Source organism: Vipera berus, assembly GCF_964194415.1.
Source record: "Vipera berus genome assembly, chromosome: 6".
NCBI classification, from domain to species: domain Eukaryota; kingdom Metazoa; phylum Chordata; class Lepidosauria; order Squamata; family Viperidae; genus Vipera; species Vipera berus.
In genome coordinates, this window is record NC_138208.1 from 45,185,001 (window position 1) to 45,257,089 (window position 72,089).

Genomic DNA, 72,089 nt, shown 5'->3' on the forward strand with positions numbered 1-72,089 from the left:
AATATTAATAATCTTTGAGATAGGCCATAGGCCCACAGATCCTGGTGGACCGCTGCAATGTTATTGGAGAGTCCTGTTCAAGTGGAGTATTATCCATCTTCAATTGAACTGAGTCACGATGGCCATTTAGATCGCCCATGAGTCACAGTGGCTCTATAGCCCTTCGTCCTTTCATTTCCCCAGAGGTGGCCACCAGGCAAACTTAGAGGAAAACAGTTCTCTTGTGTGTCTGATAAAACCTTGGGATCCTCACCTGAGACTGGCCCGGCCTGCCGACGCTGTAACTGATCAATGTGGTGTCTGACGATATGATCATTTTCCAGAATAACCTCATATGACAAAGATCCCATTATCTTAGTTACCCTAGCTGCCACCCCAGGTGCTCCACTTCCATAGTTCCTGGCCCAGACCAATTCACCCAGCTGTAAGTTCCTGGGGGGGGGGGGGTTGGTTGAGCCATCTCTGCTGCTATTCTGTCTGGGTGAAGTCAGTCGAGCTTCGTGGTGACCCAGTGGCCCCACTCTGCTCTGCTGGGCTGTGACCTGTTGCTGTACCGGGAGTTGTGTGTTGACACAGGAGGAAGTTTGCCATGTGGTGATTCCAGTCCCCAGTCATCATCCGCTTCATTTGGCCTGACCATTGGTCGCGGGATGAAATGGAGTGGATGCTACATGCCGAATCATGTTGGTGTTGAGGAAAGATTGAAACTCTCCTGCCGTGAATTGTGCCCCGTTGTCAGACAAAATTACATCTGACAGACCATGTGTGGAGAATAGCCAGCGCAACTCTTGGATGACCCTGGTTGTTGTCATCGATGAGACTGGTACCACTTCCAACCACTTAGAATAACTGTCTACTACAATTAGGAACACCTGCCTTTGGAAGGGGCCCACAAAGTCAATGTGCATGCGAGACCATGGGGCGTGTGTGGTCTCCCAGCGGTGCACTGGTGCTTGTGGCATCTCCGGTCAGGTTTCTTGGCAGGCCTGGCAACTCCTTACTTGATTCTCAATGTCCTTGTCCAGGCCTGGCCACCACAAGTAGCTCCTGGCTAGAGCCTTCATTCGAACAATTCCTGGGTGCCCCTCATGTAAGGAATCCATCAGCCTGCAGTGAATACTGGGTGGAATGATGACCCTGCTGCCCCACAGCACACATCCCTTGTGGGCTGACAGTTGATTTTTCCTAGAAGCGTAGTGATGGAGCTCAGGGCCTGGCCAGGTCTCTGGCCATGTCCTTAACACCCAGTTGAGAACGTGGCTAAGCGTTCTGTCTGTGGTGGTTTCAGTTGCAACATCCCCTGCATGTAGTGGTGCTTGAGGCAGGTCCTGGATTACCAGGATACAACAAACTGGGACTGGGTCCGTATCAGTCTGAGGTAGAGGTAGTCAGCTAAGAGCATCAGCATGGCCCATTTCCTTACCCGGCTTGTGGACTAGCCAGTATGAGTATGCAGCCATGAAAATGGACCATCGTAGCATTCGCAGTGACGGGATCTGCGCTGTCTGTTTGTCTGCTGTGAAGAGACTAAGCAGAGGTTTCTGATCTGTAAAGATGGTGAAGGTTTGTCCATATAAAAAGTCATGGAACTTCTTAATGCCAGCCACTATGGCGAGGGCTTCCTTGTCTATCTGAGCATAGTTTCTTTCAGCTGATGATAACGTTCTAGAATAGTATGCGATGAGGGCCTCTCTACCATCTGGCATCCTGTGGCTTAGTACTGTCCCAATGCCGTATGGTGAAGTGTCACAGGCTAGTGTTACTGGTAGGTTTTCATTGAAATGAGCTAGGATGGAGTCCACGACCAGACACAGGGTGTTTTTTTGTCCAGTAGGTGGTCTAGCGGTGTTGCTAGGGTAGCTTTATGTGGTAAGGAGGAGTGGTAAAAATTGAGCAAGCCCAGAAATGCTTGTAGCTCCCCCTTGGATTTTGGTGTGGGGGCTTGCTGAATTGCCTTTAGCTTTGCGACAGATGGGTGGATTCCGCAAGCATCGATGCAGAAACCCAGGAATTCTGTGGTCTCCATGCCAATCTGGCACTTTTCCTTCTTGACTTTTAGGCCTGCCTTGCGGAAATGTTGGAGTACTGCATGGAGACGTTCTGCCAGGACTGCCGCTGATTCCCCTGTGATCAGGACATCATCAAAATACAGGCAGACACCAGGAATGTTCTTCAGTGTGCATTCCATAATACTTTGGATCAATCCTGGTGCTATGCTTACCCCAAACTGCAAGCACGCACTTGGAATGCACCTCTTTGTGTGACAATTGTTTGTGCTTCTGTGGTAGCATCGTCTACCAGTAGCTGCTGGTAAGCCTGAGCAAGGTCTAAGTTAGTGAAGATTTGGCCTTCCTGGAGCAAAGCGAGGATGTGGCTCACTACTGGTACAGGGTAAGCAGGCTGCTGTATTGCCTTGTTTATGGTGCACTTGTAGTTTGCACAGATGCAGACGTCCCCTTTAGACTTAACTGAGGTCACTATTGGAGTCTCCAACTGGCTACAGTCCACCAGTTGGAGCATTCCCTGCTGTACCAGCTTGTCTAGTTCTGCATCAATTTTAGGCTTCAATGCAAAGGGAACCCTGCACAGTTTTAATCAGATTGGAGTTACTGCTGGATCGAGGTTGAGTGAAATGGGTGCCCCTTTGTATTGTCCCAACTCTGTGCTGAATATGTCAGCATATTGTTGGCATACTGCTGCTAGATCAGCTATTTGTGTTCGATGGATGCACGTCACCCTGATGCCTAGAGCCTTGAACCAGTCCAGTCCTATGGGGCTGGTGCACAATCCCCCTATGACCACTACACTGAGGGGACCCTTGAACTCTCTGAATTGTACTCTAATGGTAACTTTCCCCCTTACAGAAACACGGCAAGTCTGTTAGCACTAAGCTTGATGATTTGAGTGGGACCCGCCATCGGCTATGTTTGCAAATGTGGTCGAAAGTCCTGGAGGAGATAATGGACAGGACCGATCCAGTATCTAGCTCCATGGAGCATGGGACGCCTTGCAGTCTTAGTAGGAGTCTTATCTTTTCTTTGATGGAATGTTGGGCCCCTGTGCGTTGGATGCTATGCCTTCCAGAATAGTATTCAACTCTGTTCTGTCCTAGGGGCCATTTCCCCTTGTGCTGCTGTGTCACAGGTTTCGTTTCTCACTGATGACCTCTGCGAATTCTGGCAAGGTGCCCTTGCTTTCCACAGGCACAGCATACTATGTGTGGAATCTGCACTCTGCTCTTTCATGCTGTCCCCTGCAGTTTGCGCAGCTCTGTGCGGAAGGTGCTTGCTCTGTGGAGCGTGGCCATCTGGGTGGCTTTCTCTGCAAATGATCGATTTCTTCACTCTCACTGGCCTCCCCTGAGCCTTCTGTGGTCTCTGGGTGGATCGCTGTGGGGCTGGTGTGTGTTTTAGGTGGTTGGAGAGTCTTCATTGCCCCTCTGGCAGCCTCTTCTGCCATGACTTCCTTCAATGCATCTTGGAAAGTCAGTTTCTCCATGGCAAAGAGGCGCTGCTGTAATTCTCTGTTATGCAGGCTGCAAATGAGCCTGTCTCTGAGACGGTCTTCCAGGTCAGGGAACTTGCATTGGCGCAAAGTTTGGTGAAGGGCTGCCACAAACTCTGCTGCAGATTCCTTGGATCTCTGCTCATGTTGCTCGAATGCATGGCGCCAGGCAATTACTGAGAGTTTCGGCTCAAAATGTTCCCTTAATTTTTTCTTGAGGTCTGCATAGGCCACAGTCTCTATACTTGCCAGTGCTATCAGGTTTTCAGTGATATCAAACGTGGCTTGTCCGCAGACACATAGTAAGGTTGCTGCCTTCAGGCCATCGTCTGTGATCTGTTTAGCCTGGAGATAGTTGTCTACTCAGGAGACATATGAGTTCCACTGTTCCGGATGAGTAATATCAAACTCGTTGAGCCTTCCAATTTAGCCATTTGGGGGAGGCCCTTGTGGTGCTGGTTAATGCCTGTACTGCTGTGGTTGGAGCTGTGCTGCACTTTGGGATCCTGGGGACAGATCCCTCAGGTATCTCTGTGCCTCCAGTGTGTCTTACTGGCAGGCAGAACAGGGAGTGTGATCCTGCCAGGGATCTTTACCTGGTCTGATACCCAGTGATTTAGGTATGCCTCCAGTGTGGCTTACTGGTAGGCAGGGGTGAGAACTAAGCTTGCTGGGGCTCCTTACCCAGCCTATCACCCAGTGATTTCAGTCTCTTGGTTAGCAGCAGCTCTCTCCTCTACAGCATCCCATCCTCGTTGCTACTATTGAGTAGTGGGCTTCAGTAGCAAGGAGCAGATCAGCATAGTTACAACATTATTTATTGACTCAAACTAGAACTAGAGAACGGCAGGCGATTGTGTGTAATTTATACTCTGAACTAACCAATCACAATACTTGAAAAACCCGCCCAAATATGAATGTTCAAAGTTTCCCTCCAAACAGTTGGAGTTAACAGTCAGGGTCATCTAAAGGTTAGTTTCATTTTAGCTTCACAAGCAGTTGGAATTAAGTTAGTTTCACTTTAGCAGAGATTAACACAACTTTATATATATTCAATACATAACACTTCCTGCCTGCCTGCCTTCTTGCCTGCCTGCCTGCCAAGATGAAGAAGAAAGCAGCAACCTGCAAGTTAGGCCCAACTCTGAAATACTGAGCTATTGACCTATATGCCTATTTTCAACATTTCAATTCTATCAGCTAAGAAGTCAACTTCAAGCAAAGAAATTACTTTTGGTGTAAATCTAATTACAATTAGATTTGTGGCAAGAGAATAGGAAAAAAATGCAAATGGAAACTAATGAAAAGGTTTGTTTTTTAAAGGATAATAGAATAGAAATAAAATTTAAATAGAAAATCCAAACTGAGCAGGTAGGGTAAAAGCTGAAGGAGATGAACAAAACAAAGCAAACGTTTCTCAGATCATGTTTGGTCAGAAAGAAAAATGGGAGACATGGCACAGAAGAAGAGGAGAGAAAAAGAAAAGAAATTTAGATGAGAAAACAAACTAAAAGCAAAGAAGTTAGAAATAAGAAGAGAGCATGGGTCTCCTTTATCTATAGCAGCATTTTCCAACCTCAGCAATATTAAGATCATCTGGAGAACCATTTACAGCATTATTCTATATCTTCTTGATCCAAAAAGATAAAATAAACCTAAATAAACCTATTCTTATGCTATGCATTTAATAAGTGTGTGTGTGTGTGTGTGTGTCCTTGTTTTAAATGACGATATAATTAATAGTAGTGAATACCTGAAGCTCAGGTGTAGGATGAGGATGAAGTTTTGTTCTCTGAGCTTGTGGGTTGGTTTCCAAACTTTTCATTACCAGGCTAGGTAACATCTTCAGCAGAGTTTAGGGGGTGTCAGTGTCAAGTTTGGAGAATGAACAAGCTTGGAGAATGAACCTTCACCCTCAGTTTAATTAATTTCAGATTTGGAAGAGGGGCATCATAGGGAAGATATGAAGAGATCCTCAAATTCCAATTTTGAACTTTAAATTTTAATCTGATAGTGTCATTACATTGTAAGGAATCTTTCACAAAAGGTAATCAATTGCTATACCTGCAGCACCCATGTCATTTACGCCACAGTGGTTTGGCTCTGAGTAATAATTTCAAAACTATCTTTAATGTCAAATTCCTCTTTTCCCATTTGCCAACCATTGTGAGAAACAGATGGGTACCCCTAAAACCTTAAATTCCAAGACAGTAGCTGAATGTTAAGAGAAATGGTCTAATAGTACAGAGTATATTGAGAATGGAATCAATTGCTTGACTGGGGTGTGAAATATCTCTGAAGGTCTTCAAGCAGAAGCTACATGAGTTGGAAAATAATATAACTTTGGCATGATTTTTTCCCCCAGTCAGATTTATGCTATATTTTACTTTTGTAATATTTTTACCAATCCATCCAGATTAGAAATTGCCTTTAATGACCTTGATTCTCACCCTTTTATATAAGCCTTTACTTATTCTCTTAAAGTGATTTATTGACAGTTTCTAGCTGGAATTACATTTAGACTACATCCAAATGAAATCGAGTTCTTTGTGGTTCAGCCAGTTGCATTAATCTTTAGTAAAATAACTCTTATTATTTTAACATGTCATATGAAATCAGGTCATTAAACAAAACAAAACAAAGTTATGCAAACACAGATATACTATGTGAAATCATTGCCTGTCTTAAGACAATTTAATCAGATTCCTTTCTCATAAAATATATTCTTGGATTTCTTATTTGTCACCCGCCCTTTTCCATTTCTTCTTGTTTGCTTGCATTTCTTTTGTTCCCCCAATTTGATGTAGAAATGCAAATCCAAGCATATGAGTTGTAAAACTTTCTAGTCATGTCACAAATATTATACATAAATCTTATTCTTCCCACATTCACTTCCCTGAGTAGTTGGGAAATGAAATTTTAAACCAGCTCCTGCTTTGACCTTATGTTTTTCAGCTCTAACAGAGTTCTGTTTCCATGTGAGCTCTCCATGTCCTGGAGGGCCTCTTTCAGACATTTTAACTATGTGCTATGTCTATATGCTTGCAATTATATATACTGTATAACAGTGATGGCAAATCTTCTAGAGACCGAGTGCCCAAACCGCAACCCAAAACCCAGTTATGTATTGTTGGGTGGCGGGTGGGCATGGCCCGCTTGGTGGGCATGGCCAATTGGGTAGGCGTGGCTACAGTGGTAACGGCAGACTGGGTGGGACTAAAAAGTTCAATCAATCAATTTCAACTTTGCAAGATCTTTTTTCCCCCAATTGATTGATTGATTGAACCTTTTTTTTGCGCATGGCAGCAGAGGCCTAAAGTGAAAAGATTTTATAAAACCCAGCTGAAGGCCTGGACTGGGGCGATGGTGTGCATGCCCACAGAGAGGGCTCTATGTGCCACCTGTGCCACGCGTGCCATATGTTTGCCACCACGGCTGTATAATATATGAAGCCATTTCCTCTAAAATGTTTATAGGCGCAATTGCTGGTAGACACACTAATTAAAGAAAACTATGAAACATCTTAAAGTAGTATTTTATCTATTATTAGCTGCTTGTAGCTTATATATCTATTGATTTTTCTGTTCAATTACATTCTGTTCAATTACACAGAAGGATTTGTAACTATAGAAATGAATACCACCTTTGGATTGGAAACCACATGAATTTTGCCATATAACTAAAAACATGCCAACTCTCTCCTGGAAGATGTAAAATGCAGTCTTTCTGACCACCAAATTCTCTCTATCATTAAATCTTAGTTAATTGTATTTACCTACCATTTTGTAAGGAGATTTTATTAATTCCATTTTCCAGTAAGTTTCTGAGATGTTTGTCTGAATTATCCTTCCATAATTCTCAGATATGGATATAAAAGAAATCTGTTAGGGATTTATTTTATTTCAAAAAGTTGTTATCTGCCAAAACAAATTCCATTGCAGCATGGACAGCAGTAACAAATGCATAAGCTTATATTCATCATATGGAGCAAGGAAACTTCACTTAAGCTAAGATGTATTTGAGAAAGCTTTATTTAAAAATAGTGGAGAAAGTTGCACACTAAAAAGCACACCTATTAGAAAGTCTTATAAATTGCATAAAGTAAATATTGCAGAAAAATACATCCAAAATGAGCCCACAAATGTAGCAGCACCAGCTTCTGTGGTTAGTTCAAGATACTTTAAAAGCCCTAAAATAGGTTAACCATATAGGCATGTAGGAAAAATTGTTCCTCTTTTGAAAAAACATATCCTCCCTTATTACAAATATCCATATTTTTTTCTCCTGGACATCAGCTCCAATATTTAAGCAAATTTATCTATTTACTGGGAATTTATGCTTCAGGATTGCACCTGTAGTCCCTGAACAAATTAAATGTAATGTCTATAATACTCACAAAATCTCCTTTCACATGCTGACTTTTATATAACAGGTTAACTTTATTAAACATTGAGGGAGTGTTGTTACCAACAGTATTAAATCAGAATCTGAAATTCTGATTCTCTTCCAATACCTTTTAAAATGAGACTCCTAGCCAATCTGCTGATTCTGCTATAAATTACTGCCTTTTTGTATTCGTGACTTGGATTGATGGATCAAAACAATTTTTGGTTACTACCCAAGTAAGCAGAGTACAATTTCTTGGCATTTTAAAGATAGATTGTTAAGAAATTGAGTAAAACTGAATAATATATATTTCATAGCAATCAAAAAGATCAGATTTACAAATTTATATAAAACTGTGAAATTTGATGATGTGAAACCCTTAAATTATATTCCAGAAATGTTTACAGATCAGAAAACAGTCTCCTTTCAAGTGCTACTTTGAAGTTAGCACAATCAGCTTTTGGACAACTGTAACCATGTAAGGGTAGTGGGCGATAAATATTAATCCTCATAAATATTAATGAGAAGCACTTTGAATTTTGAAGAACTCATATTAGTGCACAAGATTATACATGTTTTAGCAGTTTTTTCTCAATGCTCAATTTACATCTGAAGACCTTGGACATATGTTTTCTAACTTATATCCATGCATTCAAAGAATGAAAGTGTAAATGGCAACAAAGCAAAGAAAAAAGAGTGAGTTTAGCATCCACAATGTAGGAATCCTCTTTACTGCCTGCCTAGTTATAGATATACATAGTATGTAAACATGGATATGTAAATGTTTCTATAATTGTACACATGCTTATGAGTGCCTCTTTTTTTCCTGGAAGCAACATGTTATATGTTCATTACTGAAAAGGCAGGTTATCCAAATTGCTGAACAATGGTAAAATTCTCTTTGTCTCTTAGCAGGAGATTAACCATTAGCTCAGCATAGCATAACATTTAATGTTTGGTTTTAACTTATTTATGTTTTTAGATAGATAGATAGATAGATAGATAGATAGATAGATAGATAGATAGATAGATAGATAGATAGACAGACAGACAGACAGACAGACAGACAGACAGACAGACAGACAGACAGACAGACAGACAGACAGACAGATTTTTATGATTTTAAGCCATCCAGAGTTAACCCTGTGGTAAGATGGGTGGCCAATAAATTTTATAAATAAATAGTAAATATACACTGTTCAGTAAGCTATGCTTCTTAAATGGCTAGGATAAACTAGGACAATTGGATTGATTGAACAGATTGATAGATCAATTTGTTCAAAGAGCAGGCAGGTTTCATTTCACAGCATTTCAGCAATGTTAAAGGGAACAATATTATACAAGTCTCTGCGTGCACAGTTGGGAAGTAAGAATTTTTTTGTGGAGATATGTTTATGTGTGGGTGTGGGCGTGCACATATATAAAGCAAATAACTTTGTTAGTGAAAATGAGTTAAGTACGTTTCAACTTTAATTCAGAAAACAAATGAGTAGAAAACAATATATTGGGTCAGCACAATGTAGAGCAAGTGCTTTTTTTCAATAGTCAAATAGGTTGCAAATTACCACCACCCCAAACTCAAATTGTATGTAGTGCTTTCTTAAAAAAAATTCAACTACAGATCTGATTCCTCAATCTACAAAGCTTTCTCATTTGGCTGATGATTTCCATGGTTTCATTTTTTCTGGATCTGGCAGTAAAGGCTCATTGAAAAAACCATGCCAACAATCTGAAAAGGAAGAAAGATGTTTAAGATGCATTGTTTGGCAACTTCAGTAACAGTTCAGTACACAGCAAGAACATTTTGTAAAATTCTTGGATTTTGCATGTACTAATGGATCTGCCACGTTAAAGATTGTTCCAACACCATTTAGAGATATGACTTTCAGAGTGGGATTTTAATGAAACCCATGTATATCGCAGCATAGGAAACTTCAACTTATTCTGAAAGATAGATTGTTTTAAAGGGCGAAGACAAGTGGTGAGATTCTTACTAGTGCTTTGTATTGCAACATTTGTGGGAAAGATATCAGATTTCCTGAGAGCTGAAAAGATTTTTCATACTGCTTCTTGTCAACATTAGGATTCTTAGAAACCTTACTCATGAAGATATGAGTTATTTGCACTTCTATAATAAATTACAGCAAAACAACAATCTTGCATAATTGAATAACTAATGTTTTCTTACATAAATTTTCATGGAATTATGTTCACTACATCAAAGCCATGGAATATATTCCCATGGAAGGAATATTATAGAAAGATTTTTTTAAAATGGTTTGTCTCAAAGGTATCACAATATCTGTAATTTGAATTCTTCTGCAACTGTTATAAATGTGGGGATTTGCTGTTCTAGATAAGTGGTCACTTCAGTTTAACAAAAATTAATAGCAAATTAAAGCAGATGTTGGAACACGTTCATATATGCACTGCTTCAACTAAATTTAAACTATCAAATGGACTTTTTCACTGGAGTTTAAAAATTGAATTATTTTTTTAGTTCTTCATGAACACTTGGTAGCTTTAAAACTGATTATTTTAAAGCTGCCACGTGTTTATGAAGAGCTAAAAAAATTCAGAACTTTGACTAGAGTTTTGTAATCAATAGTTGAAACAAACACTAAACAACAACACTACATAAAAAGAGGCAGTCATTAAGGCAAGTCTGCTTCACTGTTCCACAAATAAAGGGAATTGGAATTCACTCTAAAAGAACTAGTTATAAGACAGCATAGCTATTGTACATCAGCTGTAAGAGAAGTAAATAATCTGTGTTTTAGGACGACATACAGCTTCAAGCTTCTATTCTCCAGCCTTTGTGAAGCCTTCTCTCACTACTACACTTGACAACAATTTCTTATTATTTTGAGATAGAAAACATGAAATCTCTATCGAACGCCCTACACAGTAATAGCAGAAATTAAAACAAAAACACAAACCAAAGAGGAAAAGAAAAAGCATCCTCCCTCAATATAAATTCTTGCCTCACCCAATGAAGACTTTACCCTTACAAAAGAGTGTGCGATAGTAATAAGTTGCCAAACATTTACAGTGGGAAGCTCAGAAGTCCAAGCAACTGTTATCTGCAGAGCTAACTATTAACTGTTAAACCGTTAACAACGGAAGTGACTCCATTTATTCAGTGGGCTCAATCTTTTATGTTCTAATTTTGTGTTAACTCCATTCCCCCCCCCCACACACACACAAATTGACAGGACTTTTGAATCCAAAACATGGAAGGTGGCAGCCTAGCAGCAGCCCATTTCTGAACATGCAGAAATATTCTTCATCAAATCACTATCAATATTGTTGATATATGTTCATGCTTTAACAAGTGACTTGATCAGTGTACTACCAAAATTATAGCTTGCAATATGATAACAGGTTGAAATAAGATTTTATTAGTATACCTCAATAAATGCCAGTCCAAATGCTATCCCCATAACTATAACCATATTTTTCTTGAACATTTCCATGATTACAGCTGCACAAGTCTAAAATAAAGGCAAAGACAAATGACATAAGTCACACATGCATTAGCTATTTATAACTTAAAAGCCATGTTACAAATTTTGCTGGTGTCAAAAGGCAAAGGAGAAATGAATAATATATCTTCATTTTTGAAAAACTTTCAAGATCGGCTGTGAGATTTTTATATTTCTAATGAAAAAAGTGGATAATTGAATAAATAAATAAGATCTTACTTGTTTTTGATAAGTGTTACAATTGGAACATTTAAGAAACTGAACAGTTTTGATAATTGGTTTCATACAGGTTTAGAAAATCAATCAGATGAAACAACTCTTTTAAAATCTGAACACTAAGGTTAATGAATTACTGAGCCACACGTGAATTTTCAATGAATTCCATATTTTATGTGGATGAAATGTGCAAAATAATAAAAATAAGTTGGCCTATAAAATTTGATGAGAGCTGCCAATTGTGATAACTATTAAGTCATATGAATATTAGTCTAAGTTGTCTCTCGATTATTTTCAATGTGATCATTTTCACAATCCTTCATCAATCCATCATGCATTCTTTTACAAGCTTTATCAATGCATTGTTAGACAGAAGATTGTGTATCATTATATAAAGGAACACTTTGATGTATTTGTACTTATTGTGGAATATAAAAGAACAACATGCATGTCCAAAAATTTGATGTGTTCATTTGTTTATTTTATATGACTGCCTATCCATCAAGTGACTCTGATGTCTAACATTAGAAAGTATCAGCTGTTTAAAAAGCTACAAACATATATTATTTCTGGAATCAGTAACTCACATAACACATAACAAACTCTACAAATGATTTGCATATCTTGGCCCAGTGCTTAAAGGAAGGATCTTAAAAAACAACTACTGTACCCATTTTGGTATGATATAGCACTATTTAAAACTACTGAGCTAGAAACTAGGAAATCATGAATTCTAGTTCTGCCTAAGGGATGAAAACATCTAGATGACCTTAGGCCAATCACTTTCTCTCAGCCCAAGGAAGCAAGCGATAACAAAACACTTCTGAAGTCTTGCCAAGAGAACTGCAGGGACTTGTCCAGGTAGTTGATAGTAATTAAGACTGATTCGAAGGCATCAGAAACAATCAAAGAATAAGGTAATGGAAAGTAACGGAAATGCACGTTATAATACTCATGGTTTTCATTAGCTTTTCCCTAACCAGGATGCTTCCTCGATGAAGAATAGGGCAATAGTATAAACATCCAATCAATGCCTGATAACCAACCTGCATTATTGTTCCCTAGAATGATTCCATGATATATGAATTTGGAAGCCACAAATGGCCACTATACCTAATAGTCATTGATGTACTCATGCAATTTTTTTTCCTTACCTTTACATACGCTTTTCCAACACAATAATCTGTACCTATGTCTGTCTGTTCACATTCACATCCCTTGTAAGGATCAGCGTTTTTCCCCCAATCTGATTTTCCATTAAATTTGCCACAACATTTGTACTACAAGAAAAACAATAATGAAGAGTTTAGTGAAAATCAGTGACAAAAGATAGCTTAGCAAATAGTAAAAATATGTTTACCAACATTGTCAGTATGTAGATCATTTCAAAGCTTTCATTTAAAATAAAAGAATAAAATTGTGAAGAGAGCTACATAATTTTTTAAAAAGTACAGAAATTAGAAAAATCAGCAATACTGTAATGAAATCATCCAAGCTGAATTGTTCTTTGTGATGGTGTTACAATTAAACGATATTCAAAAAGCAAAAATCAGCATGAGGGGGAAAACTCTCCTGATGCTACATTTAGATAAAGAATAACAATTGTTCTGAAATAATGTCTATTTAAATATTGGTTTAATATACTATGTGTCACCAAGCCTAGGCAGATCTGTTGTTGATCCTGGAGCGGTTTTACCTAAAGAGCCGAAATTTGTGTGACTAAGAAAGATTTTTTAAAAAAGAATGTGTAACATTCTATTTCATACATTTCTGTTTCTCTTATCTTGTTTAACTTAAACATCAATAGTTACTGGAACCTTTATTATTTAATTCTTGGAGTGATACAATCAGCATCCTCTTTATATTTCTGAATGAGCACACTTTTACACACATAGCCCAAGTAAATTCTGATATTTTTTAAGGGTGTGTTAGTTTATCAAAGAAGCGTCTGTTTGTTTTCAACTGTTCTAAAAGGAGATTTCTCTTAATTACATATCACGATCTGTTTAAATTAACTGTGCTTTTTAAAAGCATTTTCTCTGTTGTTATGGTCATAAGGCTAAGGGCATCTTATCAGGGCTTTGTACCAGGTCAAATCAGTTGTTATTCCTATGATAGTCAATTTTGAGAGTTGAATTGTGTGTGCCTTTTGCACTGCTATGGGTCTGCAGGGGTTGCAGATAGCCTACTTTTCCACTGGCAGAAACTAGACCACTGCCAAGGTAATAAAGTCAGGCTTAGAGAAAATGTTCCTTCTATTCATATTACTAGGTTTTGTTCTGCTTCCCCCCCCCCAAGCCTAAGTGAAAAGAGGGGAGAAAAAACAACTTTACTGAAGTTTCACTCAGGAAATAAGCATCCTAACAAACATCTCAATTTAATTTCTAAAGACCTAAAGGGTTGCTGCTTGTTTCAAGGTCCACAGTTGGGCTATTTCTTTTGCTTAAAATCCTTTGTTTTCTTAGTTTATTGATATTCTTGTTTTCGTGGGTGGGGAGGAATAACCCGTTCTAGGTTATAATTGAAATCTTCCACATTTGGGGGGAGTGATCATGCAATATTGGAATTCAACATTATGCAAGCACAAGCAATAGAACACAGTCAAACTAGAGTCTTGGACTTTAAGAGAGCTAATTTCAATAAACATAAAGAGAGCTTGGGAAGGATTCCATGTATGAGAATCCTCAAGGGGAAAACAACTCAAGAAGCTTGGGAAATTTTGAAAAGTGAGATAATTGTTGGGGGCAATAAGCTGACTTTGTAATAATGCCGCTTGGGGCGGGGGGCAAAAGCCCCTAATAAGCAGGCATATACATAGAATGAAGGCTATTGCTAAGCACATTGATTTGTGCTTTAAATTGTAAGCCGCCCTGAGTCTTCGGAGAAGGGCGGGATATAAATGGGATTAAAATAAATAAATAAATAAATAATAAAAGCTCAGTCTAGCACAATACCAACAAAGAAGAAAAACAACAGCTCTCAAAAGAAACCAGCATTGCTGCATAAAGAACTCTCTGATAAATTGAAAGACAAAAAGGACAAGTATAAAAAGTGGAAAGAGGGTGTTATGTATTGGGCTCAATGGCAATACCACATGGGTTGCTGGAGCAGCTAACGGCTCTCCAGCAACCCAGACTACAAGTCTCCAGTGCTGCTATTGGCTGTCCCTAGGCGGCAATGGTTGCTTCAAACCTATTGGCTGCTGCCTAGGGGCTAGACTATATATTGGGGCTAGTTACAGCCCAATTCCCAGTTCAGATTCTGCAAGCAAATAAACATGAGTTTTCCTGAACTCACTTGCCTCTTGTTCATTCCTGCGCCAAAGAACCTGCTACAACAGAGGGGCACATAACTAAGGCAGAATATCAGCAAATAGCCTAAGCCTGCAAAGATAAAGTGAGGAAAGCTCAAAATGAACTAAGATTTGCAACAAAAGTAAAAAATAATAACAAAAAAAAAAGCTTCTTTCAACATGTAAAAAACAAGAAGAAAAGTTAAGGAAATGATTGGTCCATTAGTGGGAGAAAGTGGCAAGAAGGTGACAAACAACAGGGAGAAAGCAGAACTACTCAACTTGTTTTTTGCATCCGTATTTACACAAAGGGAAAAAACAGTGCAACCTAACAAAAACAGTACTGTAAAAAACAGATTAAAAACAGAAGTTAAGATAGGCAAGAAAATGGTAAGTGAGCACTTGTCCATCCTAGATGAGTTCAAATCACCAGAACCAGATGGATTACACCCCAAGGTTCTGAAGGAACTGGCAGATGTGATCTCAGAGGCACTGAACTATATTTTTCAAAGATCCTGGAGCACTGGGGAGCTACCAGAGGACTGGGAAAAAGCTGAAGTAGTTCCCATCTTCAAAAAAAAGGGGGGAAAATATCTAGGAGACTACAGACCTATCAGCATGACTTCAATACCTGGGAAGATCTTGGAAAAGTTAATCAAGCAACAAATCAGTGAACACCTAGAGGCAAACAAAGTCATTACCAAAAGCTAACATGGGTTTGTCAAAAACAGATCATGCCAGACAAATCTTATTGCATTCTATGACCAGATGACAAAATTAGTGGACCAGAGGAATGCTGTGGATATAATTTACTTGGACCTCAGTAAGGCATTTGATAAAGTAGACCACAACCTACTACTTGATAAGATAGAAAAATGTGGGTTAGCCAGCATCACCACCAGATGGATTCATAGCTGGCTGACTGGCTGTACTCAGCATCTGGTCCTCAATGGAACTGCATCTACATGGAGGGAAGTGTGTAGTGGGGTGCCCCAGGGCTCTGTTCTGGGCCCAGTGCTCTTCAACAACTTCATCAATGATTTGGATGAGGGGATAGATGGGGAACTCATCAAATTTACAGACAACACCAAGCTGGCAGGAATAGCCAACACTCCAGAAGATAGGCTTAAGATACAGAAGGATCTTGATTGGGCACTATCTAACAAAATGAAATTCAATGGTGAAAAAAAAATTAGGCAAGAAAAATCAAATGCACAGTATAGGTGGTACCTTGCTCAATAGTAAGAAGGATCTTGGAGTCCTAGTAATAATCACTTAAATATGTGCTGCAGTTATCAAAAAAGCCAACACAGTGCTAGGCTGCATTAACAGAGAGATCGAATCAAGATCAAGTGAAGTATTAATACCACTTTACAATGCCTTGGTAAGGCCACACTTGGAATACTGCATCCAGTTTTGGTCACCATGATGTAAAAAATATGTTGAGTGGGTTAGGATGCTGAGCTTGTCGATCAGAAGGTCGGCCGTTTCGCGGGTCGAATCCCGAGTGCCCCATAACAGAGTGAGCACCTGTTACTCATCCCAGCTTCTGCCAACCTAGCAGTTCGAAAGCACATAAAAATGCAAGTAGAAAAATAGGGACCACTACGGTGGGAAGGTAACAGTGTTCTGTGCCCCTTTGGCATCTAGTCATGCCGGCCACATGACCACGGAGACGTCCTCGGACAAGCACTGGCTCTTCGGCTTTGAAACAGAGATGAGCACTGACCCCTAGAGTTGGAAACGACTAGCACGCATGTGTGGGGGAACCTTTACCTTTACCTAGAAAGAGTACAGAGAAGAGCAACAAAGATAATCAAGGGACTGGAGGCTAAAACATATAAGGAACGGTTGCTGGAATTGGGTATGTCTAGTCTAATGAAGAGAAGGGCAAGGGTGATATGATAGCAGTGTTCCAATATCTCAGGGGCTGCCACAAAGAAGAGGGAGTCAAGCTATTCTCCAAAGCACCTGAAAGCAGGACAAGAAGCAACGGATGGAAACTAGTCAAGGAGAGAAGCAACCTAGAACTAAGGAGAAACTTCCTGACAGAACAATTAACCAGTGGAACAACCTGTCTCCAGAAGCTGTGAATGCTCCAACACTGGAAGTTTTAAAGGAGAGACTGGACAGCCATTTGTCTGAAATGTTAAGGGTTTCCTGCCTGAGTAGGGAATTGGACTAGATGACCGCCAAGGTCCCTTCCAACGTTGTTGTTGTTGTTGTTGCTGTTTGCATTGGATGAAACTCATTCAATGAGTTTCAGTCCTGTAGAAAGTAGGACTGAAATATTTCTAACTTCTAAATAAACAAAAAGCTAAACAGTTTTGCTAAGTATAAACTAGAGCAGGTACTTGACCGAAAGTTTGGCAGATATCCTTTTGCAGTGCATGTACCTGTATGAAAATCATACTTTGTGATTTCTATGTATGAATAGACATCCTTAAGCCAATTATTTAAAACAAACACTTTCCTAAATAGATACCATTTTCATGTCTTCTTGGGGCTCTAAATGAATGATTTTTGGAACTTTCTCATTTCTATCTTACCAGCATCAGTGTTTCCTGCTAGAACATTCTGCCTCCTCCATCCAGGTTATGCAGATTCAAAGTGTCTCATCATGTTTTCCAAAAGTCATATCAAGTTTTCTTTTATCATCATTCATGAAATGTAATTATCACCAACCTGTGGATCCTACTTTCATGCATCAATTCATAGCTTCTGGCACACATTTAGCTCTTTCATTGATAGCTAAGCCTACATTTTTACTTCCCTGTGTGGATCCATCAGTTCCACTCCACAAGCAATATCATATACCACAAGCATAATCAAAGCCCACTTTTACTCCAAGTAGGCTTACATATTGTACACTTGCTATAATCTCTAATATAAAGATCATATTGAAAACCAATATTCTACTGCCTACAACCTATCACCAAGTGAGAGTGTACAGATAGATACTTAAGAAATTGCATTGCATGTTGAACTTCTGGCAATGCTTTTTGCTCTAACAGATATAAAAAGCAAAGAGAAAAGATGTGTTCTAAGTAAGTCTGTTCAGCATCCTGTCATCCAACTAATTCTTCTGACACATAAGCAGCAAAGCTTATACTGCAGTTTTTTCAGTTCTCCACCACCTTTGCTGAATATTCTTCCCAGAAGGGCCATATAAGAGGTGTATACCATTCACTGACACAAAAATGGGAAAATTGATGAGTTTATAGCTGCTTCTGCAGAAAATTGAGATTACTTTGTTGTTTAGAAATGCAATGTTAGACAGACAGAAATATTACATTATATTTTACAACCTGTAAGATTAGAAAAAAACAGCTTGAGAATATGTGGGCAATATCTCTTTGGTCAGAAGACTGGAAAAAGAAAAGAGATTAAATATAAAAGCCTAACTCTATAGGATTGTTGGCATCCCTAGGCATATATGCACACCAGAGTCATGCTTCAAACCCTATTCTTCCATACTTGCATCCCAATGTAAGATACTAGCATGAAAAGTAATGAGTTTGTGATGTGATATCATGATGCATACATATTCACTTGCCCCATTTTCCCACATCCCTATGTCAATGCCTCCTTTAAACCAAATTAAAAAGGCTATTCTTTTTCCTGATAAGTAAAAATAAAACAGTCAGAAGTGTTCTACAATGATAGATACTGTATGTATCACTGCCTGCTAATCTCTGAACATCAAGTAATAATCTACAGCACTGTTACTAAACCTTGACAACTTTAAGACATGTGGACTTCAGCTCCAGGAATTATTCTGGAAGTACTGTGGAAAGTTGCCTTAAAGTTGCCAAGATTGAGAAACACTGATCTACAGCTTGAAAACAGAATTCTTGACAAGTCAGCAGTGTCATGAACAGGCTCTAGTAGATTACAGTTATCTAAAATTGCCTGGAATACCAGATACATGCATCATTTCCTCAGCTCATTAATGTTACTGGGATTCAGGCATTTTGGTACAGATTATTTGTATTCAATAAAGCTTGATCTTTTGCTATTGTGAAATTAAGGAATGGGAGATGGCAACATTTTTCAAATATAGTTTGATTTTAACATGTTGGAACAAGTGAAGTAGAAATAATAATAAATGTTAATAAAATTAATTTGCCTTTATCTCAAGTTTGTGGAAACCTTCCAGAGCATCCTTATCATTTGTTGAAGCAATTTGCAATACGCCAATTTCCTTCTGGAGAGTCTCGTTTACAACGCCTTCAATCTGCAAATGAATAGATGATACAATCAGCCTGTGTAATTTAATTACTACATAACTTAGTAAGATTGAAGAATGAAATACCTGAGACTTATATACTGCTCCCAAAATGCCTGCTACAATTTGAAGAAGCAGAATCATCAGTAGTCCAATGAAAAACTGATGGGAAAAAAATAAATAATAATCATCTCTGTTTCAGGAGGGTGTATTTACATATTGGTTCTTTTTGTAAATGTTCTAAAATGATTTGTAAGATGTTACAAAATGAAAAAACAATCTCTTGAAAAGGTACTTGTTAGGAAAGGCTGATAGATTTTGAGATCAGAATGTGAGTATAGGCAAAGCAACATAAGTTTTCCTCTTTAATGTTCAAAAGTTGTATATAAGAGATATTTTAAGAAAATACAACTTTTTATGTATTCAGGAAAACTAAAATTAACTTTCTGTACGTATGTACATAATTGTACATAATTCTGAAACAAAGCTGCATTTTCTCTAGACAATAATTTTTACAATACAGGGATGCCATATTGCTTTCCATCCATTAGACCGTGGGTGTCAAACTCGCGACATCACATGATGTGTCAAGATGTATTGTGACTTTTTTCCCATTGCCGGCAATGGGGTGGGCGCGGTTTTGGTGTGATGCATCCGGCCCACAGGCTGGCAGTTTGACATCCCTGCATTAGACTAAACAATTGTATCCTTTCAATGAAATGTCCTTGCCTATATGGTAATTATAGTGTTTCTGAATAATTAATGAAAGTAGACCATGTATATTTTAACACGTTACAACATTTAACCCTAACCCTAACCCTAACCTACAGTAAGTAAGTTCTGAAAAAATGAAGATCCATTGATTTCAACGGGTATAACCGAGGCAGTTTAAATGTCATTCATAATCCTGATTAGTCTAGGCATAAATATTTACAGATAGATCACTAGTCAACAAGAATGATGGACAATGTTGAATTAAAATAATGGAGCCTTATAAAAGTCAAATTTGTTTTTTACAAGATAGTATGAAAACGATTCATTAAAACCAATGTTTCAGTAGAAAGGAATATCAGAAGAGGAGAGGGGAAGAAAGGATCTTAATTTTACAGCTGACTAGCTACTTAAAACTGTTTAAAGAGTTTTGTGAAGGTCTTCTGTTTTGGTATCTACAAACCTGCCTTTATCACAATACACTCATCAAAATAAATATATCCATTGAGTCTGAACTTGCTTTCTAATACTGATTAGACCTATCCAGGTGATGAAATGTATGGAATCATGGAGGCAGGACAAGCTTCTGTCTGGTGCAAGGGTAAAACATCTAATTAACTTTGAGATAGTCTACAAATTGTCCAGTTACTTCAGAAGCTGCTCAAGACTGACTGGTGGGTTCTTGGGAAAAAGCCTCTTCTGTGGCTCCCAGATTGTGGGATGTTCTTCTACTAAGGTGTATTTATTTAGGAAAATGGTAAAGGCATATCTCCTTTGGCAGACTTCTACTTATTAAATATTTTAGTGATTGGAGAAAAGCAGTTATTTTCATTCTGAAATCTAGTTGGTTCAGGTTCCTTTCTTTCCTTCTTGAAAAATAGGCGTTCATAATATATGAAGTCTATGTAATCTGTAATCAAAGTTCACTTTAGCTTGTATTAGACTTTCTATCTAGTGTGCAGATACGTAACAATACAGGTAGTCTCGATTTACAACCAAAAATTGAGCCCAAAATTTATGTTGTTGAGTGAGATATTTGTTACGTTTTGCCCCATTTTACAACCTTTCTAGCCACAGTTGTTAAGTGAATCACTGCAGTTAGTTAAGTTAGTAACATGGTTGTTAAGTGAATCTGGCTTCCCCATTGACTTTGCTTGTTAGAAGGTTACAAAATCTGTTCAGGTGACCCCAGGATACTGCAACCATCATAAATATGAACCAATGGTCAAGCATCCAAATTTTGATCACATGACCATGGGGATGCTACAATGGTCGTAAGTGTGAAAAATGGTCATAAGTCATTTTTTCAGTGTCATTATAATTTTGAATGGTCACTAAACAAACTGTTGTAAGTCGAGGGCCACCTATATTTATGGACTTTGGCTTAGGAAGGAAACCAGGTATCATTTTTATCATTCATTTGTAATTCACATTTTCCCAAAATCTCCTTAAACTCGTATCTTTCCACACAGAATATGGTAATGAATTCATTACAGTGTCATTACACTCTTGTCATTGGCAGTGCAAGGCACACTCTAGTGCTTGAGAAATGTCCATAAATCCTACCTAAAACTTGCATTAAAGATCACTTATTGTCTGACAAGATAAATACATGCAGGGTCATTGCTCTGAAAATATTGGCAAAGAAAATGTCACAGAAATTGAAACTCTACCAGGAGGAGCATGCACTGGCTCTCCTTCATGGCACCACAGCAACCGAGAAACCCAAGCACCATAATTACTGAGCCCACAGCAATAAGGAGATTAACAGCATTAAGCATGCTTGAGTCTATTTTGAATTCCTGTAAAAAAAGAAATACGAGATTTCAGATACAATCAATGAAATAGTTAAAGAAGCTAAAAGTCATCTAAAAAGAAAACTAGGAGCAAATGAACAGCTCTCTATTATTCATAGACATAAGTCATATTATCAGCAAACTAAATTGCCCTAAGACAATAACCCACAGTCATGGCATTTCATTCTGACTGTTCAGCACCCAAGGATATTGCTCTAGTGCTGGAACTCCCGAGGAGGCAGTGGATTGGTTAAGTATGGGCGAGATGAAGTGGAACAGGTCAAGCAGAAGTGGGATTGCCTGGTTTTTAGACAATTCCTAGATTAGACCAGAATGATGAATATTTATGTATTACTCATATCCTGCATTTTCAGTGTCATTTTATTTCCTGGATGACAAATAAACTCATATATTATAATGAAAAGCTAGTAAAAATAAATCTATATATATACAAATAACTAAGGAAAATAAAATCAACAGTAAAAGTAAAAAAAAATAATCAAACCAGTAGCTGTTAACAGCTTGAGTGAACTATAACACATTTTGCTCTGTCAGATTAAAAGTGTACACAAGTATTCCTAGGATTGATTGATTGATTATGTGCCATTATGTATCATTTTTGACTCCTAATCATCTCAAAGAGCATTGGAAATACATCATGATGGAGAAAATCTACCTATGTGGGAAGGGCATTTTAATGTGAGGAACTCACATAAAAAAGTCATTTTTCCAGTTATCTCTAGTGGATAAGTCATTTGTTGGTCCAACACAGTCTTCTGGTTGCTATTGAATTATGTCACATGGCAAACACATAAACTCACCATATTAAGGGCAGCAGTCTAACAAGCTTTTGCTGATTAACGCCCTAATGCCCCAGGGCAAAAATAGGTGGCAGATTATTAATTTATTTGATCCTGAAAAACTTAAAACAGAGTCAGGCGTAGCAGTAATTGGCTGGTAAAACAAACCAGGAAATTCTATGCCAGTATATAGTTGGTATAGAGTTCAACAGCTGCCCATACCTTCATTGAATTTGGATTAAAATTAATTTGTATATAGTATGGTTAGGTGTGTGTCATGTATGTGTTCCACTTTGAGAGCAGGCAACTAAATTTCGTTTTTGATGTGTGCCATTGTGCACACAGTAAAAAAAATGACAATAAAGGTTATCTTATTTGTATCTTGTTCCTGATCACATGAATAAAATGTTTCAAAGACCCTTTTCATGCCTTCATTCAATAGAATGCAAGTCCCTATCTTTACATTTAAAACTTTAAACTGGCAACTTATATACTTTCTTAACTGGAAATAAAATCTAGGAGTAAACTGGGGGCAGGAGAGATAAGGCTCACACCATAAATGCTAGGAGAATTGTCGCTGTTTGGGATTGCTCAGGATAAAATTTTGCTAAATCTCAGCTTCTTTATTCTAAATGTAAAAAAGTTTACATAATGAAAATTAAAACAAGGAAATCTCTTTCATTTCTCAATGAAGTTATTGTGAGGCCAACCTGTTTTTACAGAATAGATACAAACAAAGGTATATCTAAGTTTCTAAGACGAGATTCTGTTTCTAAGGTAAAATCCTTACCTAAGCCTTTTTGTAGAGAAAAGGCTTTTGGCTTCTTAAAACCCCCTGCCACAAATCTGGGCATCAGGGAAACAAAAAGATCTAAATGGCACTTGGCCTTTGATTTAAGGCTGTAATAACAAGAATCCAGAAAAATCCAAGGTGGACAACCAGTAATCATTTGCTGAAATAATCCATTGTCCCCAAAACAGAGGTAAATATTTAGCCAGGAACAAGCAATTAGATGTTTGATTTACTTTTATGTGTGATATTGAAATCTTTATTGTTTCTGATATTTATTTTTCCCTCTGCAAACTTGTGGCCTATGTGACTTCAGTAAAAGGCTAGTTATATCTTTCACTCTGTTCGGAGAATTACATTTTTATATTTATTTTTTTTATAATTTTCCCTTTCAGTGTTTTTAAAATCACAAAAGCTACATTTTTCCCTCTTCACCATTGTATATTTTAAACATGGCTACTTAAAATAGGAAAAATAATTTTTACATTAAAGTTTCTTTTTTATAAAAAGTAATTATTTATCACCTGAAATTGATCTCAGCTTCCAAAGTGGATTAGGGGGTGACTGCTATAGAATTTATTTCATTTTTATCCACTTTATTTTACTGTGACTTGCCAGGAAGATGCAGCTGTAATATGTGTTCACACCTACAATTATTACTGATAAAAGCATATTTACCTCTTGAATATCTTTGCTGACACGCATCCATATGGAGACTCCCAGAATAATACATCCAATTATCTAATTAAAGGGGGGAAAATCAATAAATAATGAAGACACTACTTAATGCAGACGCCTGAAACATTTTTTCCCATTATTTAATTATTTAATCCCATCTTAATATACATTAACAGTCCCAAACACCATATACAAACTGATTCTATTAATAAAATAAATCTTATTTTCCAAGTACTGTCTTGGACAAAATGCCCATTTCTCCCTTAAAATATAATTTTGTTTTGAAAAAATTGCTATGACATGCGACACACATAAAAAGATAATGTTGCCATCTTGTTTAACACACCCTATGGAAAACCCTGTGAATTCTTTTTTTGCTTGCTTTTTTATCTCAATACTGTGTTTGATGTTGTTGGTTTTTTAAAAAAAATAGTATATTTTTAAATACCAGACAAAGGGCCACAGTTTCCCCCCATTCCCTCTGGTGATTGTAACAATGTCCAGCTCTAAGAAAACAAACAAGCAAACAAACAAAAGTAGCACAGTTCCTGGCTGCAAAACAGCCATCCCCAATATATACCTTATAATATGGTCTGGCAATCTTGCCCCCCAGCATATATGAGATTCAAGGTGCTGGTGATGACCTATAAAGCCCTAAATGGCATGGGTCCAGATTATCTTAGGGAGCACCTGCTGCCAGCATCAACTTCCCATCGTCCTGTGCGCTCCCACAGGGAGGGCCTCCTCAGGGTCCCGCCGGTCAGGGAGTGCCAGCGGGCGATCCCCAGGGGGAGAGCGTTCTTGGTGGGCGCGCCTGCCCTATGGAATCAACTGCCTGTGGAACTCCGGATCACCCCCGACCTCCACTCGTTTCGCTGGGACCTAAAAACCTGGCTATTTGAGTTAGCCGGCCTGGACTGAGGGGTTTTATGGTTTTAAATTTTAAATTTTAAATTCTTTTGGGGCTATTAATTTAATTTTATTTTAATTTGTACATTGCACTTTTTTAATTTGCCCTGTAAACCGCCCTGAGTCCCTCGGGAAAAGGGCGGTATATAAATCGAAACAAATAAATAATGTAAATAAATAAATATACCTGCTATACAAACTTATTTGTGTCAACCACTTGCTTCAGTTCCTCTTTCTGTTACCAAAATGGGCTAGCATTGCATTAAAAAAAATGGCCTATCTCTGCTCTAAAGCTCCATTAAATAAATGTATGCCCTTATATATTCCTACCAGTGAAGGCAGTCAGTTCCTTTTCCTTTGATATTTGAAAATGTCAAAAGACATTACAGGTAGTCCTTGACTTACAACAGTTCACTTTGTGACTGAAAAAAAGTGACATGATCATTTTTCACACTTACAACCCTTCTAGCATCACCATGGTCACATGATCAAAATGCTGACATTTTGGAATTGACTCACATTTATGACTGTTGCAGTGGCCCCGGGTCATGTGATCACTTTTTGCAACCTTCTGATAAGCAAAGTCAATGGGAAAACCAGATTCACTTAACAACTATGTTCCTGATTTAACAACTGCAGTGATTCACTTAACAACTGTGGCAAGAAAGGTTGAAAAATGGGGCTAAATTCACTTAACAAATGTTTCACTTAGCAACAAAATTTGGGGCTGAATTGTGGTTGTAAGTTGAGGACTACCTGTATTTTTTCATAGGATAGATTTCTATGAGTTGATTAGATTACTCAACATTCAGGTCAACCAGAAATCTTCATCAGTGTGATTAGTATTACTTGAATGATAAAGGTAAAGGTAAAGGTTCCCCCGCACATATGTGCTAGTCGTTTCCAACTCTAGGGGCTGGTGCTCATCTCTGTTTCAAAGCCAAAGAGCCAGCGCTTGTCCGAGAATGTCTCCGTGGTCATGTGGTCGGCATGACTAGACGCCAAAGGCGCACGGAACTCTGTTACCTTCCGACCGTAGTGGTCCCTATTTTTCTACTTGCATTTTTACATGCTTTTGAACTGCTAGGTTGGCAGAAGCTGGGACGAGTAACAGGCGCTCACTCTGTTACGCGGCACTCGGGATTTGACCTGCCAGACTGCCGACCATTTGATCGACAAGCTCAGCGTCCTAACCCACTGAACAATTAAGTATATTATGACTGGGGGGGTTGTTTCCTTATCCCATGGAAGGGAAGCAGGGACTTTCTTTATTTGAAATACTGGGAACCTGGCCAGCAACTGTACAGAATGGTAGTGTTTCTTTTTGTATGTAAGAGGTCACAAGAGATTAGGAGGGGAAGTTAAGAACTAATTTCTCTGATCATTAATGCTTCTGAATAAATCATAATGGGATTTCAGTTTTTCTTGGAACCTAATCAAGTAAATTTGGATGGATGACAATAAATTTTCCCATCCTCTCAAAGATGAATAGTTAGACATAGGCTTATATGTATAGATGTAATTTTACTAATAATCTATGAATGGAATATGATCTCTGAGTATCAGTAGGATATTTCAGATTTTGAGGAAGTGTCATTGTTGCCATACTGAGATAGCTAATCACAAAATGTTTGTAAAATGCAAGTGAACAATCCTAAAACATCAGTTTATCAAACCAACAATGTATCCAAGAAACTGAATGCAAGGTAAATATGAGACCTCATCTCTAAAAAACAAAACCATTCCTTTAAAATTATATTTTTTTCAGACTCACATCTCAAGGTCTCACTTTCTCTCCCCCACTGCCCACACATAACCATGTTGATAAACCACTCAAAATCTGCTAACCATCATCTCACTTTCTTCCTTCAAGTTACCAACAATTTTTTCATCCATTCTTTCTTTTACCTCATCTCACATCCTAAAATTGTCTTATAACATGGGAGGCAGGCCATAACCACAAGTCATTCCTAGCATTTAACTACCTTTAGGACCCTCAAAGTATTCTCAGACTTGGTAGGGCCTAATGTGTGTTTCTGTATGAAGGGGAGAAAATGAGAGAAACAAAAGAGAGAATTATGGGGTGATAAGCAGTGACATGTTTTAGGCCAAGACTGAAAGTAGTCATTTCACCTCCACCCAATCCCAGACATGTTATTTGACTTTGTCCCTTCAAGATACAGCATGATATCACTTGGCATGGTACTGGCTATTTAAAAAAATGGTTCACTCAAAAATCAATTTTTGACAGTAAGGGCCACTTTACTCCACAGATTTATCTGAAAATACGTGGCTGAAACAATAACATAGAAATAAAACCAAAATATGTTTGGAAAGTGATAAATCATGGAAGTACATCACCGAGCCAGACTGGACAGAGAACAGTGGCAAATTTATTCTGAAAAAAGGTTATTGCAGACAGGGGTTCCGGAACCGTACCTATCTTAAACACAATTTTTTTGCCAAGTGTTTGAACAGATTTAATTATTCATACCAAATTCTTTTTCATTAAAAAAATCTCCACTTTTTCCTCACCTTGTAATTCATTGTTTAAAGGCTACAAGGTGGGATGTCAGTCTGTTTTTGGAGTGGACACTGAGTAATAAATGACAGAAACAGGAATGGTTCAGAAAGAGTAGGAAAGTAAGCAATATGCAACTTTCCCAGTAATCTCTTGAAATTCAGTACATGATCACACACCCAATTTGAAAACAATCATGACTACATTAGGAAACAAAGCTTTAAAATTTGATAAATATGTTGGCAGATAATCTATATATTTGTATTTTGCTACAGAACAGTTATTTCAAAAAGTAGTCAACTTCCAACATTTACACACTTGTCCAGAAAAGTATTTATATTTAAGGCTTTTCTCCATTTGTCCCAGACAAGTTTGTTTTCAAACTTAAGTCTTACCACTTTTTGTCCAGTCCTACAAATAACGAAGGATTTATCTTCATCCTTGTCCAGTACTGCTATTGGAACAGGTGACTCCAACTCCTCATAAAATATCACATTTTAAGGCAACCAATATTTCATTAATCATTCTGGTATATATATATTTCAACTCAGACTTACCCAAAATAAAAAGTTGAAGACAAACATAGAGTATTTCATACATGAGCTCACACCTGCCATCTTTTCTTACTCCAGAAAGGATTCTCAAACGGAAGGAAAATTTCTCAGAAGTGATCCCCTTTAAATCGTTCTACTGCAGAATCAGGAAGAAGTTCTTAGCTGCTTTCTTTGAGCTGACAATAAAAAGGGAAGTTATGAAGGAACAATAAGTTTGTTATTCATATCTGGTAGGTAATTATTAACCAGGCCACTGAACAAAAGCCAACTGGTTTTATTTTAGCTTTTCCTTTTACACACCTGCAAATTTCAAAAATGTGAGCATTGGCCATACAATTACTTTTCATCACTGTTGTAACTGCGAATGGTCACTAAATAAGTAGTCACTGAACAAGGACTATCTGTAAAGAGGTCTAAATTCAGATACAAAAACTGGTGGGGATGAGACAGCAGATAGGGCGGAGGTACAAAAACTATCCATATGGTGTAGTAACAACAACTTGCACCTGAACATCGGCAAGATGAAAGAGATGGTGCTAGACTTCTGGAGAAAAAAAGGAGGAACCTGCCCCACTTTACATCGGGGAGGACTGTGTGGAGAGAGTTTCCTCCTTTAAATTTCTGGGAGTCTACCTCTGCGAAGATCTGACCTGGAAAGTTAATACAACCCAGGTGGCTAGAAAGGCCCAACAGAGGCTTCACTTTCTCAGGGTCTTGCGGAAGAACAGGGTAGAACAATGTCTAATGACCCTCTTTTACCGGTCTACTATAGAGAGGGTCCTCTCGTATGGTATTGTGGTTTGGTATGCTGGTCTGACAGCCGTGGATAGGAAAGTATTACAGAGGGTGGTAAGTACAGCACAGAACATTGTGGGTTGTCCCCTGACACCACTGGATGACATTGCCAGGGCTCGTTGCCTTGGAAGAGTGAGGAAAATTCTCAGGGTAGGAGATATAGGAGTATAGCCAGCCGCACCAACAGGCTGAAAAACAGCTTTTATCCGTGGGCTGTTAGGCTTTTGAACGGGAAATATTTTTTATAAACTTTATGCAGAATTGACTTGTGAGGCCAGTGTGTGGTGCAATTAGTTCACATGGTATAATAAGATGGAGGTTTGTTGTCACTGTGAGTTGGGGGGTGGGAGCATGAAGGGAGGCTCAGCTAATCTCAATCTATACATGGTTGTACTTTGACAATAAAGTTTCATTAATCATTAGTAGCAATGATTCATTCTGGAGGCACAGGAAACAATAAAAGTAAAAACAAAAAAATGAATAAAATTAATTAGGGTGTGGGACATGCTGGCACACAGGCAGTCTTGATCAAATCTTCCAGATTCTTGAGTGTCTGTCTGAGAGCTTTCTTGAGGCAATCTGTGCAAATTATATTATGGCCAATATGAAACACAACTCTATTATCCTCAACAGAAGATACTTTTTAACAATAATATGCTTGTTGGTGACAACTATACAACTTCATTTCTAGAATGGATATAATGGTTATAGTCTTCCTTACCTGCAACAGCTTTCAACATCTATTTCTTCAATGAGAAGCAAAACATTTTCAAGGAAAAAAAAACAAAGTAAGTCCAGTTGCCTTTTGAAAAGCACGTTTGGGCAAAAGGCTTACTGTTCAACATCAGAAAGATAAACATATGGCCCCAAGTATTCAGAGGTTTGCAGGATTGATTATAATAATATAGATCACAGGGATGACTGTAATAAACCATAATTGCAATATATCGATAAATTTCTTTTTATCTTTTTTTCTTCTTTTATATTCTTTTCCTGTCTTTGATTTTTGTATTTAGTTAATTTTTAAAAATATAAAAAAATTGCTGGAACTGGGCAAAAATCTTCTTGGTTACAGCCACCAGTTGCTTCTAAACCAGGAGCTGTGAGGCACAGAGACCCTAAATTGCAAACCAATTGTATCTTGATTAATGCTACTTCATTCTGAGTCAACCATGAAACCTCATTGGAATAGGTAGGCCTTTGAGCCCAAAATCACTCCATCTTGCTGGGATTGGGTCTCAACCTGTTCTTCCCATTCCAGAACCTGGCAGCCACCAGGTACCTGGCAGCACTTTGACACTGTGGGAAGTAAGCCCCCCCCTAGAGAAAGAAATATTTTTTGGAAATATTAAAAAGGCAGGATATTATATTTCCACAAAGGATTTTAAATGCAGAAACCAACACCCCTCCCCCCTAAGTCTTTATGCCCCAAACAGAAACCAGGTCTGCAGAAATGCAGATGCGATAATCTTGTCAGAAAGACTGGAGTCAGGAAACTGGGATTAGGAAGAAAGATCCCTAGAATCAACAATCCCTCACACCAAAAATCTAAGAGTCATCAGCCCCAGCCACAGGAAAGCAGAATATGACCTTTGGGACATAATAGGATTAACCCACCACCATCAGAATACCAGAAAGGCACACTCAGACTCAGGTCACAGTTCATGCCACAGGAACAACTCCAAACAAAAGGCTCAAGAAGGTGTAAAACCCCACCACTCCCTACTACATGTGCTTTTTCTCTTTTCTTCCAGAGCCATCTTCCTGTCTGGCTCTCCTCTTAAATAAACTGCAACCTTCTTTCTAAAGCAGTTCACCATGTTGTTTATTCCCAGCTTGGACTGAACCATGATGAAGACTTTTCCTTCAACAACACCATTACTTATTTGGCCATGTGTCAAGATGTAGAGTTATAAAAACCTTGTTATGACTCAGGGCCAGCCGGTGGGTCCGGCAGCCGGTTCAGATGTATCGGATGACTCAGATGAGGGGGAGGAGGAGGGTGTGGAAGACGAACCGGCTGATGATGGCTTGGAGGCTTCGCAGAGCCCTCAGCCGGGGCCCTCTTCTCAGCTGCGTGAGCCCGATAGTGCGGAGGATGATGACCCACAGCTGGCCCTGTTCAAGGACGCCCGACGCAGGAGGCAGTCGAGCAGGAACAAACAAAGAAAGGCTGTGGGACTCCTTGGGAGGAGGCACAGGGAGACCACGCCCTGAACTCTAAATAAAAGGAGTGTTTGGGGAGGGGCTGGTTGCTGAAAGCAACCCTTCCGCTTGAGGATTCAAGTTCCTGTGTTTCTTGTTCTGTTGTTTTGCTTGTGAATTAAACTTGGCAGACGCTTTGAAACCTCAGACGCTCTCCAGTCTCTACTGCTTGAACAGGGGTTTGCCTTATTACAAGGCCGGTAGTTGGCTGGTTCAGAACAAACCTAACCCCACATTGACAGATTATCCCACCCAGAGATTTCATGTGCATCTGAATAGGAGCGGAGAGAGTATCAAGTCTTGTGGCATTTCTTACTTGAAGGACTTAGAGCTCAATCTCTATTATAGAAAATTTCTCACAAAAATTCTTTAAATAACCTTCCTGCCCATCACTCCCCCAGAGTGTGTAGAGCCAAATAACAGATCTAGTGGGTAGCCTCTACAATGTGTCAAACTCCTGAACCACATCTGATTCCTTTCCCAGAGAACTCCTCAAATGTTGAAATCCTCAAAGACAAGTAGCCTCAAGAATTGTACCACCAACCTCCCAATGAGATTCAGCAGCACAAGAGGGGAAGCTGTTCTGTCACACAAAAGACAATACAAGAGCAGCATTCCAACCTTAGAGACCAACTTTACTAGTAAGGCCTTATACCCAGTTGTCTGTGGGACAGTGATCTTTAATCTCCCAAATGACAATGCCATTCCACCTTCCTTCCCCTTAGTTTGTGGCTATGAAAGACTTAATTGAGCATATCCCAAGAGGGGAAATGCCCCTGCTTCCAACCACATTTATATAGTGTAAGATGAGGCAACCTTTACTTTAGTCCAGACATGTCAAACTCGCGACGTCATGTGACATCGTGCAACGTATCGAAACTTTCCCCCTGTTGCTGGCAATGGGGTGGGCGCAGTTTCCTCATGATGCATCCAGCCCACAGGCCAGCAGTTTGACACCCCTGCTTTAGGCAGACTTGGCATTCAACAACAGCAGCTGGATACCAGGAGTTTCAAATTTCTTGTAAAGTACTCCTTGGGTAACCCATCCCATCACGTCTCCATCAATCTCTACACAACTTGAATCACCTCCTATAATGGAATGCATGTGAGACCTTGGGGAAAGAGGAGATGAAATACTGCTTAGAAAACAAGCAGAAAAGAGGGGCAGGAGCTTGCATTTTCCCAATGGTCAGAGAAAGAAACTAAGGAAGGACCCACCCTAATGGAACAAATTGTTAAAATGGAATCTCTATTGCAGGATTCATGTCATTCTTCCAGGATAAGTTACACAGGAAAGACAACTAGATAAGCTAAGGCTACATTAACTTGCAAGTAACTACATATAACTACCCTGCATATCTGTGGATGAATTAAGACACAAAGAGGGGAATGGCATAATTGCCATAAATATGTGAAAGGAATAAAATATTATTCAGAAATTTCTAATGAGTCTAAAGGACATTAGAAGAAGCCACCTGAAAATCCTAAGTAATAATGATTGTCTCTCTATCTCATCTAAAAGTTGACAAGTACAAATGTGACAAGCTGAAAACGCTAGCTTACCTAAACCGCAAGCAAAGGAAATACAGAAATAACTATAGGAACCGAGCAATGGTGATAGATAGAATGTGTACAAAGGGGCTTCCTGGAACATGGGAGGGACAGTGGTTTAAGGTGGTCCAGCTAGTTTATCAGATGATTAGGGAAGGGGCGCTGAGTGCAATAGGGGAGGGGGGAATCTGCATCGGGGATAGGATATAAAAATGTGTCAAACAGCTCTGTAAGGTGGGACTGAACTCCTGTGTGGGTTTCAGTTCACCAAGCCTTTGCAAATGCTTCTTTTTAAATAAAAACTTTGTTACTGGAATTCCAAGTGAGTTTGTTTGTTTTGGGATATTGAGCAACGTTCCTAACAACTTGGGGGCTCGTCCGGGATATCCAAACAGTCCCTGGATCACCAGGAGTGGCCACCCCTAAGGAGACAGGCGCCACGTCGATTTTGATGGTTTCCTGAAAGGTGACCACCCCGGCCCAGTACCCATGAAGAACCAGATGCTAAATAGTGGATTCCAGGAACAAAAGAAGTCAGGTCAATTTTTTTAATGCCCCGAGGGTCCTGGGAGACTGGCAAGACATACACGCCCAGCAAGGTGTGAATGTCCTGAGGGTCTGAAAGGAGTGGCAAGGCAAGGAGAAGGGTCAAGTACCAATTGCCGGGAAACTGTGCACAGACCCAGGTAAGAACATCAGGGCATTTTCATAGTTACCTGGGCAGCTGGGTGAGTAGGCTGGTGTGAATCTGAGACCTGTGAGAGGATGAATGAGATGGCAAGGCAGAGTGAGAGCAGACTCCTTTGACCGGAAAAGGAGGAAGCAGCTTGGTGAAGCGTAAAGGGGTCTCACAAGGTCGACAACAATAACAGAATCAGATGGTAACCACTGATGGGTAAGAGACCGTCCAAGAAGCCACAAAAGGATCAAAGAGGGGACTCCCAAGATCAGGGAAGATGAACTAAAGATGAGGGAAAGGGAGAGAATGTTTTCATCCCTCCTCACAGTCTCCTGGGAAAGATCCTGGCTGGATGGAATCATCCTCCTTATAGTAGAATGGTAAAAGATTTAGATAAAGACTTGATGATTCAATATTGTTATTTTATTTGGGGACAAAAACAAATAGATGAGGGAACTCAGTGGCCACAGTTAGGTAATTTTAATTACTTCATCTGAGGGTAAGGTTGGCATAATAAACTATATACTTGAGGTAAAAGTAAAAGTATTATGATAAAGTATTGCTGTTTTAAATGCTAGCAGGATGGGATGGATTCATCTGGAAAATACACCTGGGATAAGAGTAAAGGTAGCATGACTCAATATTGTTATTTTGAGTGGAGAAGAAATCCTATTAAAAGCATTAGTGCATTTTGCTCAAAATATGGAAGTTTTAAAAATTGGCTATGTCATGCACTAAACATATAGGTTAATAAAAGAAGTTTATATGCCTGTTGGATCCCAGGTAATATATAGTCCATTTTTGTTAGAGGAGTTTGGAGGTAGTGTATCTGTGTCTGTCTGTGTTGTGTCTAATAATAATAATTAATAAAAAGGCCTTACTTAAAAACAAAGAAAGAGATTTGTTGCTAAAAAAAGGAGCCCATTGGCTTTTGAACAGCTCCTTGAAATTATAATAATAGTTATTGGTTTGTCAGGAGAAAGGATGAAATGAAATATCTGTATGTGAAAGTGTTTATGCAAGCAGTTTGAATGGAAGTGAATGTGTGGATATGCTGATCCTGTTTCTGTGTGTGTGTGTGAGAGAGAGAGAGTGTGTGAGTTCTCTCCCCCCTGACTATGAAAGAAACAATAAACTGCAGATTTTTTGTTGTTTAAGCGTTTGCACGAGAAGAGTCTCATGGAGGATGTGTGAGAGAATTCATGGAAAATGCATGTGAAAAAGAGAAAACTATTTTGTTAGTGGTGAGATTTTCATGTAATTTCTTCTTCTTTTCCTGTCTCTACCCCGCCCGCCCCCCCCCCCCGCTGTGTTTCTCTGCTTAGAATTCTGGTTTGAAGAAGGTGGGGTGGATGTAAAATTTAATGTTTTAACCTACTTAACGGAAATTTGTTTCCATCTGAATGGAATCTGATTAAATTGAAATTTGACTAAATTTATATTAAAAGCAAAGAGTTGATACTAAATGACATGTTTATAAAGAATTAGATACTGGGGCTGTTTTCTGCTTTGTCTTTTCTCAGCAAGCAAGGATTGCTAGCCCAGACACCTCCATTGGAGTTTGCTGTCCACATGTTTCAGCCTGGTGATTGGGTCCTGATAAAAAGCTGGTGCGAAGAAAAACTTACTTCAGCCTGGGGTCCCTACCAAGTCCTCCTAACAACTGAAACAGCAGTTTAAAAGAAAGAAAAAGAGTGGAGCGAAAAGAGTGGAAAATAATTCCTGGAGAAGACCCTCTTGGAATAAAAATTTACAGAAACCTGATGTGGTCATTGTGGGGTGAAGAAATAATAGCCTGGGTTTGTTTGTGATTTTTCTCATTGCAGGAGTAGCAGCTTTCTGGCTTTTTCAATCTGAGTGGTGGCCTATGTTATTCCATCCAAGGACTCCAAAAGAAGCTGTGGACCTCCACATTCTACAAACTTCTACATAATGTGTTGGTTCTGTGATTGCAATGGTGTCACTGAATGTTGTTGTTCTTATCACTATTGTGATTGTGGACAGTCTGTCCCTGTGAAGAAACGTGTGACACAGTAATAGCGGAGGATTGGTTAAAAAGGTCTGACATCAACAGACTCTTTAGCCCACTTACCCAATTATAGGAGAAATTGAAATTTAGGCAGCAGAAACACAACCTGAGTTAAATTCAATTATATTGGGAGATAAGGTAAAGGTAAAGGTTCCCCCGCACATGGGTGCTAGTCGTTTCCGACTCTAGGGGCTGGTGCTCATCTCCGTTTCAAAGCCGAAGAGCCAGCGCTTGTCCGAGGACGTCTCCGTGGTCATGTGGCCGGCATGACTAGATGCCAAAGGCGCACGGAACGCTGTTACCTTCCCACCGGAGTGGTCCCTATTTTTCTACTTGCATTTTTACGTGCTTTCGAACTGCTAGGTTGGCAGAAGCTGGGACGAGTAACAGGCGCTCACTCTGCTACGCGGCACTCGGGATTCGACCCGCCAAACTGCCGACCTTCCAATCGACAAGCTCAGCGTCCTAACCCACTGAGCCACCGCGTCCCTTTCATATTGGGAGATAGTGATATTCAAATTCTATGGGATATAGAATGGATAGATTTAAGGTGTATACAGGCTAATCAAACATAAGAGGACTGGTACAGAGATTAAGAGAAAATGCCATTAATAAAATAATGTTTTTAGGAGAACCCCCACCATATAAAAATGAGAAAATGATGTGTCTGAGGGATAATGAGGAGGAAGGATAACAAGAAAGTGAGATACTGGAAAATCCCAGAGAGGTAGAACAAGAACTATCAGAATGGATGTGAACCCCTTTATAACTGGGATCACTATAACTTAGGCTTGCTTGCCGACATATAACTATAAAATGTAACACATATATGAAAAGTGTATTTTTGAATTATTTATAAATTTCTGAAAGGATAAAGAAAAGAAAGGGTGGATTGAAAGGAATAAAATATTATTCAGAAATTTCTAACGAGTCTAAAGGACTTTAGAAGAAGCCACCTGAAAATCCTAAGTAATAATGATTGTGTTAAGTCGTGGGCTCTTGGGAGCAGGAATGATGACACAAGGCTGAGTACAGGATAACTCATACTTCTATTTTTGTTGGAACTGTACTGGAACTTGGGCCGCAACCAGCCACAATATATAGTCTAGCCCAGACATGTCAAACGCGCGACGTCACGTGATGTTGCGCGACGTATCGGAACTTTTTCCCCATTGCCGGCAATTGGGGTAGGCGCGGTTTCTTCATGACGCATCCGGCCCATGGGCCAACAGTTTGACACTCCTGGTCTAGCCCCTAGGCGGCAGCCAATAGGTTTGAACCCACTTTTGCTGCCTGGGGCTAACCAATTGCAAGACCGGAGACGGCTTGTCTGGGTTGCTGGAGAGCTGTTAGCTGCTTCAGCAACGCATGTGGTGTAACACCACAAGCCCAATACATAACAGATTATCTCCCTTATCTCATCTAAAAGTTGACAAGTACAAATGTGACAAGCTGAAAATGCTAGCTAATCTAAACCGCAAGCAAAGGAAATACAGAAATAACTATAGGAACTGAGCTTTGTTAACAGAAAATTTGATGGTGATAGATAGAATGTGTACAAATGTGTCCCTTCCTGGAACATGGGAGGGACAGTGGTTTTAGGTGGTCCAAATAGTTTATTGGATGATTAGGGAAGGGGCATTGAGTGTGATAAGGGACGGGGGAATCTGTGTCGGGGATAGGATATAAAAATGTGTCAAACAGCTCTGTAAGCTGTGACTGAACTCCTGTGTGGGTTTCAGTTCACCAAGCCTTTGCAAATGCTTCTTTTTAAATAAAAACTTTGTTACTGGAATTCCAAGTGAGTTTGTTTGTTTTGGGATATTGAGCCATATTCCATACATATGGAATATTTTGACAATTGGGGTCCATTTACCACCTTCATTACAAAACTGTTCTTTGTTACTTTCTCATGAAAGACGCTATGATGTTGTGTTAAAAGCTGTTTTAATTTGCATTTACACTAGAAGTTTTCTTGAGAATATTTGTGTCATATGTAAACTTATGACATACACACATACATACATATATGTCTATAAAACCACCAATGTAAAACAGATTGGTATATATATCTTTAAAAGCTAAGACAGAGCCTTTGCTGACATTCCTTTTAAGTCTCTTTCTCTCACTCCACACAAACCAACCGAGGTGAAGAGATTGTTTTTGCCAGATGTGATTACTTCCAAAAACCTTCTGAAATGAGACAGAAGATGGCATAAAATTAGACTGAAGTTGAATGTGAACTATTTAATGGTTGGATAATGACCACTACCCTGCAGCACAGTTATTATTTTTGACTGACATTTCAGATATAAGACAATGTTATAGCACTATGGCATTTCTATGTGATAAGCAATGTTAAGTTGCAGTGTATGTTCTAGGACATCAAACCTTGCTTTAAGCATGTAGATATAATGATATGAATCCTCATATAAGTATCTTCATATAAAAATGTAAGACTGATTCTTTAAAATCAATTTCGGTCCAATTTAAATAAAACTAGACATGAAATATGATAGACCTGAATAGTCAATATGGGTTATGATAAACAAAGGCGTCATCTTGAATTGGAAGAAAATATATCTATTCAAAGGTAATCGGCATGTTCAAAGTCTATGAATAGCTTTTTGTTCTATGCTTTCCCATTCATGTGAATTATATTCCTTTATTGTAGCACCATCACTAAATAAACATGCATAACAGAGTGTATGAACCCAATAGAGATTTGCTGTTTTTTAAAAAATCTGACCTCTCCCAAAAGAGCATATTAATTTATATCTAGTTTGCCAGAAAGTGTTGTAGTAAAACTAAAACCAACAGATATTTCTATACAGATTTATATAAAGAATAATTCCTCTATTCCTGTTTTATCTGTTTTTATTTTTCTTACTTATTTTTATGTTTCATTTGTTGTGTTGTTACTTAAACTCTCTTCCTTGTTACAGATTCAGACTTCCAAAGTTAGGGCATGTAACTTTGCTGACTAATATTTAGCCTCAAAGACTAATGGACAGTTTTATCCTTGATGATGTAAGTTGATATTCCTGGAGAGTTTACTTACTGGGAAAGGGAGTCAAGAAATGTTTTAGATTATTTTCTTGTTTTATGTAATCTTAATGTGGTCAATTTCTTGGTAATCAATAATCATCTAAAGAGTGATGACCTATGGTACTTCTACTAAGATATTTGTATAGATATTCATCGCCAGAAGAATTTTTTTACCCTATGTCTTTGCTAATAATCAATTCATCAGTTTAGATGCTCCCCCTAAGATGCAAAAGCAGATAATTACCTTGTGTTAGATATGGCAGCTGGACTTCATTCTACCTATTCTGCAGAAAAAAGTTAATAACTTAAAGCGTCTACAAGACTGACACTGTTTGCTAAAGGCTTTTGAATGAAACAAACTGGCACGCAAATGAGGCTGTATAGATCAGTTATCCAGTTAGAAAAGGGAAGGGCCTTCTGGGCAAAGGTTCATGGTCTGAACCAGAATTAAATGTTTATTAAGTTTGCAGAAAATCATGAGCTACAGTAGGTCAAATTTCTAGTCCAACTGCTGTACATCTGTCTGGTTCATTCTTAAATATATTAAGCTGGAAAAAGCACAATCAGATTTCTTCAAGCTATGTTTCAGTAGTTTTAAGTGCCTAACTCAGCACTCTGACTTGAAGTGGGTCTGATCAAAGTTGGAACTTAAGCTTTATTCTTATTGATCAATTATTGACTTAAGCTAGAGACCTGGTGCCTTTTACCTTAGTATATGATTACATGTACAATAAGTTTCATGTCAATTTTCACCTAATACAGTATATCTACCTATAAAATTTTGAAAAGTTAAATAAAACATTGGACTTTTTTTTTTAACTGTGCCCACCAACCAGACTTGGATAAGCTAACAGTTAACATTTATCGTGGTGGATTTTTAGTCTTTTCCAACTGGATAGATGTTTATCTATTTAACCACTCTCAAGCAGCAAAAGGCATTTATGTTAGCTCCTTTTAATGTTTCTAAGCAGTCTTAGAAGGTAAATATTGTAATATTCATCTGGAGGCCTGTATTTTTACTAATAGATCAGATAAAGAGCTGTATTACATCTCATTTCTTTTGGCAGATATAGATTCAGGTGTATTTGTGGGCAACTTCTGTTCTATGCTTATATAGCAAACAAATGATCCTTTTGGATTTGGCTCATAATGAACTGCTAGGCCCAGAATTTTATTTGGCATAGCTCTTTTGCTATATTTTCATCTTGTAGTGCTTTCATTTTATGCTGCCCAAAGGCTGTATTTAAAAATACCACTCTTTTAAAAGTATTTCTCAAACATGATGCCATATAAATGAAATACATGCCTTCATACATTCAAACCCCACCTCTGTTCTCTTATGTTTCAGAGTAATCTTTCTGTACGAGAAACCATTCATACCCATATTGACATTAGAGCTCAGAATGTTTGAACTGTATGATATTGCCAGCAAACAAATGTCTCACTTCCTTTCAAGTGCCTTCCAGTTGGTCAAGGTCAACTGTCAAACATAAGGAAGTTTCTCCTAGTGGTTATGTCATACTTGATGGAATCAGATATTTCTGGGCCATAAGGACAAAGTAAGTAAAGAACAATTACACTTTCCTCTATTGAAATCCTTACTGAAAATGATTCTTAGCTATTTACTATTCTCCTGTAAAACTGCTGGTCAAAAAAATAAACCAAGTCCTGATATCAGAGAAGCTAATGTTAATACAAGGAAAGGATAATAATTATCAATCTTTTAATTAGGTCACATGCTAGGTTAATAAAATGAAAGAGTACATGGCTGGATGTTTGTATATTCCTTTTATTTATTTATTTATTGTATTGTATTGTATTTATATACCGCCCTTTCCCGAAGGACTCAGGGCGGTTTACAGGGTGATTAAAAACAAAAAATACAAAAGTTAAAAACCATTAAAAAATTATATCAATCCCTGACAAATAAAAACCCCAATTAAAAATCTTGGCAGGGTTGAGACGAAGCCTGTTTCTCCCCATCCAGACCTGGACTGCCTCCAGGCAACGGGACATCACGGCGAGGGCATCGCTGGGTTGGTTCGGGGTGGAAAGAAAAAGTTGGGTATCATCATGGTCGATGGTATCAAAAGCCGCTGAGAGATCTAATAGGACTAGGACAGAGGAGCAACCCCTGTCCCGAGCCCGCCAGAGATCATTCACCAGCGTGACCAATGCCATCTCCGTGCTGTGTCTGGGCCTGAAACCCGATTGGTATGGGTCCAGATAATCAGTTTCCTCCAGGAAGAGAGGAAGCTGATGCGCCACCACACTCTCAACAACCTTCGCCAAAAAGCGAAGGTTGGAGACTGGACGATAATTATTTAAAACAGCCGGGTCCAGGGAAGGCTTTTTGAGGAGGGGTCTCACCACCGCCTCCTTCAAGGCGGCAGGGAAGACACCCTCCTTCAAAGAAGCAGTTATTACTGCCTGGAACCAGCCTCGTGTTTACTCCCGGGCTGCATAAATCAGCCAGGAGGGGCACGGATCCAACAAACAGGTGGTGGTGTTCAGCCTCCCCATGATCCTGTCCACATCATCAGGGGAAACAGGATCGAACTCAGTCCAGATAACATGCTCAAGACCGTCCGATTCCTCCATGTCAGACTCTGCCCAGTCAGTGTCCAGACCGGCCCGGATCTGAGCAATTTTGTCCGCCAGATGATGACTAAACTCCTCGGCTCGTCCCTGCAAGGGATCCTCCCTCACTCCTGGTTAAGGAGGGAGCGAGTCACTCTAAACAGGGCGGCCGGGCAATTATCTGCGGACGCGATGAGGGCAGCGAAGTAATTAGACCTCGCTGTCCTCATCGCCGCAAGATAAGACCTTATATAGGTTCTTAACTGCAATCGGTCAGATTCGGATTGGCTGGACCTCCAACTGCTCTCTAGACCCCGTCTCCGACGCTTCATCTCCCGGAGCTCCGCAGAGAACCATGGAGCCCAACGGGATCTGCGCTGGGTCAGAGGTCGCAAGGGTACGACAAGTGTCCCGGCGGCCGCCCTTTCCCAGGCATCCACCAAGGCATCGACTGGGCTGTGGGTGAGGGCGATGGGTATAGACCCAGGCGCCATCTGGAACCGTTCCGGGTCCATTAGGCGCCTGGGGCGGAACCACCTGGTCGGTTCCGCCGCCCAGCGGTGGGGGTGGTGTAACAGAAGACCAGCCGCAGGAGATGATGATCTGACCATGACAGGGGAACAATGGTTGGAGAACCCCCTCCCAGATCATCCCACCACTGTCCAGACAGGAACACCAGGTCGAGAGTGTGACCCCCCCACATGAGTTGGGCCCTGAATTACTTGGGTCAGGCCCATGGCCGTCATAGAAGCCATGAACTCCCGAGCTAACTCAGACGACCCTCCCAGTGAAGGCAGGTTGAAGTCACCCAGAACTATAAGCCTGGAGAACTCCACCGCCAACCCTGAGAGGGTATCGAGCAGCTCGGGCAGGGCTGTTGCCACACAGCTGGGTGCCAGGTATGTGAGCAACAGGCCCAACTGAGCCCGAGGGCCAGATCTCAGGAGGAGGGACTCACTCCCAGCCATCTGGACAATGGTGGTCTCCCGTGGGCATAAAGTCTCCCGGACAACCACCGCCACCCCACCACCCCTTCCCTGAGCCCCGCGGCTGGTGTAGCACATGGAAACCTGGAGGGCATAACTCGGTCAGAGGAACCCCTCCCTCCGAGCCCAACCAAGTCTCCGTGATGCACGCCAGATCCGCACATTCCTCCTCGATCAAGTCCTGGATGAGGGGAGCCTTGTTAATGACGGATCTGCCGTTAAAATAAACATAAAATAAAATAAAATAAATCCTGAAACTTTAAGCTTGCAGGGATTTTGTAAAATTTCATTTGGCTTGTATGATTTCAGACATTGCTTTCATTAAACATTCAGTTAATTTTAAATGCAATCTAACCATACAAAAAACTTGATCGTTGATTAATTAAACAAAATGTTTGCTATTTGCAAGTATATCCAAAAATATTATTGATTTTTGGATAATTGTGTTAAGACCAAAAAGCATTCTTAAATATGTCAATAATAAAAGCAGATTTTTATTTCAGTTGAATTTAACTTTGAGCAAGTAGGAACTGTAAACACTCTGAGAAGCAATTTAATACTGGGTGAAATATAGTTTTATGTAATTTTATATATGTATATGTAACAATATCTTGAGTTTTATTCAAAAAGAAGCCAAAATAAGGAGAATATTAAAATGAGAATCACAGCACACTGGGCAGTTAAATTCTTTATAATGTAATTGTGACAAAAAATATTTTGTCTTCTGATTTGTTATTTACTATCAGTAACTGTAAAGCCTTGTTTTACCCCTAGTCTGTCCACATTCAAAGATTTGAACTGTGGAGCATAAACTCCCATATACATGTACATATACATATACATATACATATACATATACATATACATATACATATACATATACATATACATATACATATACATATACATATACATGGAAATACAAGAGAGAAAGGGTAAGTTGTTGTAACTGTTTCTCAATATTAGCAACTTTAAGATGTGACAACTTCAACTCCCAGAATGCATGTTGGATGCAGAATTCTGGGAGTTGAAGTCCACACATCTTAACATTGTTAAAGCTTAAAAATACTATAATAGAGTGTCAGAAAAAAAATAATATTTTCTCTTGTGTAGTATTCTAATTGGAATTTCCTTAAGTGCAATGATATCTGTATCATCAGTCCTCAATCTAGCATTAAAGTGCTGGAGCAAAACTTGATCTCTAGTCTTTTTTCCTGACATGGAAACATTTCTTATTTTTGCAAATTATGTATCAATCCTATAAACTCTATAAATCTCTGCCTAATGTTATCTTCATTCCAATCCCAAATATTAGACAGGGACTTAATCTTTCCCCATGTCTTCTGGAAATGCTCCAAATCTTTAGATGGAATTATATTGAAAGGGGTGATTTTTAATTTTAAACAGCAGAGATTCAGATTAGAATTGTGCGTATATGTGCCGAGAGGAAAAATGGAAGTCATTTCTTTCCTCTCCCCCCACCCCCATGTTTTCTGACATTTGATATTCTTTATTTTTTCTATCTCTTTTTTTCTTTTTTCTCTTTTATATTTACTATATTGTTTTATTTGAATCTAACCATTTTAAAAAGCACTACAATGGAAGGAATATCTATATAAATATTCAGCATCTTTGCATATGTGCAACTAAGACCCAGAATTATAACCTCAGATAGCTTTCCCTCCCTGTTAATGGTAAAGGTTCCCCTGTTCAGTCATATCTGAATCTAGGGCAGGGTGTTCATCTCTGTTTCTTAGCCGAGGCAGCCAGCGTTGTCTGAAGACAATTTCCATGGTCATGTGGCCAACATTGCTATATGCCAAAGGTGCATGGAATGCTGTTACCTTCCCACAGAAATGTTACCTTTTAATCTACTCGCATTTGCATGCTTTCGAGCTGCTAGCTGGGCAGGAGCTGGGGCAAACAACAGGAACTCACCCCATTGCACAGCACTCAGATCTCAAATCCAGGCTGTCAGCTCTCCAGCTGACAAGTAAGCATCTTTAACTGCTGAGCCATCATGCCCTTATCCCATTCTGTTGCCAAAGGCTTTATTTTTACAGCCCACTGCTACTCTCACCCAGCTATTTTCAGAAGCATGAAACAAAGTGGATGTTCTACATAAGTTAAGAGAGTAAGGCTAGCAGGACTCTCCTTATGAAAGGAAGTGGATGCAGTTTATATAACTGCCATTTTTCTTTTGTTCTGTCCATAGGCAACTTCTAGTAGATTCCATAAGAGTCACATGCGGTGTTCAACACCAAAAGATTGGGCACACAATTTGCAATTCCCTTAAGCCCTTTCAAACGTTTTTGTAAATTCTAAACTCCAAAGTGTTTGAAATGAAAGCTTACTCAGTACATGGGGAAGAAGCATAATTAAAGTTTACTTAAGAAAATTATTTTAAATTGCATTTAAACTTTTGTCCTGAGCCTCACCATGTTATACAACTGTGGTCCATGGAATATTACATTCAGTTCTTGATCTGAAAAGGTTGGAACGTTCTGCTTAAATGAGTATCTCTGCCAGCCAGTTATGATCCTGTGGAATTTTATTTTCATCACAGACTACGGTAGTATTGCTGCTCAGATACATGTTCCATATAAGAACAATCTAAGCACTGGCCAGATCCTCTTGCTTTATTGCATGGAAAACCATGTCAATGGAAAAAATAGAAAGCATTTGATGTGTTTATTTTTTTTAATGTATCCCCTGTCTTTCTGCTTAATTAAGCACTCAAAACAACTTTCAATTAAAATTTACAAAAAACATCTACAAATACACAATCTGCATGTATGTTCATGATTGAAATAACAGTTGGATGTAGGATTGTACATTTCTGTGTCTCAACAAATCATCTAGCAGTAAACAAAGCTTGACTTTGCATATAGGGCATCCTATTTCATAAATGATTGAACTGACCACCCATCAGGCATGGCTTAGCAAAATTATTCTAGTCTAATTCACTGCTAAACTAGAGTCTTTTCAACATGTGAACAAATTAAGCACCTAAACCTGTGCCCAAAGATTGCATGCCCAACACAAAAATCAATAAACAATTCATAACAAGCATGCACAAAATATTCAAGTAATGGGAGAAATAATTGCCACTGAAAATAAACTTATGTTCAGTGACATTCTCTCTTCACATACTTTGTTTAGTGAGTTTCTGATTGTTTAGATTGTATGGTCTCCATATTTATGACAAGCCACATTTTGCCAAATAAAACTGTTGATTAGGTACAAGCTACAACAAATAAAAATAAATCTGAGTCAGCTGGAAAAAATGTGTGTTTTCCATTTAACTAAACTATTGCGGTAAATGTAGAAAGTTGAAGCATTAATGGAAAACTTGTAGCACTATAACAAATCTTTCATAGTGACACTACTCTTTCTATAAGAGTACATTTTCTTGTATATTCATTTTCAAAGCTTTAAAAAGAAATCCAAACCAAATCAAAATGCTGATCAAGGGCAGAAAAAAAAATTGCTTACCAGTGCAGAGTATGTTGATTTCTTACATTAAACCTCCCATTCTAAAAAACCAGTCACCTCAGAGTGCAAGAAAAAAGCATAAAGAGAAAATACTATGCAGGAAATCAGTTCAACAACAAGAAATTAGTACAACGAATACTGACCACAACTTCCTGTGATTGTGAACACTCTTTCTCGTTATTGTGGGCTTACCAGCAATAGCTTCTAATTGCTGCCCTAGAGCTTTTAGTGTAATAATTAAGTACCCTCTAAGCCATGGGTGTCAAACTCGCCACATCACGTGATGTGTCACGACGTATCACAACTTTTTTTGCATTGCCGGAGCTGGGGTGGGCGTGGCCTCTGCATGATGCAACCGGCCCGCAGGCTGGCAGTTTGATACCCCTGCTCTAAGCTTTGGGGGAAATTGAAAATAGCAGCAAGCTTTCCAAGCTCAGTCATTCTACAGATAGAGACCAGAAGGGATGGTGTGGTTCTGTCATGGCAGCTGGAGTCCCTAGTGCTGAATCCTAATGGCCCACCAAGTCCAAAATGCTACTCTATATCCAATGGGCAATCAGATGGATTTAGGAAATTGCACAATCATGGCTAATAGCCTTCTCATGCTTCCAAACAACTGGCATTTAAGTGTATTTAAGTATTAAATATGCTGCCTGAGATTTTGGAGATAGTCAACTGACACCAACATTAGCAGCCATTGATAATTTGAAGTCTTCATATCCAGTCCCTTTACTGAACCAACTAAACCAGTGCTTTTCAACCCATGGTACATGTACCACTGGTGGTACTTCGGCACCTGTCAGGTGGTACGCATAAGATGGGTTGAAAAGCATTGTAAAAAAAGTGTTAAAAAAGTGTAAAAGTGTAGTGGGGGGGATGAGCTAAAGTGGCGGCAGCGCTGCACAGGCCTGTGGGAGAGTCAACTAGAGCTGCAGTGTTGCCAGGGCTCTGCTGAGCACCCAGGATTGGCGTGGGGCTCCAGCTGTTGGCGCGGGGCTCTAGCTGATTGGTGCTTCCAGGAGCAAAGCACAATCTTGGGAAGGAGGAGTCAGCTGGAGTTGCACCAAAGGGAAAAGGAGGAGGGGGAGAGAGGAGAGGATATAAAAGCAGGAGGTTTTGGCAGAAGAGGGAGAGAGAAAAAAGATGACAGGGAAAGAGAAGGGGATGGAGAAAGAGAGACAGAGAAGAGGAGAGACTTCTTTGAGACAAGTAGAGGGAGAGAAGGGGATAGAACAGTGCAAAGATTAATGTCAGAGAAACAGGCACAAGTTTCCCATTAAAAGTGTGGTAAGTGGGTGTACAGAGAATCCTCAATCTATGACCACAATTGAGCCCAAAATTTATGTTGCTAAATGAGAAATTTGTTAAATGAGTTTTGTCCCATTTTACAACTTGCCACATTTGTTAAGTGAATCACTGCAGTTGTTAAATTAGTAACATGGTTAAGTGAATCTGGTTTCCCCATTGACTTTGCTTGTCAGAAGGTTGCAAAAGGGAATCACATGACCCTGAAACACTGCAACCATCATAAATACGAATCAGTTGCTAAGCATCCACATATAAAACACATTACTCTGGGGATGCTGCAACGGTCTTAAGTGTGAAAAATGATCATAAGTCATTTTTTCAGTGCCATTGTAACAGTCACTAAGCGAACTGTTGCAAGTCAAGGACTATCTGTAATTTATCATTTTTTTCCCTTTTTTTGGTCATCAAGCTTTTGACACCTTGCTAGGCAGCTGGTGGTACTCGAATACTGCCATATCCTAAAAGTGGTAAAATCTGGAAATGTTGAAAGCACTGATCTAAACCATCTGAATTGAAGGTTATCTCTACAACTGGGGCCAGTGCATTTTATAGTCTAACTAAGCATTAGGTAAAAGCAAACAACAAAAAAAATACCCTTGTTAATCCAGAATCATCTTGTATTTATTTTCGTTGGAGCATCCAGAGTTTTGTCATTATGAGAGGGGAAAAAATATTCTCTATTCATATTATATGTGCTATACAAAACTTTGAAGGGGCACATCAATTCAGCAAAGTTATCTATCAATAAAAAATGATGAATCAGAGACTCAGTGCAACAAATCAAATAAAATGGCAACAAAGTGCTCCAGGCCATGCACACAAATAACCGATTTGTTTTGTTTTTCTGTTTGTTCTGGCTGCTTCAGGCTTTATTACAGACACTCTACAATATTGTAACTTCATTTTTACATATGGAAAACTCCAGGTAATGGGTTGAATATCAAAGGACTCTGACACTATGAGTGATTGAGCAATGGATTTTTCACTTAATTAAAGTCTCTTCCTATCATAGTTTTACTTTAAGCTTCCTTCACTTTCTAAGCTTAACTCTCAGCGGTATGATGTGGACTCAGGATAATCAAGGGCTTGCTTTAAGATCAAACCTTACCTTTACATTCTGCATAGCTGAGGCATTAAAGGCCCTCATTAATGCAAAGACATTAGGCTAACACAACAACTGCTGGACCAAGTGTTAATTGTTTTCAAGGGGTGATGCGGCTACAAATGTCATCTTGTTTGTGCCAGACTTTCTCTGTAACCTGCTTATCTCACTATCCCACATTTGCTGATGCCTATGCTAAGTGAAGCACATAGAACATTGTCAGCCAGAGACAGCCTGGATAAAACTGAGCCTTGCCCATGAGAGGTCAAGCTTTATCAATTTACCAAGTCCAGGGTAGTATCTCACTGAAACTAATGATTGGAGGGGGGCTTTCCATGAAGGATCAAGCTTTCCTTTCAGCTGTCCTTCCCCTTCCCCACCCCCACCCCCAAGTTATTTTTTGTACAAGAACAAATCAATGATCCCTTTTCATGTACTCTCTTTTTATCCCTATTGCTCTTTAAAAGAGGTACCATAAATATAAACACTGGCAGGGTTAATGTCTGGTAATGGATGTACAATCCTATTTTTGTCTGGGTCTGCCCAAGATGAAGCTACTGCAAAATTTGAATGTTTCCATATGGGTTTTTTTTATGTAACCTCATCAATGCAGTCCACAACGAATCCATATGTCTTTGAATCTGAAATCACAAATCTATGGTGTCCTTGGTACTCTCTGAGCTTGGTTTTTTTCTTGCAGACTTTTAATTACCCAACTAGATAATATCAGTGCTATCATGCAGGAAATCACAAATCTAAATGAAATCATACTGTTTTCATATCTTAAATCTCCAAGTCATCAGAGTTAGCTTGCACAAGTCTATTATGATAGCAATTTTGTCTGCTTTGTAAAACTTAGATTTAAAACTAAACTCCTATACAAGTCATGATTTTATGATGTGCAGTTCCAGTCCATGATCTACCGAAGATGAAACTGGTATCCCTGAAGCCCACTGACCTTTCAGAAGCACCCACTCACATTTTGGAAAAATAATATATCTGAACCTGAAACAGCAGACAGGAGAAAATAAGGTAGCATGTAGTAGAAATTACTAGTCTAGTGTTATTGTAAGAAAAATATTCATTTCCACCCTGGAAAACAAGCTAATGCTAGATCTTACTACTAGAGCATGGGTGTCAAACTATTGATGTCATGTGACATCTAGTGACTTTTTTCCCATTGCTGGCAATGGAGTGGGCGCAGTTTTGGTGTGACACATCCGGCCCACAGGACAGCAGTTTAACACTCCTGTACTACAGGATTCTTTACTAAATGCATTAAACAAGAGAATTGCTTCTCTCTCTCTCTCTCTCTCTCTCTCTCTCTCTCTCTCTCTCTCTCTCTCTCTCTCTCTCTCTCACTCACTCACTCACTCTCACACACACCTATGCTCAAATTCCTATGAGCTAAAATGACAAATAGGTGCATTAATGTTCATTGGCTAAAATCAGTTTTCTCTGTGATATATTGGAGCTTTCCTTTACCATTTCTATTGGCAGAAGGTAGCCAAAAGCATAAAAAGTTCTACTGTGTAGGAACCTTTGGGCTGCCACCTATGGATAGCAAATTGATTTGCAGTTACGCGATATAGCAGAATGTAATATGTCGTGAGTCATCTTATCTGAATTAATTGTAAGTAAGTTTTTATCTCATTGGTACATGACAAGAAATGAAGAGTTTTGTATGTAAGGATACTAGCCAATTGTGTTTAAACATTGTTTATCCATAGCTCAGGTGTGTTCATGAGGTGTGAGGCAGATTTGCATTTGGTTATATAGCTTGGGTTCTTGGGCATGACTTGACCTTGACCACAAACTATGTGTTTGTGGGTGTTTCCCCACCAGGACTCTGACATCTTCATGTCCTGTAAACACTATATAGTTTACTTATTATTCAAATGCAGACGAACGCAGCAGCTCCGTGTTTCTTTCAAACGTGGATGAACGCAGCAGCTCTCCAAATGGGGAGGCAGAGGTTTGGAGAGCTGCCAACCCATGGTCTAAGTCTCCGCCGAGAGAATTGGGCTGTGGAGGCTTGCTGCGCATTCTCTCGGCAGAGACTTCTTTCAGGGGATCCAGCCTCTCTGCCGAGAGAATCGGGCTGTGAAGCGCTCTGCTGAGAGAATCGGCAGTGGAGGCTTCTTTCCTGCGGCCCGGCTTTCTCTTGCAGAAAGCAAGCTGAAACGGAGCGAGGGAGATTGCCAGGAACGCGAATCAGTGCATGCTGAGAAACGCTGATCTCTCTTATCTGCCCCTGCATTGAGGTAGCATTACCAACAGCTAATTTCACTGGCCTTACAAATAGAGCCAGCTCTACCATTTAGTAGAATGTGGTCTCAAACAGCAGTTCTGAGGTAGCAGCATGTTTTTTTCAGGAGGTTAGTTTGCTTAACTTTTTTTTCTTGGCATTGTACTGTATTGCTGGAGTCAGAGAACTGTACTCGTCATATTTTCTGTCCCATGTGCCAAAATAATTTGGCTAGTTTGAAGAGTTATGCACTTTGAGTAAATGAGGGGGAGGAATTCATTTGTTGCTCCGTCTTGAACAGCAAAGTACCTTCAGGTAATTGATGCCTTGAACCCTGTTCAATTCCATTTTGGGGTGTATTGACATTTTAGGTTTTATTATGTTTTTGCTTATCCTACTTATGGCAACTAGTCTGAAATTGACTGGGTTCATATTCTCATTAAGGTTAAAAATATTGATGTATTAGACTTGTTTGCCACCCATCTTGCCTAGAACATTTGCAAAGCACAAGGCTAGGCTCATACCATGCAAAGTCAAAAGAAGACAACACTAAGCCAGTGATGGCTTAGTGTCCTAGGAAGGACCACCCATCTGCTTGTAAAGAAAAACAACAACATGGAATTGGTTTGGACATTAGTTGTGCCAAACACATTAGTTGTTGCCTTTAAAATTTTCAGGAGATGAGGAAATGTTTTTAATATCTCTCTCTGGTCCAGTAAGACTTACCAATAATGTTAATTCATTGTTTCTGACATTTATTATAGTATCTAAATAAGCCCTGTTTTAATTACAACTCAGAAAGTTCAAAAAGAACTTTTACAGTTACTGGCTAGATTTGTGAAAGGTACCAGAGGTACATATTCCAGGCAGGTCACATGTGTCTCCCACTTCTACCATTTTGTACTTTGTGAAGAGCTTGTTAACTTTTTACAGAGAAAAATCCTTACCAAGTTCATCCTGACCTTCTCAAACTGGACAGCCCTCTCTTTCATTCCCATACTGAGTTTTCACCCCCATGGCCAATATGAAAAAGAGATTCCTCCTCCCTCTCTGAACTTAGCACAGCATATAAATGTTATGGTAATCTTTGCTTTGAATGCTTTACCCCACTGAAGTTCACAGTTCTCATTGCCCAACTCAGCTTCAGGATATGCTGAAGTTACAGTCAGAATTATTTTCCCATCTTCGTCTTGAGTTTCAAAATTTAATTCCGATCAGTAAAGCTTCAGCAATACAGGACAAATGAAAGAGATCAGTTTCACTTGGCCAAACAAAAAGAGGATTTTGTTCTATCACTTTACTAATACTTTCACAAGTTAGAAGATCTGTGGTTCAATGTCTTAATATCTTTTTTCTTCTTAAGAAAGCAAATATTGGGCACGGTGGGGGCTGGGGAGATGTTTTGGATCAGAAATACAGTAACAGAAGATAAGATCTAACCAAGGAATACCGTAATTAATCTAACTGGACGGACCCTCTGTTGACAGAATGTAGTGGATGCATAAAATGGCTGGATAGGAGGTACCAATTAGCAAAATGGTTGCCTCTCCCAGGCTATCATAAAGAGCCATAAAACATAAACCAGCCATTTATCATAATGAAAAAACAGTCTCAGCATGTCCTTTATCATCCAATAGAGGTTTTTTTGTATCCCAGTATATTTTTGCAAATAAATATAAAGGATGGTGTTTTGAGTTGTATAGTATGCCAGTTTACGCACTATTTTTTTGACAGATATTTTAAAACAATCCTTTTAATTTTTTAAAAAAGTAGGTGAATACTTCCTTTTTGTGGACCACTGTACTAGCACAAAAATCTAATCCTACAACTGCTAGAAAACTATTACATAAGCACATCACAAGTAATCATCAAAACTTACTTTTTCCATCAGGCTGACCTGGATTGATGATGGGTTTTTAAATATGTTTTAATTTTTAACTGTGTAGTTAATTTATTTTGGGGCTGTTATTTAATTCTTTTTTAATTTTTGTATTGTTGTTTTTTATTGTTGTTAGCCACCCTGAGTCCTTCGGGAGATAGGGCGGCATATAAGTCCCAAAAATAAATAAAATAAATAAATAAATCATAGGTTTTATGCTTTGCAGCTAAAAGCAGCATGGAGGGTTTGCACAATTTACACAAAGTGTAAATTGGTTGTGTTGATTTGCAATGGGAAGAAAAACATTATTAGTCCCTTCCGAAGACTGGTTATTCTGATTCATACACTATACTAAATTAGGCCTAGTTTTGTTTATGATTTGTTAAATACATTAGTTATTCAATAGTTTTATACATATTACCCTAAGGCCCCCCCAAATAATTTTCAACCATAATGGCTACATAGCAAGTTAATCATATCCAAGGACATCACTTTATGGCTTGGTGGGTTATACAGAAGCAGTTACTCTACTTCCCCTTTATGTGCCTGCATGCAGTAGTATATAAGTATGAAAAACACATAAGCTTATAATTCTTGAAGTGGCTTGCAATATTTTTCTTAAATATGTAATACCTTTACTAACAGTCTTCTTCAAATGCATTATTTCTTCATAATAGTACAATGCAGTTTCTCAAGGATATGGAACAGAATACCTAGCATTCTGGTGAAGTATACTTCTCGGTGACTATATATATATAAAGATCTGATTGTGTGTGTGTGTGTGTGTGTGCACGCGCACGCGTGCATGTATATTAGACACATATATATGTGAATAATAATAATAATAATAATAATAATAATAATAATAATAATAATAATAATAATAAACTGCTTCCATCCTGCGATGATATCTATAATACCAACTGTTTTGTATCAGCCTGCTACCGGCCCTGCAGCAAAAGCAGGGACAACCCCTTTACAAACAGCAAGAGGCTGGAATAAAGCCTGCCAAATTTATTCACATAAAACAGAGCAAGACAAGACACCAACCATGAAACAGGAGCTATGAAACAGGAACTATCCAAGCGGTTGCCTTCAGCAAACCAGCCCTCCCACACATTCCCCTTAAATACAGTTCAGGGTGTGGCCTCTCTCTGCCTCCTTCCGAGGTGCCCCATTGCCTTCCTCTGTTTACTCCTGATTGACTGCCTCCTGCGTCGGGCGTCCTTGAACAGGGCCAGCTGTGGGTCATCTTCATCCACGCTGTCAGGCTCACACAGCTGGGTCTCCGTCGTGACCAGGTGGGAGGGGCCTGGCTGAGGGCTCTGCGGAGCCTCAAAGCCATCATCAGCAAGCTCTTCAACACCCCCCTCCTCCTCCTCTGAGTCGTCCGACCCAACTGCCGAACCCACAGGCTGACCCTGAATCACAACACCATCAAACATCCACATCTGCCTATCCCAGGTCCTTGGTAAGGACTCGATAGGTAGACAAAAATGCCAAATCCAGTCTGAACATCTGGCTGACTGTGCAATGATTAATGATGATTATGATGATGATGATGATGATGATGATGATGATGATGATGATGATGATGGAAGGGACCTTATAGGTAATTTAATCAGGCAGGAAACCCTATACCATTTCAGACAAATGGCTGTCCAGTCTCTTCTTAAAAACTTCCAGTGTTGGAGCATTCTCCTTCTCCTTGATCTTGTTCTGTTCATACCTAAGCTCCCCCCCCTTTTGGGGGGAGGGTCATTTTAGGATTTCAAACTTGTCTTGATGACACCCTCCCTTAAGTCAGTGGTTGCCCTTCAGAACACTCTGTTACTTCTTCAGTCCATGAACTTCAGTTGGAAGTACAGATAAAAACCTCACTATTGCCTCAAACTCTTTTGACTTATAATAATAATAATAAACCTTTATTGTCAAAGTACAACATGTGTACATTGAGATTAGGTGAGCCTCCCCCCGTGCTCTCTCCGCTCAACACACAGTGACAACAAACCCTCCATCCCACCACACCATGTGAACCAACTACACCACACACCGGCCTCCCAAGTCAATTCTGCATAAGATTATGTCCCATTTAAAAGCCTAACAGCCCACGGATAAAAGCTATTTTTCAGCCTGTTGATACGGCTGGCTATATTCCTATATCTCCTACCGGATGGTAGGAGAGTAAAGAGATACCATCCAGGGTGTGAGTCATCCCTGAGAATCTTCCTCACTCTTCCAAGGCAACGAGCCCTGGCGATGTCATCCAGTGGTGTCAGGGAACAGCCCACTTCTGCCTAGATCTTCAAAATCTTTTTCTATTCTTTCCAGACCTGTTCTGGTGGTGTCATTTATTCCAATTTGAAACAGAAGAAAGTGATAGTGATCAGTTGGTTTGATTAGTAAAATCAGTTTTTATGTCATATCCTGAATTTTCACAGCAGGAAGACAACACACTTCCCTTGATCTCACATCTGGTCTGCAGATGGTTGATTCCATTCCTCTTAGCAGCCAATCACTGGATGAGTGAACAAGTAATTCTATTGTAAGTTTCTTTACTTACTTCCAAATACTTTACTTAGTCTTCCAAATACTTTGCTTACTATTTGAAATACTTTACAATTCTATTGAAAGTTTCTTTGCTTATTTACAAATACTTACTTTGCTTACTTATCTACTGACACTTTCTTACAAAACTTGCCTACCAACCTTTGTAGAAAAGATATGCCCATTGTACCACCTTGTATATGAAATTATTTCTGTCCACTATGGTACACTACTATGCATATTCATGTTACTGCTAAATATCTGCTTTTTCAATTGAAAATTATAAACCTGTATCCGTATCTTTAGAGATAAAGAGCAAAGTGGCCTAAAATGTTAACAGAACAGCATATAGCATAATTGCTTACTTAAGATCTTATAAGCTGCTTAGTTTGAGAGATAATTTCAATAATACATTTAATAGGCCACTAATATATACTATTGGTCATGTGTTTTAATGTATTTTTTTTACATAGTATCTCTTTTTATTTTCAATGTGTAGATTATTGGCATTTTAAAATTTAAAATTCAGATTAGAAAAAGCATTCTATGTTGATTTGGACCATTGCAGGTTAACATCTGCTCTTTTTTTCCTTACACATTCCTTTTTTTCTTCCTTACACGTAAGTACAAAAGATCATTTGAAAAGTACTTTCCACTTAAGAGTTTAAGAGAAAATCTGCATTGCATCTGGATGAATCACAAGTCATGTATTCAGTTTCAAAGGACTTTTTTTTCTTTTTTCCAGGAGCAGCATCCATATATCACATTTTTACTCGTAATAAGCTTTAGAGAAGCCCTGTTGTCATAAGAGTTGAGCATAAAACCCTTCAGAACAATTTGTAACTTTCCTGCTTCTTATTGCAACATGATATTAATTGAAATTTTGAATGCATTGTTTTCAAACAGTTATTTTCTACACAAGAAAATTACCACTCATATCTAGATGGAATGCATTACAAATATATATTAAATTGTAAATCAATTATATTTTATATCTCCAAATATTTCTTACTTAGTAGGCTTTGGAGATAGCACTAAATTCTTATCAAACAGATCACATTCATATGTTATAAAACCAATGTTAACGTTTGATATCATATCTAAAAAAATATTGGCGTTACAGTGAGATCAGGATCAAATCATTCACATACAGTATAATATTCTGAAATATCACTGGACGTGATGATGCTGAATATGAAATAAAAGTGTAAAACATAATATGCTATTTCTTTACTTTGAAGGGTTTTAAAAAATAATGCTTGGATAATTTCTAAGTATTAGATGAGATTACTAGATTAATCCAAGTCTTATGTTTATTAAAAAGTTAATATACCCAAAGCTAGCTTTCTGGAGAACCTTCTAATTCTCGGAAAAATGGAAAGAAAGCGAAAAAATATGTGAATGGATTTAGTGGTGATGGATGCACCATTAGTTGAAGGACCAGGTTAGGAAAACAACATTCTATGTGTCAATACAATATTGCTTATTGAAAAACAATTATGCAAAGAAAGTTTCTTTGCCATCACAATTGTGAAAATGAATTCCCCCAAATTCATTTTGAGCCTTGGTGGAGCAGTGGGCTAATGCCTCCTTAAGTAACACCAGCTGCCTGCAATTAGTGCAGGTTCGCATCCCACCAGGCTCAAGGTTGACTCAGCCTTCCATCCTTCCGAGGTAGGTAAAATGAGGACCCAGATTGTTGGGGGCAATAAGCTGACTTTGTAATAATGCCGCTTAATAAGCAGGTATATACATAGAATGAAGGCTATTGCTAAGCACATTGTGCTTTAGCTTGTAAGCCGCCCTGAGTCTTCGGAGAAGGGCGGGATATAAATGGGATTTTTTTAAAAATCAATGTGCTTCTATTCCACTTCTAAAACTTCTGCTTTCTAAATGTCTGCTGTTTTGTTGCAAATTCCACTGAGATCATCCCATATCAATATTCAAGCCAATAGCAATAGGGATATGGTTGTCGTCTTCTGCTGCTTTGTCTCCAATGTGAGAATAAAAAGAAAACTCTTCAACTCCAAAAGCAAGACAATATTTAGTTGCAGGAACTAAAACAAAATATCTGATTTCCAGATTATGTCCAGAATAAAACACCACAGTATGTGTTTTGTTTCACACTGAGACTATCTGAAAGTAAATGTTCTTTGCATGAAATAGTTCATAACAGAATATTTTGCACATCCCTAATGCATAGCTATGTAACTGTCACACTAATTATAACTACAGCTCTCTGAATATCTTTTTTTCCTGCAATCTACAAAAATAAGCATTAATTTGTTTACAAAGTCATGTTGTTTTTACATTTGTGAGTGCAGGACTGAAAACTATGTTATACCTCAGTTAATTTGCCTGCTAACCCATGTGTAAAAATATCAATGTTTCTTATTTTTTGTAATATATTCAGACACAAAACAACCCCTCACACTCATAAGGGATCCCCGGCAGCCGTTGACAGCCGTCAAAAGGCTGCCGCGGCATTCCCCCCACACACACACACACGGCGAGCGGCCGATTCTGACAGCTGTCAAACTGCCGCACATGCGCAGTACACTGACAGCTGTCAAACCGGCCGGCTCTGACAGCTGTCAAACTGCCGCGCATGCGCAGTGCACTGACAGCTGTCAAACGCCGGAGAGCCGTGCATGCGCAGCTCGGCCGGAGCTGTCAAAAGCTTCCAGCTGGCCCCGGCAACAGCCGTTCTGCCGCGCCTACCTTTTGCCGGTCTCCTTCTTATTGGGCGTCCTAGTCTGGCGGGAGATTCTTGCTTGTTTATTGGTTCTTGGTTGTTATTGTTGTTGTCCTTGTTGACTATAAATACGAGAGATTCCTGGCATTGTCTCACCCGGGACCTCTGCCCAAATAAACGCTGTTTGTTTGAACCTGCCTGCTGTCTCGCTGTCGTCCCTCAAGACTTAACATTTTTCACTTAATATGTGGGTATTCAAGACCTTCCTAATATTATGTAGTATATTCTGCCCATGGGGCAGAAAAATAATAATATAAATTGCTCCACTGGATTGGATTATAATTCTGTGTTTCCCAATGAGCATGGTCCTATCTGGGAATCATGGAAAAATCCTTGTCCAGCACACCTTTAGGGGTGTAGGGTGGAGAAATCCATTTTTAGGGCAAGTAGATTGCTCCATAATGTGCTGATACAATAGACATATGCATCTCTGTATTCTTTTTTAACTAATGTTTTATTAGGTATCCAAATCTATCTTTTTGATTCTTCAAATATCTGTAAAACTTGCAAAATGGAATCCTCTCTTTAAAAAGTCCCTCTTTGTTTCAGAGAGGCCAATAAAAATATCGCAAAACTTTCTATTCTGCTTTCTTCTCCTTATTGAAAATTGAAAAGGGAAAATGAAATAAAACTTCACTCAGGGAGGAAGAGGTTTTTATGTTACAGATGTTTAATTTTTTTAAAAAAATTCTCATATTAACATGTTACATTTTAATAATTCCATATTTGATTAAGACTGTTATAACTGCACATAGAATTTCCATTAATTTCAAATACCAGGCTGATCCATATCAAAATCTTTTACAATAGTTTTAACTGAGGAAGGAATAAATAATTTTATGTAGGTCTTCTTAATAGAAGGGAATATAATATGACATGATTAACATCTAGTAAATGTATTTTAAATACAAAAATATGCAAAGTACATATTTTTATTGGTCTGGAGATATGAGAAAATTAGACATGTAGGGGGAAATGCAGATGATTCTATTTCACAGGCCAAGATGGGAACTGTACTATCTATATATACAGTATACTAGATGTAAATTGCTTCAGGTTATTTTCTTAATGGCACCAACTGTCAGGCTTAAGTCCAAACACAACTCAGTGAATCCAATTGAGTTCAGTTGTTTATTTGCCTACATCTAACAGACATAATCTTGCCAGGCTAAAGGAATAACCTTCTAATCGAATAGATACATACTGGGAGATCCCAGGTGTGGCAACCCAGGCCCTTTTCCTCCCTTCCCCATTCAGTTCAGAACTGGACAATCTCCTATTTTGTGATGCCTCTCTGCTGGAAAGCGAAGATCCTCCCAAACCTCTTCTCCAGATGCACATTCCATCACATCTACTCCCACTTGGCTGATCTTGAAAAAGTTATGTAGACTTGAACCTAGTTGGAAACCACCAGAAAAACCCCAGAGCTTTGGTCCAAACTAGAAAGAAAGAAAAAATCCTGGAAGAAGTCAATGGCATATCACTTCCATATAGCAATAGCATGTAGATTTATATACTGCTTCATAGGGTTTTACAGCACTCTCTAAGCAGTTTACACAACATATTTCCCCCAACAATCTGGTTCCTCATTTTATTGACCTCAGAAGGAAGGAAAGCTAAGTCAACCTTGAGCCAGTTAGGATCGAAGTCTTGGCAGTGGGCAGAGTCAGCTTGCAATACTGCATTCTAACCACTGCTCCACCATGGCTCATAAAATCCAATAAAATCAGGTGGTATATCCTTACAGTCTCCAGCTGTGAAGCTGAACTCAAAGAAGACTTTAATTTTTTAACTTACTCCAGGGCTGCATTGCAGCTACCCATGCTTATTTAGAATAATATAAATTCAGTGAGACATATTACTAAATAGACATATATAGGAACAGAGATGTTTGGGTAAGAATAAAGGAGAATAAACACTCACAGAATACCAGACTCCACATAAATGGAGGGTTCATATAACCATAGACACATTTGTTTAAACTTTTGTTTACATGTTGTAAAGATTGGGTTAAGACATGGATATTCAAAAATTAACATTATACAATATTTTGGAAAATTTGTTATTCTCTCTTTAATTTGCATCACATTTTTATTTATTGAAATAAAAATGTTGTAATCAGATAATCAACTTTACATATTCAGTGTTGATGTGGGCATTTTTCCTAACCAGCACATTATTTACAGAACATTAGATTTGCAATACGGAATGTATAATCCTAATTTAAAGAAAATGTTGCTCAGAGGCTAAAGGACGAATACTGTCATAATGCAAAGTATGTCAATCTAAAGTCTAGCAATTTGTACCTCTGGGCCTTATTTTTAGAGGTTGTCACCACTTGAAAAAAATTAGCCTCTGATTACTGTCATGACTATTTCTTCAGAATATGTGATGTATCTATCGTAAGGATGTATTACAGGCTTTTTGAAAGCCAGTCCAGCATTCTTTTAACCTCTGTCAAAAGGATCTTTGACATACCTCTTGCAGAACAGGATTGTTGAAATTGCATTATTGGCAGTGAATGTTTTGGAAGAAATCCTGAGTTGCTTTCTAATGGTTTCAAAGAATCATGAGTTCATTAACTATGTTTTTGCTTCTCTCTGAAGTTCTCATTAGACTGCTTGTAAAGGTTCCACCATTCAGCCTAGGAGTGAGATAAAAATACTGAACTCAAGAGCCCAGTATGATTTATGTGAAATGGTGATTACCAAGAAAATTCTTATGTCTCTGAAACCTCATACTCTTCATTTTTCGCAGCAACTTTTCATCACCCAGAATTTTCCCCCAATTTTAGATGTGTTTGAAAAATCTCTGTGCTTGCTAACTGGATAAAGTAAGGCTAGTATCCACAATTTATACTTACCTACCACAGCACTTTACTTTTATACTGAAACTGCAGTATTCACTAAACATACACGCACATGCAGGCACATACACACTGAACATTTTTCATAATGTTTACATAATCTCTATGACCAAAATAGTATAAGCAAGGATATAAATATTCAGCTTCACAGGTAATCCTCAACTTATGTCCACAATTGAGCCCAAAATTTATGTTGCTAACTAAACATTTGTTAAGTGAATTTTGCCCCATTTTATGACTTAAGTGAATCACTGAAGTTGTTAAGTTAGGAACACAGTTGTTAAATAAATCTGGCTTCCCCATTGACTTTGCTTGCCAGAAGGTTGCAAAAGTTGATCACGACTGCAGGACACTGCAGCCATCATAAATATGAATCTGTTGCCAAGCATCTGAATTTGAATCACATGATCTTTGGGATGCTGCAATGGGCATAGGTGAAAGACTGTGAAAAACAGTCATAAGTTACGTTTTTCAGTGCTGTTGTAACTTTGAACGGTCATTAAATGAGCTTTTGTAAGTCGAGGACTACCTGATTATTTGGTTGTGTGGAAATTTTTTAACTGATCCTGGGTAATAAATGGACTTTTCTGTTTCCTATTTATAAACCAGCTAACAATGGGAATGTTAGGAGAAAATTTCAAAAATTGGATTGCTCCTCAAATAATATTAGTTAACCAGGAATGGTTTTCCCTTTCTCTGTCAGTCTTATCTATTTTCAAATGTTATAAGAGTTAAATAAATATTAACACATAACCCATAGTCTAGTGGCTTTAAGAAAATATTTTGAAATATTCTATTTATAAATTGTATTAAATTTGTATACTTTAATTATTTTAAATTACAATAATAAAGAATCTGTCAGTAGATTATTATTGGAAGAGGAGGAAATTATCTAAATCCAGCTGCCTGAATTAGGCATTTCTGCTCCATGCTGCTCCATTTTTGCTGATGAAAATTATTAATTTGCTTTCTCTATTTGGCTGCCTATCTTAACTACATAACTTTGGATGGCTAAGAAAACACATAGACAACATAAAGCAAGATAAAAGCTGCAAAGCAACATTTTTTTAAAAAAATAAACCTTCTCATAAAACAGTCTCCTCACAAAACTGTCACACAACACAGAACAGAACATACTTTCTTTAGTGGGTTCCAATAACATCCTGGCACAAAGTCTGAGAAAAAAGTCAGGTCTAGAAGGCCAAAAGACTTGATAAATCTTGGGTGAGAGCTGTTCCATAGGGTGGGTGTTGTGACAAAGGTACACTTCTTGGTCCTACGAGATGATATTGCTTCACAGAAAGGACCTACATTGTGTCTGCTTTGCCAAGACATGATAAAACCGTTGGAGACAGGAGATTCTGCAGGTAACCAGACTCTGTGCAGGATTTTAAAGCTGGAAACCAGCCCCTTGAATTGCACTCAGAAGCTTACTGAAACACGGTGCAGTGCTTTTCAAGAGCAGTTCTACATAGCATACATTATAATAGTCTTACCAGGCAGTGACTAAGATGTAGTGACCATGACCAAAGTCTTCTAACCCAGAATCAAGCATAACTGATGCACTAAATGGAATTTTGCAAAAACTGTCCTGGCCAACCTGTCACTTGCTCCTTGTAGAAGAACAACGAAAACAGGGGACAACACACACCCCCAGCCTCCAAATTGTGCACCAACTCTACTTATTACCAATGGAAGATCTACAGGTCTGAGCAAACCTAAAACCCATAGCCATTCAGCCTTGCTAGGGTTGAGTTGAAATGTGTTGTTCCCCATCCAGATATTAGAGTTTCCAGGCACTAGGGAAAAAAACCTTGATAGCATCGATTGGGTAACCCAGAGCAGAGATATATAACTGAAAATCATTGATATACTGATAATTATCAACCCTGTGCTGACAAATGAGCTCAGCCAATAGGTACATGTGATGAAAAATCAGAGTGGGGGAAGAATCCTAAGGCACCCTGTAGAACACAGAGCTAGGGCTAGACTTTTCCCCCTACCAACTGGAACTAACTAGAATCATTCTAAGAGGAAAAACTAACATAAAATCATCCCCTAACTTTCAGCTTCTAAAGCTGTTTATTGGTGGAATGTAGACCATAGTTGCAGGATGGAGGGGCTTTTTTTCAAGGAAGCAAAAGAGACCATGAAGCTTAGAATCTTTGGTATGCAAGAAAAGGGAGAAGGCAGACGTCCCCTAGCAGTTTGCAAGGTATGTCTAATACTTATGCAGATGACTGCTTTAGTCTGGTAAGATTTCTGTCTATAGGTGAGCAACAACAATGAAATTACACTGAAGTAACTCCTTGTGTCATTTTTGATTCCTTGGGCCTGACAGTTCAGAAGAATACCATAATCGATGGTACTGAAAGTTCTCAACAGAATAGGATAGCCCAGTTTGGAAGCTGTTTTTAGCTGCTTTTAACACGATACAGATAGTAGTCTTTGCCCAACACTGGTAATTGGGACTGACAATCCTGTTAATGAGCAATGTGATTGCAAAGTGGGATATCACATGACAATGCCGACTGCTGGGATGTTGTAATTGCAAACTGATTGCAATGTTCCCAAATTACAATTACATAACCACAGGGACACTGTGACAGCTGCAATTTTGAAGACTCATCATTCAGTGCCATCATAATTTTGAACAGTCACTGAATGAATTGAGTGGTTATTCAACAAGGACTATCCATAATTTAGGATTGATTCTTCACATACAATAACCAACTAATGGTTGTTTGATGTATTGAGTATATTACTTTCACCCTTTCCGGTTCTGGATTTTCTAAAATTCTGAAATGCTTGATCAAGACCACATAAAGTTATCAAAATGTCAAAGGATTTTCCTGGCTACATCCCAGTAATAATTGTTGCTTCCTTGCTGTGTGATACATTTAATTGAATACCCTTATCAGTGGCAGATGTGCTCAAAACAAATTTTTCACTTTTATGATTTCATTTTTATAGATGTTGTAAAGTTGTACATTTAAAATACTTTGGCTAAAATATTTTATTATGACAATTGGTTAACATTTAATTCCCTAAAACTGGAACAGACTGGGTTTTTTTTAAAGTTATGGACAGACATGTTTTTTTTTAAAAAAGTAAGTATATGCTCATAATACAAGAAAATGTATAAGCTATAACCATATTGTAATTTGAAATGAATGTTTGCAAGATAAAACAGAACAGTTCACATGGATTTGACTCATTATAGTTTTATACAGCAATAGGTAATTTAAAAGGTATATGAATTCAGACACTTCCTTTTTTGCCATTATACTCCAGATGTGCCAGATTCAGCTAATTGAAAGAACTGGTCTGTTCCAATAAAGTTCATTTTGCTACTCTTGCTTTACACAATACTGGCACAAATTTGTGAGGACCTCACAGTATGCAAAGTAATAGTTTCAATCTTCATGGAGTCAATATTCGCATTGACATCAATAAGATTTCAGCTGGCTATCAAAATTGAGGTCTTTTTTATGCTTTTTAGAAAGAACTTTTGCCAACAATACACAGATGGCTTCCATGAGAGAAATTATGTTTTCCTCTCTAAATGTGTTTTGAGCCTATTTTGGGATCTTGGACAAAAGTATTCTATAGAACATCTGAAAATTTTGAACAGAATTATCTATCAGGCTATTGCTGCCAGAATTATAAAATTCTCAGTATATTTCATTGTAATTAGATAACATTTAATATAAATTAAACCAAAAATTATGATGTTATAGTATAATATTAAAACCGATCTATTGCTGAAATCCTCTGCACAACTAACTTCTCAACTATCATGTTTCCCTGAAAATAAGACCCAGTCTTATTTTGTTTTTGCCTCCAAAAGAGACACCTGGTTTTTCGGAGGATGTCTTTTCCACTCACTTCAGGCACAAAAGCCCCGCCCAGCCGGCCCACTTCTTCTGCGGCCAAAGGAGTAGCTTCATTCTGCAGCTGAGAATGGAGCTCTGGCCTGCATTTCTCAGTCAGAGGCCTTTCCAGAAGGTCTCTGCAGCCAAGAACCAAGCTACAGATTCAATCCATCGCTCAGTTCTCGGGGATACAGTATCTGCTCCACTCCCCCAGATGTCTTTTATCTGGGCCTGCAAAAACTGGTTGAGGGGTTGCTGTGCTTTGATCCTAATAATTGTCCTAGGATATTTGTGTTGCTCCCAAAATTTTGATAGACAATTGTGTGGGTAAATGTCAGAAATTATAAGATTGTAAATGCTTGCAGCTACAGGAGCATGGTGCTGTTGCAAGTATTCTGCTTTACAGGACAGATTCTTTGACACTGGGATATATTGGTCAGATATGGGTTCTTCTGACCATTTCTCTGTGCTGCTTATCCTAGCATACAGGCCTTTATTACTTTATTACAGGACAGATTCTTTGAGACTGGGACATAATGGTCACCTGGGCTCTTCTGCTTATACCAGCATATAAACCTTTAAACCAACAGTGAAGCAGGTGAGGGTTTAGGTAGAGGGAGCAATAGAAGCATTACAAGATTGCTTTGAGTGCAAAGATTGGAGCATGTTTAAAGAAGGGACAACAAATAACCAACATATAAATGTAGAGGAGTATGCCATCACTGTGTCTGCATATATTCAAAAGGACATTGAGGATATCTGTGTTCTTAAAAACATTGTTGTGAGGGCTAATAAAAAAGCCATGGATGACATATGAGGTCCACAAGATATTGATAGCATGGAATGTGGCTTTTAAATCTGGCAATATGCTGGCACTTAGGACAGCCAGAGTCCATTTGAAAAGTGCTATGAAAAGAGCAAAGCATTGTCAGAAAGTTCAGAACTTTTTTCAGGACCTGATGAACACCAGGCATATGTGGCAAGGCATCCAGGCCATTACAGACTATAAGATGGCTCCATATTGTGAAGGCCACACAGAGTTTTTAAATAAGCTGAATACATTTTTGGAAGATTCGAGGCATCAAATAGCCTCATGTGCCCCATCCTGATGAGCAAGTGCTTAGTTTTGATGTTACCTCTGTCCAGAGAACATAGCTGAAAGTTAACATTCAGAAAGCAGCAGGCCCAGATAATATCCCTGGGCGTGTTCTTAGTGATTTGCACTTTCACCTATATTCGCTCACAGCTTGCCAAAGAAAAATGAGGAGGGGGGAATGGAATGCAAGGATAGGGGCAATTGCATCTGAGCTTCGTCTGTTCCTGTGAGAGAGTGCTTCAACCCAAGAACACAGCAGGGAGGTGGACTAGCGTGGCTCGCTGGTTCCCATAACAATTTGAACAGAAGTGATTGGTGGACATAATGGACTGTAGATGGCCCACACGGAAAGGGGAAAATTAACTATGCTAGCTTTTGCACAGGAAACTCAAGAGTTGGTTTCACTTCGTCTGTGCCTATATGGTTTATTCAGTACAGTTTATACTCTTGGTAAGTTTGTACTCTTGGTAATGTCCCAGGAGTGTCTTTTTTTGGATCTGCCAACTGGACAGTTGACACTGAAGTAATATGCAAACTAGTTGGCTTGTGTTCTTTACAGATATTTTCAATCTTTCATTGCAGCAGGCAGTGGTCCCATCGTGTTTTAAAACTGCCATTATTTTGCCAGTGTCAAAAACAGTCTTTGTTTATGGGTCTTAATGATTACCACACTTATATCCATCATTATGAAATGTTTTGAGGGGCTGATAAAGGACATTATTGTATCCAACTTCTCTCTAGCTTTTGACTTGTTTCAGTTTGCTTACCGAGGATGCTATTCTGTTCTCTATCTGAGCTTGGTGCACTTAGAGGAAAGAAATACTCATGTGAGAATGCTGTTTGCTGACTTCAGTTTGGCATTTAATACAATCATTCCTCACCTTCTAGTAGACAAATTGGGCCTTTTAGGCTTTAATACTCTTTTGTGCAACTGGATTCTTGATTTTTTTTTGTTGATAGGCCCCAATATGTGCAAATTGAGACTAATATTTCTAACACCATTTCCTTGAGCAAAGATTCTCCTCAGGGTTGTGTCCTAAGTCTGCTGTTGTTCACTTTGTTGATCCATGACTGTTGTGCAAGGTTTGTCACCAACTATATTGTGAAGTATGCAGATGATACAACAGTTGTGGGCCTTATTCAGGATGACAAACAGGGTGCTTACCACAAGGAGGTAGAGGGTTGGTGAACTGGTGTAATACAGCCACACACTCTGTATATTAATAATTCACCTTTGGAGGGGGTTAGCAGCATCAAGTTTCTGGATGTGCAACTAACAAGTAGGCTATCTTGGTGGCTCAACAGTGAGACATTGGTGAAGCGAGTACAGCAGCACCTGCATTTTCTGCATCACATAAGCACATCTTGCTTCCCCTGTCCTTACCACTTTCTACAGAGGGAAGATCAAGAGCATCCTGTCATATGGCATTACTGTCTGGTTTGGAAGCATTACTGCTTCGGACAGGAAGGCAGTGAAGACAGTGGTGAGGATGGCAGAAAAGATTATTGGCAGTTCACTTCCTTCTATCCAGGACATAGTATATAAGTGAAGCTTGAGCAGGATCCGCAGTATTGTCTGGGATGCTACATATCCTCTTCATGACCTGCTTTCCTTGTTATCTTCTGGGAGGAGGATTTGTGGTATCCGAAACAGCACATCTAGATTCAGTCACAGTTTTGTTCCATATAGCCCTAGCTTGATTTTGGGGGTGGGCCTAATATATGACCTACCCCCCAAAATAAGCTCTAGATTTTGGGCGAGGCACACACCTAAAAATTAAGGTAGGGCAGGGGTGGAAATGTGGAGCTGCCCCATGCACCTCACACCCACTTACCTTGCAGCCAGGCTTCTCCTCACCAGTCCATGTCTTCTGCGGCATCCCCAGACCTGCATTTTGCAGTCGGAGGCCTTTCTGGAAGGCCACTGCAGCAGAGAACCAAGCTATGGGTTATATCCATATCCATAGCTTGGTTATCGGCTGCTATGGCCTTCTGGAAAGGCCTTTGACTGTGAAATACAGGCCAGAGCTGCAGAATGAAGCTGCTCCTTCGGCCACAGAAGACGTGGGTCGGCTGGGCAGGGCTGTCAGTGCTGGAGGTGAGCGGAAAAGACACTCCCCCTGAAAATAAGACCTGGTGCCTCTTTTGGAGGCTAAAAAAAAGGTCTGAGTCTTCTTTTCAGGAAACATTGTATTAACCTTGTGAACTCTCAGGTTTCCTCTTTCCACTATGTATTCAAAATGGACAGTGATTAATATATTACATATGTGCATAGGATATGTATATATATGTATGTATATAGCATGTGTATATGTATGTTTTGTATGTGTATGGGTAGATATATGCTTTGAGAGCAGGCAACAGAATTTCATTTTTAATGTGTGCCAGTGTGCTCACAGTAAAAATGACAATAAAGGTTATCTTAACTCATCTCATCTCATCTGATGTAAAAGTCAAATCTGGAGAAAAACTGACTCCGTCCCACTTATCTGGGTGAAAGTGCCTTGGTCTGTTATAGCATTTCCAGATTTTTATGATCTGTGTTGACATCTATGGACCAGTGTGTGTCTTTCAAAAAATGTCTCCATTGTTCAAAAGCTACGGTAATTTGACTGCTAACAATTCCTTCTTTAAAAATGTCATAGTTAGACTTTGAAGAAGCAAGATTTGTATTTGCTTTTGAACACTGGTGTTGAAGAAGTCTCTTGAGAGTACCATAGACAACCAAGAAAGCAAACAAATGGATCATCAAACAAATCAATCCAAAATTCTCACTCAAGGCACAAATGACCAGGCTAAAATTATCTTACTTAGGACACATTATATGAAGATCCAGGTCTTTGGAAAAACTTGTTATGCTGAAAATGGTGGAAAGAAATTAAAAAAGAGGATGACCACCAGTAAGACCTGAAAGACCAGGTATGGGACAGGTTGGAAACAGATCATCTTGAAAATCAATTTATGTGGTCACTAAGCATCAACAATGATTTGATAACAGATAACGAAAAAGAAGCATGAGAAACATTGAAAAATATGATCATAAAAGCCCAGTTCACCACAATACCACTGAAAAAGAAAAACAAGAAATCCAAGAAGCCCCAGCATGGTTGCACAAAGATCTCTCTCATAAACTGAAAGACAAAATGGATAAGTACAAAAAATGTGAAGAGGGACACATAATTAAGGCAGACTGTCAGCAGATAGCCCAAATCTGCAAAGACAAAGTCAGGAAAGCAAAGTCTCCGAATGAACAAAGACTTGCAACAAGTCAAAGATAATAAAAAAAGTTTCTTTCAACATATAAATAACAAGAAAAAAGTCAAGGAAACAGTCCACTAAAGAGAGAAGATGGCAGTAGAAAGTAGAGCTACTTAACTCATTCTTTGCATCGGTTTTCACGCAAAAAGAAATTATAGACCAACCTACCAAAAACATAAATGTAAAAGACAGGCTAGAAATAAAAATAAAATAAGCAAGAAAATGGTAAGCAGCCAAAAAAGCTAACAATCCTTGGTTGTATAAGCAGAGGCATAGAATCAAGATCACATTAGTACCACTTTATAAATCCTTAGTAAGACCACACCTGGAATACTGCATTCAGTTTTGGTCACATTACAAAAAAGATGCTGAGACTTTGGGAAAAAGTGCAAATAAGAGCAAATAAGATGATTAAGGGCTTGGAGACAAAAACATATAAAGAACGGTTGCAGGAATTGGGGATGGCCAGTCTAGAGAAAAGAAGGACTAGGGGTAACAAGACTAGCAGTATTCCAGTATTTGAGGGGCTGCCACAAAGAAAACAGGGTCAACTTATTTTCCAAAGCACGAGAAGACAAGAAACAATGGATGGAAACTAATCTAGGAGAGAAGCAACCTGGAATTTAGGAGAAACTTCCTAACAGTGAGGACAGTGCTGGAGGTGTCTTCAGAAGTTGTAGGTACTTCATCACTGGAGGTTTTAAAGAAAAGACTGGACAACCACCTAAATGAAATGGTATAGGGTCTACTGCTTGAGTAGGGGGTTTGATCAGAAGACCTCCAAGGTCCCTTCCAGCTCTATTCTGATTGAAAAGCAATTTTATTGCTACACTTGAACATAATTTAGAAATCTATTTCTTACCTCTCATTCACTTTTAAAAATCAAAATAGCAGTGCATACTATTGCCCTTAATGCATTGTAGATCTGTAGTGTGTGCATCTGTGTTTCCAATACAGTATCAATGTATTTTTATTATTATTCTTGTAAAAAGTATTTTATGATTCATCATGAGATTATATCCACCCAAATAGATTTCTCTTTCAATTGAAATATGTGAAAAAAGAGACTATTGACAAAATGATCTGGCTTATTTCCAGGAAGAATATTTTTTGAGCATATCCAGATCAAAATGTACAGGAAACATTTACAGAGCATTACCAAGGAATGAACTGAAGATATCGTCTTGATTCCCATTTCTCCAATCTTCCATTATTATGTGTTGGCTAACTTCCAACACATAGAGAGGGCTCCACATTTGGAAAAGCTACTATAATGTAAAAAAAAAAGGCAAGGAGAAAGCATGAAAGCATCTTGAGATCAAGTGATGATGGGCTGAATTGTACCATTAAACAGAGTAACACAATTAGCTCAGGCAGGACACAATGGATAACATTAAATTAAAAGAAATACGGTAATTGATTATTGTTAAATGCCTGGAAGAGTCAGGCATCCTGTGGAGGTTTTATGATATTATGCTGAATGTGATAAAGTACCTTGGTTGATTTAGACCATTTTGATTTGGGATGTGACTCCAGCAGCAAAATTTCTTTGAATAATCAAGTTATTTTTTGATCCTTGTTTTTTCCTACCAATATTTGAATACAATAATTAAATGGAAAGAAACGTAAGTTTATTTCACATAAAAGCAGGACACCAATTCACTGATTAGTAAATCAGTGAGAACTCTTAGGTTTATGTTCAAAAGTTAAAAACTCAGGCAAGGTCCCCAAAGTGAGATCTACTGCATATGGGCAATCTAACATAGATTGATATACTCTTTTCTTAAAAAGCAATGAATCTGCCTCATAATTAAGCATCTGAAATAAAACTGCAGACATTAACAAAAAATAATTAAAAATAGGAATATAATGCGACACGGAACGCTCTTGTATTTCTTTATCCCGTCGCTCCTTTAGACAAAGATAGAAAATATTGTCTCGAGAATATCTACGACAATTATTTCCCCCAAAGAGAAATACACGCAAAGCAACACTATGTAATCTGTTTCCTTTTTATTTAACAGTAATAATGTCCAGAGTGTTATAGATAGCAAATAATACTACATAAGCCAATTTTAACTCGATTTAACGATATTTTATTTTTTTTTAAAAAATGAAACATAGGCAAACAAATAAAATACGCCACCTTCTCTAGAGCATGCCGCCCGCGTCCTTTCTTCGGTACCTGAGCGCGCAGCACTGCAACTCGCAGCTTCCCACTTTTGCTCCTAGCGGATTGACTACGACAATCGGTCGCCCACCCTGCTTCTTCGGAATTGCATAGTCTTGCATACGTCAGGCCGAGAAAAGCGGGAGTGCAGAGAAGTTGCTTTCGAAGAAGTATCCTTCTCGCGCTGGCCCACAGCGCCCCCTGGCGAGCTCCTCCGGCACTGCTCGAAGGGACCGCTGAGGTCAGGGGATGGATGGTTGGCGGAGGGTTTTTCCAGGATTGGTGCTGCTGTAGTTAATGTCTTTTCTTTATAATGCCTGGCGGGAGTCCTTGCCACGGCGGAGGTCGCGACGATTTAGGTGCAGTTCCTTGAGCAATGTTCTCTTCATGCCTTTTGGCAGCGTTGTCAGGAAGGTGGTTCAACTCATTTCGAGAGCAGAAAGAGTTAAAGCCTCTAGCCAGCGGACAGAACGAGCGAGTTGGCGAGAAAAGCAGTACCTGATGCCAATCAGTCTATTGTTTCTCAGTGACATTTTTGCTGTATCTGTTTTTCATTTTAAAACCAAAGAAAACATTTTCCTGGAAGTGGTTTCTTGGAAGAAATAAGGGCAAGTTTTCTGATCATTAGTTATATTAGTGGGCGCGCGGGGGGGGGGTGTCTTAGTTAACTTCATGGAGAGTATCTCCACAGTGATCTGTTCCCCTAAAACCACAGTTGTGTGAGCTTGCTAATTTCAAACGTATTTCTTGTGGATGATCAAAGAGAATATGAAAGGAGATACGTAATTATTAAATGAGAAATTAATCCCAACCTTTAATGAGTACTAATGAGTACTAAATCTTTTAAAAATATTTTCAGTTTTAAATCTTTTTTGCTCTTTTAGTAGGTTTTTTCTGAACATAAACATCAAGTTTACATAGTTAACCACCTCTGACTTTGTTATCTTGAGAAATTACCACTGAATATTTAGTAACTTTTTTTTTAATTGTGGCACTGCTAACTAACTATACAGTTCTTAAATCCCAGAAGAGGAAAACTATATAGAATAGATTCTATGCATCAGGGGGCTGAATCTGGAGATGAAATAGAGTAAGATTGCCTCTGTGTGTCATCCCATGATGTAAGGAGAGATTCAACTTTGCTCCATCAGTGCATGGCTGTTCTCAGCACCTCAGAAATTTAAACATGGAGGTTCCTCCACATATATACATCAATGTGTTTTCCTCCTATCCCTGAGTGGGTTTTTTTTATCATGCCTGTGCTGCAAGACGAATATAATTGCTACCTGCACAAAGTTAATGCATCTTACTTTCTGTGCAATGTTTGGTTGTTATTCACCTGGGAAAATAAAAACAACACTTGCATTAGGAGAGGGCTCTGCTCTACTTTCTTCCGTTTTAGAAGAAGCAAGTGCTGTGTAGACAGCAGCCCGCCCCCTACACACACACACACACACACACACACACACCACTTCTCCCTTTAGGACTGGAAAAAAGTAGTATGTGTCTTTTCCATTATTCATGTAATGTGTTGAGTGTAGTTTGTCAATGGGCCAATTGCCCAAAATGGCAATAGTGAGAACGCAAGGAAAAGATAATGCCATTTTGGGCATCCCGGTCATTATTTCTTCCTTCCCAGTAGCCAAAAATCAGCAAAGAGATTTAACATGGGAAACACAAAGCCCCACAAGCATGCTAATGTGCATCAAGAGTGTATATGTGTATTAAAATACGACAAACAAGTTAT

The 72,089-nt window shown here is 38.8% G+C and overlaps 1 protein-coding gene across 1 annotated transcript; it reads right to left on the bottom strand.

The window, feature by feature from the left end:
- Window positions 1-9,193: 9,193 nt before the first annotated feature.
- On the bottom strand, window positions 9,194-45,288 carry TSPAN8 (tetraspanin 8). The gene is made up of 9 exons (XM_081331862.1): window positions 45,239-45,288; window positions 27,874-28,046; window positions 23,887-23,949; window positions 21,496-21,624; window positions 19,199-19,273; window positions 19,013-19,120; window positions 12,746-12,871; window positions 11,301-11,384; window positions 9,194-9,619 (listed from the first exon to the last, which is right to left on the bottom strand). The coding sequence occupies exons 2-9, from the start codon at window positions 27,931-27,933 to the stop codon at window positions 9,566-9,568; spliced, it is 699 nt and encodes a 232-aa protein (XP_081187988.1). The 5' UTR covers window positions 27,934-28,046; window positions 45,239-45,288; the 3' UTR covers window positions 9,194-9,565.
- Between the last annotated feature and the right edge of the window lie 26,801 nt (window positions 45,289-72,089).

Bases quoted from the DNA above. Each gene is read 5' to 3' on its own strand.
- TSPAN8 (XM_081331862.1), bottom strand. From the start codon at position 27,933: ATGGCAGGTGTGAGCTCATGTATGAAATACTCTATGTTTGTCTTCAAC. The intron at 23,950-27,873 runs GTAAGTCTGAGT...CCCTTTAATTAG, and splicing joins TCTTCAACTTTTTATTTTGG to ATAATTGGATGTATTATTCT. The intron at 21,625-23,886 runs GTAAATATGCTT...CTTTTTTTACAG, and splicing joins TCAGCAAAGATATTCAAGAG to GAATTCAAAATAGACTCAAG.